This window comes from Drosophila ficusphila, unplaced genomic scaffold (assembly GCF_018152265.1).
Source record: "Drosophila ficusphila isolate 14025-0441.05 unplaced genomic scaffold, ASM1815226v1 contig_198, whole genome shotgun sequence".
NCBI classification, from domain to species: Eukaryota; Metazoa; Arthropoda; class Insecta; order Diptera; family Drosophilidae; genus Drosophila; species Drosophila ficusphila.
Window position 1 is genome coordinate 4,311,174 of NW_025064092.1, and position 69,088 is coordinate 4,380,261.

Here is a 69,088-nt window from a genome sequence, read left to right on the forward strand (position 1 = left end):
TCAGCCGCCTTTTGGCCCACTTTATCGGCCAACTCCATGGCCAACGATCGGTGACAACTGGCTGGCTGTCTGGTTGGCTGGTTGGCTGTCTGGTTGGCTGGTTGGTTGGCTGGTTGCTGGGATAACTGGGCTGGCTGACTATCTGACCCGGCTGTAATCCGAGTGGCCATATCCGCCGGGGAGCAACAGCATCGCGTTCAGCTGTTAATGCCACTGATTGCTAATAAATTGAAAACCATTTCGGCACACACAACTGTCGAAGGCCCGAAGGCAATAGGTGGCAGAGGATTTGCACTCGATGCCGGACACACACGCCGAGTTTCCCAGGCCAAGGGAATCGCAATCGAATCGCAATCGGAATCTCGCCTCTGAATTTACCCCCCATCCCCTCTATCCACCAATGAGTATGCAAAAAAAAAAGAAATATTATATAAAGAGTCCACTCGAAGAGTGAATAAAATCAAAATAAAAACTCATTTATCAACACGCATGGGCCGGCCGTCTATATCCATCGACATCGGCATCGGCATCGACATCGATGAAGGTGGACAAATGCGATGGGGCTTTCCACGTGTTGGCCAAAAAGGGAAAAGGTCGCAAAAGCAGGTTAAGCTGCTTTTTAAATAAAGACCACGTTAATACTCGACGATGGGAGATGGGGCCAAGGGGATCCTGCGGGGCAGAGATCCTTTGACTTATTTTCCTTCTATTTTTTTGGTTTTTTAGCAGCCTGGCCACGTGCGAACCATTCCGCTGGCGACCAACGACTGAGGCATGGAGCTCCTGTCGTTCTTTTCGGTTGAAAACCGAATCGAGAACGATTTCAAAACGATGTTGGGCTACGAACAGGGCCGAATGAAAGCCGAAGGATTCGGTAAAGGACTCGGCATCGTCCTCGCACACGATTGGCGACTCCATCGACTTCGGCTGGCAATGCGGACGGTGGCCGTAATCCGTTCGCTGGATTTTTTGAATTAGTTGCGTGTGGTAGCTTGTTGACATCAGTACCGGGTACCGGATGCGGATGCGGACACGTGTGCGTGCTCCTCCAAACACAAGAATCGCTCGCCAAAAATCTCGACAAGTCCTCATCACACACATCCTCTTATTGTCGCGCACAGTCCACAGTTCACAGTTCACAGTTCAAAGTTCAAATAGTTTAACGCGTGTGTGAGATTCCCACAACAACTGGCTTATTTCGCTTATCTTGCTTTTCTCCACGTTTTTTTTTACACTTTTTTCTAAGCCGGTGTGCCACGTGAGTGTGTGCGTGTGTGTTTGTTTGTGTGTGTTTTGTGTTTTGAGTGCGAGGTGAGTGTGATTTCGTTGGTTTTTGTTTCGTTTGTTGAGCCCCCGCAACAGTTGCAATCGCTTTAAAAACTGAGAACCGAGCCTGGTCGAAAAAAAAAAAAAAAAAAAAACCAAAGCAAACCCCTAACTCAAAAACCTGAAAGCCTGAAAGCCTGAAGCCCGAAAACCCGAAAGCCCGAAAACCTGGAAAGCGAACTAAAACCCGGCTGATAGCACATCAGTAGCTGGCCAAAATCCTGACCTGCGGTCCACAATTGCCAATGGCCACCGGTTGTCCGTTCAGCTAGTTTTGTGGTCGCTTTGACGCGGTCGCGGGCAATTTGAAAGCCAACACCGAAACGCCGATTACGATAAGTGCAGTCGAGTCGAGAAAAAAAGGATCCCGGAAAGTGGAAGGCATCCTCATCATCATCATCATCATCATCATCTGCTGAATTTGAATTTGAATCTGAAACTGAAACTGAAACTGAATCAGAATGTGCAAGTGCAACTGGAAATGCAACTGCAACTGAATCAGAATCATCATCATCGCATAACGAAAAACATTTCGCATTCGCTTTCCGCCTGATGTTGTATTTCATTTTCGCATCGCTTTCTCATCCTTTGTCGTCGTTTTTAGTTTTAGTTTGCCAGCAATTGCTGCTGCCAGTTTGCAATTAAGGACCTACTCCCCCTCCATCATCATCGCCATCATCTGTTCCCCCCTGCGAACTGCAACTGCAAATGGCAGAAAGCGAGGGCGAAGGGGCGAGATATTAAATACTAAATGCTGCCAGCTGCCAACTGCCAAGGGAAAGGAAAGGCAGTTCAGTTCGCTCCGCCTGTTGCCGTCGTCGTTCGTCAGCATTTTGGTTGAGGCCGCAGTCGCAATCGCAATCGCAATCGCAATCGCAATCGCATCGCCATCACCAACACCAAAGTCATCGTAGTCATCATAGCCATCGCAGCCATTGCGGCCATCATTGTAGTCATCGTAGCCATCGTAGCCATCTCCCCCAGGATTTCTGGGCGACCATCCAGCCACTTTGAGTGCGAAGTGCGAACAGGTGAGTGACAGACAGCCGGGAAACAGGGAATCAGGGAATCGGGGAATCGGGGATCAGGGATCAGGGATCAGGGATCCTTTCCACCGAGATCGTACTGCGGTGCTAAAAGTGTCGCCCTCAAAATTGATAACTGAAAATTGAAAGGGAAGGAATCAGATTGGTAGAAAATATAACTGCAGCAACACATCGATCTTTCTTCATCTTTGAAGTGAATATTCTTTAGATATGAAAACCGAGAAATGCGAGAAATGAAATCGTTGTGAGCATAAATCTATATTTCACTTTAGGTGTTCATAAAACTGTGTAAAAAATTACCAACAAAGTAGGCTTGAGTGAGAAATATTATTCTGAGAAATACAACCACACAATAGTAATTCTTGTCCCGATTAATATAAACATATAATGAGAATAAGGCCATTAGTATATTTTTGAAAACCTTTCGGATCACTAACAGCAATTAATAATAATTAATAATAGCATTGGCTACAGCAAATCGACCTCAAAGAGGTTTACGTGATCGAAAGATACTGCTGCTGATTCATACACAAATGATAGACTTCTGAACCCCTCAAGGGGCACACGTAAACCACTTTAGGCCTTTTGTGGAGTTTATAAATAAAACAAGTATGTAAATTTGCACGAATACATAAATGTTGATGTTGATATGCGCGTATAAATAAAATGTGGAACGGAATGGTTGGCCAAAGCGTAATTACTTGCCATTCCATCTTGACAATCGCTTTCAACAATTTAAAATATTTAAATGGGCAATGAGTGAGTCAGGTACTAAAACGGGTTAACTTTAAATATTCAAGCTATAATTTTACTGCCCATCATAGGTTGTTGAATTCCATTTGAAATTCATATTTGTACAAATGTGCAAATCGTATGGGGATTTTAGTAGACAGAGTTACCAAATCAAAATATTAAAATATAATTGTATCCTTTTCCGGATCCTACTTCTCCTCACTTTGTTTATTTAGCAGGAGATTTGTTTCCTTCTCCTCAAAATTCTCGTTGGGATCTTCGTCCTCTTCGCTCAACATGAGTTTGTAGGGATTCTGTAGTCCGTACTCCAGGATGCCATCTATCTTTCCATTGTCCTTAGCCCCATTGTCATCCGATTCCGATTCGGAGTCCGTTTCGCAGCAGAGGATCTCGTGGGCCAACAAGGAGATGGCCTCCTCGCAGAAGATCCCTCCCTCATCCCAGTCGTTGTCCGAGTCCCCGGAAAGTGGAGTATACCTGCTCCTCTGGCGATCGGCGATTCCAACCTTCTCATTTGCCTCCGGATCGGATGTGCTGTTGGCTGGAATATGGGATTACTTATCCTTGGATTGGGCTAATCCAATATCCTTCTATGGGAAATATCACCTTCATCCTCGCTATCCGTTCCACAGGAACTCGTTTCCTCACTGCTGCTACTCGTGGGATTCCCAACCTCCGAATGGATTTCCATTTGGTTCCAGGTTAAGTTAGCAATCGCTTCTAGTTTATCCCGATATATCCTCGTTTATTATATGTGTCTATATGCTATCCCCAGCTGCCTCCCGTTGTGATTCCGAAACTTGTTTCAATGCGTGCTGGAAATGCTTCGCCCGGCAACTGGGATTCAGTTTCGGATTCCGTCCGGGTTTTTTGCTTCTTGGTTTCTGGCTGGGTTTCTGGCGAGTTTGAGTTGGTGGCAGGAAGCCGGACTGGCAGCACGTAATGTCCTGGGCGCTTCCTCCCAGGACGGCGAATTAAATTTTATGCCAACTGCATTGCCCTTAAAGGCGAAGGTCCTTCTTTCCTTCAGCGAGCAGGGGAAAGGAGCTGAGGGAAGGGAATGCGAATGGGAACCCAAGATGGAGTCGAAGTCGGAGAGACCGGCCAACTGCAGAATCGTCACAGGCCGCAGGCCGCGCTCTACATGCACACTCGGCCAAAAAGGACACACACACACACACATATATGAACACTCACACATACGCGAAACTGACTACCGCAGCAAAGTTACATTTGAAATTTTATTTCCATGGCCGTGGTGGCAATGCAACAAATAAAAACGAGACTCGGAGTTGCTTTCTGACCCCCGGAGTCGTTATCATTGTATCACTCACATCTCGACTAGGCGACACGCCTTCTCCTCCCACCCCCTCCCCCTTTCCATGTCCTTCGTCCTTCATCCTTCATCCTTTTCCAACTCCCATTGCAAAATACATCCGGATGGGGGAGCAAGCCAACCCAAAACTCAATGGAATGGTCACAAATTAGCCGAGTGCAAACGGGCCTTAATAAAATTTATAAATTGATATAAATTATTATGAGAGTAATTATCATATCGATGGCGGCGAGAACACATTTAATTGAATTCCTTGTTTTTCATTTCGAACATTTTTCAGGGGGAGCGACGTGAGCGCTTGTGGCTTAATTAATTTCGCTCACCTATTTCAGTTATTTATTCCTTGAATAAATGGTTCGGAAAGCCTAATGGCTTTTGCAAAAACAAATAGCAAGGAAATATGCTGCAAATTGAACTAGAATTTTTCAAATGCAATCTAAAGCTGTCGGAAAAATATGACAATGAGTTGTAAGCTAAGGAATTGGATTTAACACATTACAAATCAGCAGACTAGTTTACTAAACCTACGGAGTCAATTAAATATTCCTTATAAATAAACTTTATTAAATTATAAGGATGTTTATTTTTTAATTCTCAACGCATAACTTTAATAACCTAAATATTAAACTAATAATTCTTAATTATATTAAACGCAGTAAGATTGGCAGGGTAATAATTGTATGATTCTCTATTTCTACCCATTGAAAAGCATTCTGTTTCTACAGTGATTCAGTGGCAAATGTTAACTAGCTCGAATAATCGAAATCAAAGTTAACGAACTATATACATAAATACGCCTACTAGACTGATGATTATTTATGCTTAAAGGGTGTAAATTTTGTAAATAATTCAACTGATTAGCGATACGGCAAAATAGGAGCAAATGGTGACCTAATCGACCAAAAATTACTAATCTTATATATTACCTTTTATGCATAAATAGATCTGCTAATTTTAAGTGTTAGAGTTGTAGATTCTTCTAGTTGGTTTTATTTTCTTTTATTCCAATTAGTGGCCACTAGTGACCAGTCGACTAATAAATATCTAAATTTTCTAACTTGATTATTAAAAATAAATAATTATATATATGTTGTGAATTATTAACTATGTTTGTACTCTTCTAATATGGATTTTATTCACTCAAACTAAATATCGCTCCTGGTTCCACTGTGAGTTGGAGACCAGTGGTGACCCAGTCGACTAATATCCCCCTCTTGGCCCGACTGCTCTGGGAAGGAGCCTTCTACCGCTCCCGCTCCCGCTTCCATTTGCACTCCGAGTGGCATTCCCTTGACCCAGGACGAGGCCAGGACCACTTTGGCGAGCCACAATTTAATTTCTGTTTCGGTTTCGGTGCAGTTTTCTGTTTCAGTTTCTGTTTTTTTGCTGTGTTGCAACAGTTCAGTAGTTCGCCCGTTTCGCTTTCTTCCGTCCGTCCGTCTGGCCAGCTTTCCCATTTCCCCTTTCCCATTTCCCATTCTCCTGCCACCGATGTTGCATTCGAGGCCTTCCGGTCGTCAGGGGCCCTCGTTTTGTGGCTCGTCTCTCGCCGTGTGGCATTGTGTCGCCCCGAAAAATTCCCTGGCCCGGCACCAAAATCCAGGATCTCCACCAGAAAAATTCCAAATCCACTTTTCGGTTTTCGAGCCTTCAGTTTCAGCTTCGTCTTGGACTCGTCCTTTTGTGGGAACATCCTGAAATATCCTGGCAATAACCAGGAATATCCAGTTTAAAGCACGCTGAGAGGCGGGTAAATCGAGCTCACTGCGTTAACGAACATAATAACCCTTTTCTCTCTAATTACACACCAAATTTACTACAAACGAGCAATAAAAATCATCCAAGCAAAATCTCTGCTCCGGCCACAGAGCCTCTCCACCATCCGCACCATCCGCACCACCCACAAAGCCCCACCAACGCGCACCACCCACTCATTTTCGACCCACCAGCCTCCGATTCAGGGAAACCCCTTTCCGCGTAGCGCTTAAATGCAAATGCTTTTTCCCATGCACAGCACAAAAAACATTAACAACAATGACAATAAATGAAAGACATTAATGCTAAGCGATCCGCGTCTCCGCCCACAAAAGAAATGGGATTGGAATGGGGATTGGGATGGGGATTGGGATGAGGTTGGGGATTGGGATTGGGAGTGGAAGTGGAAGTGGAAGCCTGACGACGAGACAGTGACAGGATTCCCGGCGAGAGCGAGGGTCCTTCGTCCTTTATTCTCCCTCCTCGACAGTCAATGAAATAAAATTAAACAATTATGAAAAAAAAAGACACGCAAACCGGGGGGAAAAGGGAAGGGGAAAGGTGAAATGCCCTAGGATTTATAATTTGGAACAGTGCTGCCTTGTCCTGGGGAAAAAGTCAAAAGGGGTTAGTCCTTCCCCTGTCGTTTCCCCTTTCCACATATGATTATTTGATGCTTTACCCCCAACAGAATATATCCTCCGACATATCTGTCTGCGACCCCGCCGACTTCCACTTAAACCTCGCTCATTCATTCACTCGCCCCGTCGACAGTGGGGCAAATTTTACGCGACGTAATCGTAATATGATTATCGTGCCACATAATCCCCTCATCCTGTGTCCTCCTGCCTCCTGTCTCCTGTATCCCTGTGTCCTTGTATCCTTGTGTGCGTTAAATAACTTCCTTCCGGTGGCGACAACTCCGTTTTTGGGTGGCACGATGGTACGATGCTACGATGGTGCTGGGTGTATCCGCTTCCGCTGAATGATGCCGCAGAAATGCCGCCCAAATCTCATATCATCATTTACGCAGTAATTTTTAGAAGCCAACTGGATGATGGCTGGCTGGGTGGGTTGGTTGCTTCGTTCGCCCCACCCACTTCGCTTCGCTTCCGAATTATCCAATTCAGCCAGAGGACACTTTCGGCCTGCTCAGTCCACAGAAAGGCAACTGCATCGCCCGTCATCAAACCATCAGGCCATCCAGTGATTTTCCCGGGCAGCCAGGACCTTTTCGCCATAATAAACAAAGCTTCAGCTCGCAACTCATGCGAGTCAACTTCCAACCGACGACTGTGACTTTGGCAGCGTGTTGAGGGCACGTCCATCCGGCAGGATAAGGATGTCGACAGAGGGAAGGGGGAGGGATTGGGCGTTGGGCTGTTTTCTGCTCTCAGCGAGTGTCCTTATTTTAATCTCGACACAAGTTAACAGCATTGTTGGCAGCCGCGTGCCATCCGTGAGCTTTTGCCTTTGCCTTTGCCATTGCCATTGCCTGTGCTCTCCTAACTCAACATAATGCGCACAGCTCGGCATTCATCCTAACCGCATCGCATCGCAGGACTCTCCTCCTCCCTTTCCCCTTCAAAAAGGGAGGACTATCCCTAGTTTCAGTTTCAGCCACCGGAATACCTACCCATCCCCACTCCTACTCCCACTTTCCCCCTCGTTGTCCTTGTCCACATCCTTGTCATTAGCAGTTAGCATTCAGACGATGTCGTCGTCGTCGTCGTCGTCGTCGTCGTCGTCGTCGTCTCCTTCGCTGCCTGTCGCCTGCCGTTCATAATGTTATGATGGCTAAAAGCTAATTGCGTTTGTCTGTGTTAGTTGCTGACATTTGGCCTCCTCTTTGCCTCTTCGTCCTTGGCCCCGCCCCCCGCCTTTCCTTCCCTTTACGCCCATCCATCCATCCGGCGTCGACGTGGCGGCATTAAGTGTCACTGGAGTGCGTGATCCTTGTAAGTCGTCTAGTTACACATGTTTTTATAACCTGTTTTCCACGAGTACCCTGTGTTGTCCCGCCAGCCATCAAACGGGTGGATTAGTTTAAGGACTAAGCAAGCAGCTCTGCATCCTGGTTTTGCCAAAGGGTTTCTCATCCCAACTCCCCTCCCCCTCCCCCTCGGAAAACAATGGGATGAGCTCGAGTGGAAAATCATAAAAATAATAACGAGATCATGGCAAGCAAATCAGGTTGAATGCATTCGAAGGAGGCACTTTCCAAGTGGATGGAAAAACCAGAAGCTGTTCCTAAATCACTTAGTGAAATCAGAAAATATTCCGATTTTTGTTATAAGTTTTAAACGACTGGTTATAAATTTGGGAACTTGTCTAAGAAACTTATCTTAGAAACTTCTCTAAGATTTTATTGTGAGTTATTCAGCTTTTACTTAAAAATAAATTAATGATGAGGGTTTTTATGTCCTCTTAATTCGAAATAGAAGCTTCCCTCTTTTCGCACTTAATTATTCCCTAAATTCTTATCCCTCTCATTATAGTTGCTATTTAAATTTATTTCATATTAAAAATATATTCGAATTCCCTTCACATATAATTATTCCACACATTCGAATCCCCATTATTAAAGTTATTATTTAAATGTATTCCAATTACTGGATATGAATCTGTCGAATTCCGCTCGATTATCGCCGTGGTTGGCGGAAGTTCGCTTTGTTTTCGCCGACGTCATGCTCGTCGTCCTTGTGCTTCCCCCAGAAAGTCCTCGAACGGCACCCTTCGGCGTGTCCTTGGTGGCCCGATCAAGCTATTGTGTCGTCATTTGGCGACGCGAAGGTGAGTGGAGCAGCTCGAGCCGCTTAATCAGCCGGACCCAATGACCGAGCAAGACCCCCATAACTCTACCTGTCAAGATGCCGTCGCAGGATAACGCAGGATATCGCAGGATATCGCAGGACTCGCCCGCTTATGGCTGACAAATCACCGAGTGAGTGGAGCCAGTCCATCGAGTTGACAATAAGAAGTGTCATCATTAACGAACATCGGCCCGGCAAACATTTATCAATGGCAAACAGACAGAGTGTCTGTCTGTCTGCCTGTCTGTCCTTTGGTCCTTTCGTCCTTTTGTCTTTCTGGCGGACAAACAAACGAATGAGCAAACGAATCGTCGGGCGGGCAAACAAATGATGAGGCCGAAACGAAGGCGTCAGAAAGTCTGGCAAATTAAATCGGTGCTTAAAATATACCAGGATTCGGATTCAGATCCCAGATTGGGGAAAGGATATTGGTGTGGCAATGGGCGGGCGATGGCAGGGGACGGCTGAATGTGGTGTGGATAACCGCAGTTGGGACTGAATCCACTTGGGGATGCCTCAACAGTTTTGTTTCCCATCATCCGACGAAATCAAGCAAATCGTATTAAATAACAGTTAATTACAAATACACACGACCGGCCAAGGACCCAGATTTCCAGCCAGACTGCTTTGGGCCACCCACTCAACCGCCCAAGCACCCACCGAACCACCCAACTACCCACCGAACCACCGAACCACCCACCGATAACCCAGTTTGCCCGCACCTAACCTCCTTTCCTTTCCTTTCCTTTCCTGTGGCAACAAGCAACTTGGTTTGGGGTCAAAGCCAAATGGTTGATGCTGAATTAATTAATGATTCACTTGAATGATTGATTATTTGACTAAATGATTGAATTATGCGATCGACCTGCCCCGCAATGTGTGAGCTAAAGAAGGCAAAAATGTGCCGTAACCTTTGACCTTTGCCCAATTATTTAGCCAGCAGCAGCAATAAACACGCCCACTCATCCCCTTATTCCTCCATCCCCAAAATTCCCTCCCTCAACCTACAGAACTCATGTGTTGGCCACATTCGACGATTCGATTCACATGCCCAAGGCAAAAGCCCAGAAAATGTGCCAAAAAGTCGGTGCTAAGCTCTGTCTTTCTCTTTTTTTCGATTTTTTTGGATTTTTTTTTTGGATGGAATGCAGACAAATTGATCAAAGTCGTTGATTGTTTGAGGGTTCAGACGAACAATGATTTCGGGGCCTTTCAGCAATTAGTCATTGATAATCCGAATCTTGATAATTCGGCGTTTTTTCCTAACTGGAATTTAATATATGATTTGGAAATGGGAAAAAAACTTGTGCAAATATTTTATTAAAATTCCATCGTTGAAATGTATTCATAATAAAGTACATTTTGCCCTTTTTTTTATAACTAAAAAAATTTAAGAGAATACTTTCAATTCCAAAATTTCAAAAATTAATTTTAATTCAAAAATAATTGCTCATAAATATAAATCTCTACTGTATTAGTGTATTTTATCCCATTAAATTAGTTATTAAAAATGTGGTTTTAGTATGTTTGGAACCCTTTAAATCATCCCGAACTGATTAAATGTGAGAGCCATTCGGTGATCCATCAACCAAAAGGTAAACCTTAACTGTATTAATAGTCTTCAGTTTAAATAAGTTAGATTAATATAAAAGCGATAGGAAAGACAAACGTACGTACATTTTAATTAAACTTTCCCTAGTTACCACACCTAGTTAATAGGCTTTTAATACCTTAAAAGCGATATGCTTTGTATCCTTAATCATTTCGAGCAGATGGAATGTGTGAGGGCATTCGGCGATCCATCAAGCAAGAGAGCAGAAGCCCCAGCCATATTTACAGTCAATAGAATCCACTTCAGGCAGATTTTGGCTAGCGTGGTGGGAGGTCACGCACTTGGCTTTCAAGAGAATATGGCCAAGATAAGATGCTTAGACAAGGCTCTTCTCCGTCACCGTCTCCGTCTCAGACTCCGTCTCGGTTTTAGCCTTGTTGCACGCCACTCGAGCCTGGCCAAGAAGTAGCTGGGGACTCACAGGGGAAAGTGGCCAAAAGATGGGCTTGGCAGTGTCGTTGACAGCCACAAATTTTGGCCTGCCAAAGCCGTCGAGCGGAGAAAGGAGAGTGGAGAAAGGAGAATGGAGTGAGGAATGAGGAGAAAGTAGAGAGTAGAGAGTAGAGAAGAGGGAGGTTCACCACCTCCCAGACAAGTCTAAGCCATTTTTGGGGGCCAAAGGCTGTCTGGGGCGTCTTGTGCATCTGTTTCTCGTCTCCAGTTCCTCCTCCTTAAGCCTGCTCTCTCTCTCTCTCGGTCTCTCTGTCTCCCTCTCTCTCTGAATCCCCAACTCTCGACTGGGGAAATCCCAAACGCTCGAAAGTACGAGCAAAGCGTCTTTGGTTCCGGAAAGTCGGCTCAAATATTCTCGTGCATTTATGCGAATTTCTGGATGCAATTTGGGCAGCTTTTGTGGTTTTGTTATCGGCTTGTGGACTCCAGTCAGTTAGCACTGACCAGGTGGTCCAAACCGAAACCAGTTCTAACCAGTCCGACTGACCATTCTCCCCCCGCCGCCGCCGCCTCCACCGCCGCCTTATCAATCTGCTCATCATCATTGCTCGCTCATTGTCCTCGCACCGAGTCAACGTTTTTAACTGCCGGGTCTTGGTTAACAAACATCCCATAATTTGATTAGTGACATTCTGCACAGGCATTTGGGTGAAAAGATAAGGAATGCACACACCAGCTAACACACACACACACACACATACCTACACACCAACTGGAAATTGGACATGGGACATCAGACACTGGACACTGGACATTGGACACTGGACACTGGACACTGGATACTGGACACTGGATTCTGGATTTTGGATGGTGGATAGTAGTGGGTGGCTGGCAAATGGCCAAAGTTGCAATTAAATTAAAGGATGCGTCGGAATCGCTTAGCCACCTTGGCAGGAATGCACCAGATGGCACAGGAATGGAGAATGGGGAATGTGGAACGGGGAGGGGGGATTGGTAACAGGAGCAGAAACAGTCGATCATTAATGAAGTGTCCTTTGGCCAGGACATTGCCGTACGAGGAGCCGCAACCGCAGAGCAACCCTAATGCATTGACCTCCCGGCTGTTTCTGCGTGTGCTCCTCCTGCTCCTCCTGCTCCTCCTCCTCCTGCTCCTCCTCCATTCCGTTTCCCGCCCTGTAGTGGTCCCCTGGAAAATTATCCTTGTGGGCTCCAGTTGGAGTCCGACTATCTAATAGCCCGTAAACCCATCCGCTTCAGTCGCAGATGCCGACAATCGAATGGGGATTGGGGAATCCCAGCCTGGAGGAGGAACTCCCACGAATAATTCCATTTACTGGCTGCCCTTTTTATCACTTATCCAGTTAAAGATGTTTGTTTTATTCGCCTCGCTTTTTTATTTATTTCCTATTTATTTTGTACTCTATCTTGTTGCAGCTGCCACAGCTTGCTGGCCGGTGAGTTATGACCCTAGCAGTTGCCAGGGTTGCCATCGCTCCGCTGTGGTAGTTAACGTTGCACGAATCGCTGGAATTAGCAGTTGCGCAACTTGAATAAACTTCGCCATTGCGAACACGCACTCAAACTCAAACTCAAAGGCAAACTTAAAACCCAAACCCCAAGCCCAAAACCCAAGCCCGAAAATCCATTGGCGAATCATTCGAAAGGCGATTGCTGCATTTGGGAACACAATTGTTCGGAGAAGTGAAGGCATTTATGAACCAGTTGCAAGTGCACTCTGCTCCAAAATGCAGGGGGAACCTTTGGGCCTACTTCGATTAATTGCAGAACAAGAATTAGGCTTCCTGATCGCCTTCCCCGAAGTTTCAATGCAGTTTCAAGCTCTTTAAGGAAACAATAGTTGGGAAATGCATTGAACATTGCTTACTCAAGTCCTTGAAAACATTACAGTCATGTCCTTTAAACAGTTTACACGTTTTGTTGTCAGAACATGAATGAAATGGCAACCGAAAACCATACAGAACTTAGTGACTTTTAAACCATTTTGCAAAGTTTAACCAATATGTAAGGAGTACCATTTTGCCAATTATGTTCAAAAGCATTGTTTTCGATTAATCTTTACAATGCAAAATGCTGTTTAAAGTAAATAATACATTTCTTCAACTTAACATAAAATTGAAAAAAAAAAACAGATAATTAATATATATGAACACTTTTTAAAATGGGTAAAAAACAATGCACATAATATAAAAATTTCTTTATTTATTGTAACCAAGTGTAAACTGCAAGTTGTATTCAAATAGAATGCAATCCGACTAATTAGAATTGTGGCCTATGAATATTATAAAACTGTGGTTTCCTAGGTTTACTTTTTCTACACAAAAGAATTAGTGTATTGGTTTTAAGCGTTTAGAATTGGGCATTTGAAAATCAAAGTAACCCGTTACTGGTTTTGGCAAAAGAAAACTGCTGCCGACACTCAAAAGCAACTTAAAAGTCAGTTGAGAAATAACCAAACTGATGCTCGAAATCAAGTGGGACGAGAAATTTAAGGAGAGTGTAAATTGAAATTTTATTTATTTATTTTGAAATTTTGATTTTGATTTTCATCTTTGGTTTATTTATTGGCATATGTTTGCATTCATTCAGGAACCAGCTGCACTGATTGCTTTCGTTTTGATTTCAATTTGCGGATTTTGTTTTTGATTTTTAATAACCTGCTGTCGAATGACCCGTCCACTAATCGCACTATCCAACCAAATCGATTCCCTCCACGTCCTTGTTTTCTTTTTTAACCTATTTTATTTTAAGTCCAACTGTTTTGCTCTAATTTTGTTTTAGAAAAATATTTCCCCTAGCTTATTTAACGGATTGAGATCAATTTGGTGTTTTCTCAATCACATTTAAAAGATTTGTATTTTCTAAAAATTGGTTAAAACGCTAGTGTTATATTCAAAATATCAAATATATCTATTACTTTTAGAAAAAAGGTTTAATAGAAAATAGGTTTGAATACTTAATGGTGTTTAATTCTTTAGGGCTGAACGCATATTTACATATATTATATGTTGTATACTATTTGACTTTTAAAATAATTTAAAGCAGCCAAAAAGGGTGTAAAATTTGTTTAAAGATTTTTCGTTGGTTTAAATTGGACAGAAATAAAAATTGTAATAAAGTCAGATATAAAAAATCAGTTTAAATCAAATTTAGATAGCGCTAACTTTAAGTCCTGCTAAACTCACAATAGTTCAGCGGCCTGGCCAGAATCCCTGACCACTTCTCTGTTTTCTGTCTGGGCCTCTAACTTCGCCCTCTTTGGCCCTGCCTGTGTAAATTCAATAAAATGCTTAATAAAATTGATTGATTAGCTGCAAATGGCAGACGATGTCGTCATCGTGGGGCAAGGACTCTCCCTTGAAGCGAGGATGTGGAGGGAATGGTCGTGGAAGGTCCTGGTGGCCGCATATTCCACATGCTTATTTAAAGGCATTGATGCCCGGCTTGATGCCTGTTTCAAGTGGATGCTAAGCCATATCGCAGACTCCCATGCTGAGCTCGTCGGTTCCTTCTGCCACATTTGCGATTCCTTTTGCCATTGTCCTGATTCCACACACACATATGCACACTCACTCGCACACACACACGTGAATAGTAGAACTCACTTACCAAGCCGATGGAGTCCTGAATCCTGAATCCTGTGTTCTGTGTCCTGAGTCCTGAGTCCTGGCAAGAGTTGGCATAGAACGTCGTCCGTTGTTGCTGTTGCTTACACAATTGTCTGTACATTATTTGAGTTTGTGCTGGCATTTGTTATTTTGCTTTATCCTTTTAGATGAAGGCAACGCAAAGTAATGCGATTGCACGGGACGGGAATAGGTTCACTGAGTGCGAGCGGGACGGCAAGTCGCGAATCCTTATCCGACTGACAACTGCACTCCGCCACCTTCCATCCTGCACTTGCCGAAAAGGTAGCCAAGGATCTGGAAAAAAATGTATGTATTTATCGCGCACAAAATCCCCACCATTCTTATGCGATTTTCAAAACTGTTTTGGGGGAAAGTCCCCAAGTCGCGACAGTCGAGAATACTTTGCTCTATTTTGTTTAACACGGATCACTGCTGCTTTCTTTCGCCAAATGTAAACTGAAGTTAAGTTAGGGGTTCAATCCAACAACTAAACTGATTTTACAGGCAATCACATTTTATTTGGCGGAGAAGAGGGTAATCAAAGCTATAAAAATAAAAGAAAAACACGCTATAGATGGAAAAGTATACCCAACAACAGTTATTTTGTTGAAGAAATGTACACACATACGAGTACATTAAGAATGCTCACGATCTGCATCAACTTCCTCTTGCAAAGATTAAAGAGAGCGATGAGAATGGTAAGAGTGGCAAAGATTAAAGAGAGCGATGAGAATGGTAAGAGTGCATAGAGAGGTAAAAAAGAGCGCAATACCATGTAACGGATTAACGTATGCAATACAACAACAACATCTTGAAAGTTACAGCAATGAATGCATAAAAACATATAAAAATACATAAAAATAATAATAAGAAGCCGTTCTGCTACAATGTTGAAGATTAAAAAAGCAATAAGTCTGGATTTTAAACGAGTTTAATAGGTGGGCAACAACGTTTACTCATTAATTGAAGTAGTTCATGCTGCCTTTTCTTTCATCTTTAGCAACTGCTGTTTAGGCAATTTTGAGCAAGTGCATCTGCAAATTACATTAGCCATCTCAGGAACACCTCTTTTCCCTCTTCTCTCCACCTTTCACCTTTCACCATTTCACCATTTCACCTTTCGCCTGAACTGCCTTGTTGGTTTTCAATTATAATGTCACGCATTTATGCCTGCGCTTATTTATTATTGTGCTGATGCCGCCCGTTCCTTGTGCTTTGCCCCAGGATTCTAAGGCTCAACTCTTCAGATGTCCTGCTGTCCCACTGTCCTGTTGTCCTGCTGCTGCTTGCAGCTCCTTTCTGCCATCCTCAGTGTCCAATTAAAAGCCGATGCTGCAGCAAGGATTTGCAGAGGGGTTAAGAGGGGCTAACTCCTCTAACATCAGGTGCTCTGCTTGGTCGTTTCGAGTTCGGAGTTTGGACTGCTTGCATATTTGATTTGTGCATTTAAACATTTCAAACAAGCTGTGTCAACCCGCCGCATCGCCAGTTCGTCGGACCACGCCCACTTCGCCCAATCCGCCCACTTTGGTGGCAAGTGCAGGCGACATTGCCTCATTGGAAATTCTCTTTAGAGTAATTTCAGTTATTATATTGCTTTGGCTTTGTTCATCCTGGCCGTTTCTGCTGCTGATGCTGATGCTGCAGCAACTTAACTCCTACCTGGGCATTATTTATTATAAATGATTAACAAGCAGCTATTCGAGGAGCGGACTCGCCACTGGAGCATGGAACATCTGCAACTGCAACTCCAACTGCATCTCCATCTGCAACTCCAACTGCATCCTCATCCGCTTTCGCATCTCAGATACAGGGATCCTAAGATCCCGAGGCTGGCCTTCCATCTTGGTTGTCACATCTGGCATTTGTCCTGCCGCTTGTCCTGTCACCTTGTCTCCTTTTCTTCCCCTCCACCATCGTCCCTCCTCTCTATTCTCCTCCCCCTATTCAAACTTCTTCTCCTTCTCCTGTCTTCCATCTAATCCGGACATAAATGTTGGATGTGTCGAAGGCTTTGAGTGGACAGGGCCGGAAGGACTTAGACTGCCATAGGACGACCAGCAGAGAGGCGAAATTAAATGCCGCCTGTGGCCAGGCCACAGTGAAGCCTCCAAAGGAGGAAGAACGACCACAGTATGCACTAAAAAAAGTGGAAAACAATTTATTACTTATGTGCTCCGATTGTTTTAAAATGTTTAAAACAAGCAACTTTATTAATATGCACATGCATACTTTTATAACTTATCCACTGTTCTACTGCTAAAAAAAAACCAAAAAATTTAAAAAAAAAGTCTTCAAATTACAATAATATAGTTATAAGGAGATATTATGATAGATCAGAATCTAGGATGCTGACAGAAAGACAACATTGCGTATGAGTAATAATCTCCTCATATGAGGAGACAACATTGCGTATGAGTAATAATCTCCTCATATGAGGAGACAACATTGCGTATGAGTAATAATCTCCTCATATGATTATTACTCATACGCAATGTTGTCTTTCTGTTTAATCCCGCAGATTTTAAGAGTCTAAAGAAAATACCAACAAATGTTTATAGTTAATATTTCTTTAAAATTCAGAAAAACAAAAGAGTTTAGCTATTTAGCAATTTAAAGCTGTCTTCCGTGATAAGAGTATTAGTTACTTAAAAAGTTATAAATACCATTCCATTTGTTTATTTATCTAAAAATTATTCGAATTTGTGGCCCACAACGTTGAGCAAGCTCCATTGCAAGAACATTATTGTATTCCCCATGCACTTGTGATGAATACCAGATGAATTAATAGACATGTTCGTTCTCTGTCTGTTTCCACGCAAGTTGGAATAAATTGCTGCATTGTTAAACCGATTTTGACTTTCCAATTGACGTTTCGGCTGGATTCGAGAGGATCTGTCGGGCTTAATTACAGTATAGCTGTCAAAGAAATAATTGATCCGTTTTAGTCCAGCTATGTATAAATTAACCGAGCTTATGTTTTAATATTTTAGTGGTTCATCCGTTGCGCACTTGTGTCTGTTTGTGCGAGTTTATCTGGCTATGTATTGTGAATATATATATGTATAAGTATTCTGCAGAGTCCGAGTGTATTGTATTTCTATTTAGTTCGAGTAAGTCATAACTTTTAAGTGTCGCATTGCTTCACTCTCGGCCTTTGGACTTTGAAACTGCAAACTCGAACTCGTCCAATGCTACCCATACCCCCCTTTATCGCTATCTTTGTCTTACGCCTTATCTCTCCCTTTCTGTCTTTCTTGCAGTTATTGGCATGCCACGCCCCCGCAAGGCGTAGCAAAAGGAGCAGGACGCAGCACGCAGCAGCCGGAAGAAGAGGAAGAAGAAGCGTAAATAAATATGATAAAGCTTAAGAATATATAATAACGGAGAGCAGAGGAAGGAAAGTTTAAATGAAATAACGCAATATAAAAACATAAATAACTAAGGAAAGTGCCGAAGAGAAGGAGGAACAAGAAGAAGCAGCGGCAGCAGCAGCGAAGAAGAGCAGCCCAAAAAAGTAGGCAACGCAAAAAAAAAAGCTGGAAAGCTGGAAAGGTGAGGAGGTGAGGAGGCGGCTTCCCATCCCACAAGAGAGAGGCGCAGTGAAGAGTCCGCTGGATAAGCAGTAGCTGGCAGAAGAAGAAGAAAACTAAAGGAGGAGGAGGTGGAGCCGAGGAGAGCAGAGCAGCCGGACAAGAGAGAATAGAGCTCAATTACGCCGCCAAACTGTCGTGTCAGCAACAACGTGAAATGTGCAATTCCTGGCTGCTGCTCATAATTGCGCTCTCCGTTGTCGTCTGCCTGTGGAACTCGCAACAAACCGAAACATCCCAATCATGCCCAGCCGAGTGCATCTGCTTGTCCCAGACTCAAGTAAGCTTAACAATCTACTTGTACTTGCCGGGGCCAAGTGCTGCCGGGGATTAGGGGGGCTTTCAGGGGCTTTTGGGGCTTAGAAAGGGGGGTGGGGGCGCCAGTACGGCACAGTGGTCCCGATTATAGAACGAAAGATTATACCATCAAAACATATACATACATTAATGCCGCAGAGCTCCCCTGCCAACTCGCTCGAAAATCACACTGAACACTGGCCATGGCTTGCAACATTTAAGAAACAAGTTCCATTTCTCCACTTATTTCTTCTGCAAATATGGTTTCAAATTAAGAAATTAATCAAGAAATTAACAAAACATCAAATTAAGTTTCAACATAATCAAAAATTATTAAATAATCAATTTGGATATGGACTAATAGGATTGAAAGATCTCAGCGAGAGAACTCCTTGAAAGTTCAATACAAAACGGACTCTTAATTTTCTTGAATTACCAACTCATCAGCTAAATCAAAGCGAAAGAGCAATACTTGGGGTTGAATAAGAAAATATTTGGGAGCAGCAAGAAAGGTATTCCTTTGTTTCCTTCAAATATTGTACAAATTAATTTTAATAACCCTTTAACTTAGCTCTTGTATATGAGTTCATTTAATCTAATTTCAGTTGATATATATAATCAACTCCGTCTGTCTGAATACTAGAATTTTCCTTGTATGGCAACTATATTAACCTTTTGCTTTTGCTTTTGCTTCATATTGCAAATAAGTTTGGCAACTCCTATATTTTTGCCATAGCCGAAATCTTCCCTGTTTCCCGTGTTTTGTAAATTAGTGCAGTAAGGCAAATTAGCAACCTTTGTATCAAGTTTTGGCTGGCCGAAAACCCTGAGCAGCAGGACACTTAATATCCAAGCGAGTTGGAAGACGAGTGCATCCTGGTGGCAGGTAACGGTAACTACGGCTTCGCATTCACCAATTCGAGTTGGTCCAATTTCGGTCGGGGCACTCGACTCCACAGTGCGTTTGGAGCTCCTCCATCGTCGGGAGCTCCAGAAGTGGCAGTCAGTAGTCAAAGGCTACCGAAGACAGGAGAAGGGATACCGAGAGAAAGAGACGGGAGAGCAGGAGAATCAGGAGCGGAGAATCTCTGGGGATTCGGTGGTCAGGCAGTGGCCACAGATGCTCCAACTGCTCCAACTGTTCGTCGGCACAGTGATGAGCACAGAAAATTAATCGAAAATGCAGGGAAATGGTTATTTTCCTTTTGTTTCTGCATCTCTTTCTCGCTCTCTCTCTCTCTGTCTGTCTTTCTGTCTGATGGGACTCCTTGTGGAGCCACGCCCCCCAAAAGCCTCCACCTCCCCAGCAATTTTTGTGTGTGGCCGTATTCAATGGTGTCCCGCGAGAGTTTTGGAGCACGCTTAATGCGCATCCTTATTACCAGTGGGAACTTGGCATCGTCATTTCTACCAAATTGAGAACTTAAGTGATTTCATTATTCCGGATTATAGACAATGCAATGATTTACTCAGCCCTCGTTCTCCACTTATCTTTCCAGCATTCTTCAGTTGAAGAGCTCTGCTGGATTTGTTCTTTTCTTTTCATTTCATTTCTTTTGCGTTTCTTATTTTTATTTTATTTTTTTTGCTTCTTTTTTTGGGGACTTGGTAGTGAGAGGCTTGTATCCTTTCGCGACGGTTAACTGTATTGAAGAGGCGAAATTAGTTCAGGCCCCGAAAAAGGTAACAAAAGTGAAGCACACTTTTTGGGGTCAGAGGAGGTGCTCCTATCCCCCTTCCACTAACCCCCTTCCCCCTCCAATTTCTTTTTTTTTTTTTTGCACCATCAGTGGCAGTTAAAGTTCAGCGAACAAGGGACTTTTTAACCGTGTCGCTTGAATTCGCGACTCTGAATGCATAGAAACGAAATTTCATTAAACGGAACAGAACAGAACAGAACTGAAAAGAAACAGGGCCGAAACAGAACGTAACGGAAACTGAGGCAAAAATAACAATCCTCACTGGTTGGGTGGTCTAAAGGGGGGAGGGGGGTTTTGGGGGGTGCCATTCGAGGACGAAAGGGAAAGGAAGAAGAAAAACAAGAAGTGGAGAGCCAAGGAAGGAAAACTTTTAATTCGTTCATTTAAAAAGGTGAAGCGTATGAAAATTGTGCAAATGTTACGCAAGAAGTGCAGCCAAGGTTTGTGGGCAAAAATCCAGGTGAGGGGGGAGGGGAAAGTGGAAGGGGGAAAGGGGGAGGGGGTTTTTGGGGTGGGGTCAAGAGGAACGTGACAGGCGATGGACAGTTATGCACAGTTACTTGGCGACCGGAAAAAGCAAAGGAACCTCCAGACAACCGACCAGGCTCAAAACATACACTGCAAAACTATTTTGCACTTTCAAGAAATGAAATAAATCAATAAATCAATATATTACTTGTGCATATGATTTGATATGTTTAATTGTGCTTTAAATGTAATTGAACGTATTGTAACTCCTTCGAGCACAAAAATCATGTGGTATTTCTTAAGAAGCTAAAAAAACAATTTAATCACATGTAAACTCCAATTATAAATATTTAAGTATTTCTTGTCTGCCAAATAAACTAAGTAAACATAAACATTATGATGGTATTATTTAATAATATTTAGGCAACAGTTTTTGGCAAAATATAAATTTGGAGAATGGCAAATAATAATACACTAAATAAGGAGGAAACAATTATATTTGAATTATTAATTATAAATATTATGATTTTCGTAGTGGGAATTTTAGAAGAACATTTTCAGTTTTTCCAGTTTTAAGTGCAAGCGAAGACAATCGCCAGAGCGCGAAATTCTTGGCAGGAAAACGCACACATCAGCACATAAAGGTTGTAAAAAATGAAGGCCCAAAGCAGAATGGCCGAGGACGAGGACGAGGATGAAGAGGAAGAGGAAGGGGAGGACTCTCGGTTGCCGGCGAAGGATGTGCGAAAAACAATGCTAGACAAGGGTCCTGGTCCTGCCAGTAACCACGGACTCGCTCCGCGGCCAAAAACAAGAATTCGATTTAATTTTATTTTCAGCAATAAAGCCACAAATTCAATTTTCGCGCCACGCATCAAACAAAGTCCCACTCCCTCTTGCTTTGGCCAGGACCTCCTACTCCTCCTTCTCATTCTCCTCCTGCTTGCCCTCTCCCTCTTCCTCTTCCTCTTCCTCTTCCTTTGACTGCGGCATCTCAAGGAACATCGCCTGCCGATGTGGCGTCTGATCTGATTGCCCAACGGCTGTCAGTTGCCATGGAAAGGAAGGGAAAGGAGCTGAAGGGAAAGGAAGCGAAGGGAAGGGAAGGAAGGAAGCTTGGGAACGGAAGGGAAGAGGAAGGGAAAGGGAAGGAGAGGGGAAAGGGAAAGTGAGGAAGAGAAGGTATCAATGGCGCCCACGGGAAAAAGCGGGCGGGGAAATGTCATAAAGCAGGAAAACACAAACTGATTAACAGCGAAAACCTTTGATGAGTCGATGAGTCCGTTGACAAAGCCAACCAACCTTTGGAGGCTCCATTCTAGGGGGAAGAAGGGGGGAAGAAGGGGGAATAGGAGGGGTAGAGGGGGGGCTCTCAGGCGGTTGAATAAATGCGACATCAAACGTTGGTGACCCCAACCAAGTGACTGCAGAAAGTAGCTGAAGGCCGAATACCGAATTTCGTCGCCCCAAAAGTAAACTAATCAAGGAAACGCGTCTCCTAACAAAGTGGAAAACCTTTTCTCACTTTTAACAACACTTTTCCTGACAAAAAATACATAATTGGAATACATACTAGGGTTATTATTGGAATGTTGGGGTAAAGCTCTGCAATTATTCCATATTGTATTCCATATCTTTACTCCAATTTTCCAAATTTCCGTTGTAGTTACTCCATGAAGGGTTTCATCCATGGTTGTGGGTTTCATCCTTTGCGAAGTGTACTATAAATTTGATTATATATAATATCTATTATATACCACCGAACTGATAGTAAAGATCTCTCCCTTTTTCCCCACTCTAGGTGCTGTGTAACACGGGCGGCCTCGAGCAGATCCCGCTGCGGCAGCTGCCGGCGTCGGTGGAGAACCTGGCGCTGACCAAGAACAACTTCCCGATCATCAAGCCGGACTCGTTCTCCGGCCTGCGGGCGCTGAAGAAGCTCTCGCTGGACGGCAACAACATCACGCGGATCAAGCAGTTCGCCTTCCGCGGACTGCCGCGGCTCAAGGAGCTCTCCATCCAGTATACGCCCCTCCAAATGGTCGCCGCCTTCGCCTTCGCCGGACTGCAGAACCTCTCCACAATCCTGCTGAGCCACAATCAGATCCAACGGATCGAGGGCAACGCCTTTGCCGGCACCTCCAACATCAAGTTGATCCTGCTGACCAACAATCCCCTGATTCGGATCGATAGTTCTGCCTTCTCGAGTCTGACGAACGTGGGACACTTGATCCTGCCATCGGGGATAAGGAGCATCGAACAGGACGCCTTCTTTGGCATGGACACGGTGGGTCTGCTGAAGTTGGCCTACATGGACCTCAAGGAGGTGGCTCCCTTCACCTTTCGCGGCCTCTCCAATGTCCTTCTGCTCACTCTGCAGGAATCCGACTTGGGTGTCATTTGTGCCGATGCCTTCACAGGATTAACGCAAGTGGAAACGCTGCAGGTGCTGAACAACAAGATAGATTCGATCGAGGAACTCAACTTCACCAGCTCGGCGGCCATAAAGCATTTGAAGTTCTTCGGTAATCACGTACTGGAAACCCCCGATCCAAATGCCATCATCGTTGATGGAGTGGAGCATCTGCAGCTGGTTAGCAATCACTTTCCCTGCGGCTGCCACATCCACACGCTGCTCGATGGTCCGCTGGCCGAGGGAGCCCACAATCTGACGGACTTCCTGCAGAAGAACTACTGCATCTCCCCACTGGAGGTCAACGGGCGGGTGATGAGCGAACTGGACATCGACTCCATCGGCCGGTGCTCCGATCAGCTGACCAAGGGCAACCTCGGCAGTTCGGCTGCCTCGCTGGCGCTGGGCATCAACTCGATGCTCCTCATCGCGGTGGCCAGTTGCGCCGAGTGGCGACACTTCCGGCTCCTCGCCCACCGGATGGCCCAGATCCTCGGCCACGTCGCCTGGCGGAGGCGCCGGAAACGGCGGAAGGGCAACTAGGTGGAGGAGGAACCACACGAGGAGGAGGAGGTGGAGGATGTGGAGGCGGAAGTGGAGGTCCGCTGCACCGATTACCGGAGGTAGGTCAACCTAAATACCACATAAATTTATTTACTTCTTTATTAACTTAGAGGTCTTCCAATCGCTTAAAGGTTTAAGCTTAAATATTTACAATAATCTTTTTTTAATTTTTAACACGTTCCTTATGCAATTTAATATTTTATTAAAATTTTTTAAAGCAAGTTATACAGTTTTTGCAAACTAATTCCTTGATTTGGAATTTTTTTCGTTGCACTCTCAAAGTTTTTTGTATAAATCCATTTGATTGTGTGTTCCACACTCAAATCAAATCTATACAATATTTTTCGTTTGAAGAGCAAATATGGATTCGCGAAAATTTCTTCTTGATTTAATTATGTAAACAGAAGTAAACAAATCAGTTGAAATTCGAATTGTAACAACATTTATGTAGGTTATTTTTTTGATTATTTTTATTTATATTCAGCTGTTTTATTGGGCAAACGCCATTCGAATTCACATCGAAACGCAATTACTCGTGTGTATTCCATACGATTTAATGAAAAGGAAAATAATAAGATTAAACTTAGCTTGAGCTGCGAATATTGTTGGTAGCAGTGCTTTTTGGTTTTTTCGAGTGTAGCTTTGTTGACCAGGCGACACCTCCTTAGTTTCGGCCATTGTCTCGGATTCCCCCGATGGCCACAAAATTCGGCTGCCACCGCTGCCATCCGCTCCTCCTGCCAACTCCTCTCGGTCAGCCGGCAAATGGAAGCGCTTTCAATGGGCTCTCATCTCTAAATGCAATCGCAAACATGGCCATGGCAGAGTGTTTAGTCATCGCCATAAGTATTCCACGCAGTCCGACCCAATCGAATCAAATCGAATCCCCTGAATCCCCCCCAGAAAGCAATTCGCTGCTGCAGTGCAGCCAGAGTCCAGAGTTCTGAATCCAGAGTCCAGAGTCCTGAGTCCTGAATCCTTGGTGCTGGGTCCTCAGTCCTCAGTCCTCGGATACAGTTCCATTGTGGAGCGCGTTTAAGAGTGTGTGTTCCGTGGCTGCAGGGAACTGCCTTCTTCTCCCGGGTTAGCATACAAAACGAGAACGGAAATTACAAATTCTATTCACTCGCCCGACTGTGGCACTCTAATTCGTAGCCGGCGAGCCCCAATGCCTCCGCACTCTGAAAAGTCCAGGCCTTCGGGCAACCCCAACCCATTCGAACTTAAGCCAAACCCAAGCCAACCCCATCCAAACCCATTCCATTCCATCCAAACCCATTCCATTCGAACCGAACCCATTTAGCCTTGCAGCCGAGCAGACGGAGCAACTTTGATGGAGACGTCGGGTCCTTCGAAGCGGGACAAGGACTACGATTTGGATGAGAACCAGGAAAAGGATGAGGATGAGGAGCAGGATCCAGAAGCAGGCTATTCTTCAGCCGCTTATCGCAAAGGATTTAGATTTATCTAACTTGATTATGAGGCCGGTTGCCTCGGTGCTTCGGTGCCTTCCCTGCCATCCTTTGCATCCTTTCCTCCGTTTTGCTCCGCTTTCCTTTGGGTTCGGAGCAGGCAGGGCATTCGGAATCCTGGTCGGCCTAAAACAAATGCCCAGAGAAATCATTGAAGGAAATTAAAACTTTGTTTACTTTTAAGTCCTTCCTCGTTGAATAAGAGGCCAAGTCAGAATCTCAAACGGGGCTAAAAAGTTCAAACCGACAAGGAGCAAAAAAAAAAAAGAAAAAAAAAAGGGGAAAGGACATTTTTTTTGTGCAGTTGCGAGAGTGAGCTGTCCGTTTCTGTTTGCATTTGCATCTCCCTCTCTCTTTCCCCCTTTTGGCCACATTAGATGGCCTATTCACTTAATCAGCTCCTTTTTTTTCCTTTTTCTTAACCGGCTAATTGAAGGACATCAAGGACATCCAGCCGGCGGGAAGGCTTGAGAGCACTTAAAGACTTAAAGCCACTTCTCGTTTTGGCAAAAGGCGACTTCTCGTTTGGTCGACGTGCGATGGTCGCCAATGTGGCTGGCTTAACACGTCCTGCCACGCCCACTTAGGGGGCAGTCACTTCCCCCTCCCCCTCTCGACTCGTTGAATTCATCCTTAGTTGACCATGTTTTAGGCGCACTTTTGCTCTTTGGCGCTTTGGCACTCGTCCGCAGATCGTTAACTTAATTGTTCCGCTTGAAATCCGAAAACTGCCAACGCTATTGTTGCGACTGATAGTCGTGAATGGCCGTGACCACGCCCCCAATCCCCTAAGCCCCCCTTTTGGCAAACGGCGCCTATGGCTGGGAAACAGGAACAGAAACAGGAACAGGAATGCAATAAAATTGGCGTGACTAACTCAGCACTGGGATGCGATGCGAGCATTGCAGATGAGCTGAGGATTGGAGCTTGAAAGTGGAGGAGGATTGGGGGGGATGAAGGGGTTCTGGGATTGGATGCCCCAATGTGGCAGCCACAGAAGGGCGCAAGTCGTGCGTGCCTCGGCGAAACGTTGACGCTGTCATGCAATCAGCAAATAGGCGACCGCAGCAAAAGTCGCGTAATTAACGCGACGGCCAACATGGACTAGGTGGCCACACCGTCCCACATTCCCATTTGCCATTCAGAAGCTTAAATTGGAGTAACCCCCCCCCCCACCTCCCCGTAACCCCTAAACCCATCAATCTGGTAGAATATCTGGACATATATCCAGATATCCGTAGAGCTGTGATAAATGTCCGTAGGGCAAGGCAAACATGGGAAAGTGAAGGGCGATAAATAAAATCATCGAACGACGTGCTGTAAAAACGTGAAGCGAAAAGTGAAATGCAATTGAGAGAGAGTTGCAAATTGAAACGAGTGGATTAGAGGTGGAGGTATTTTAGGGCTTCTCTAATGAGAAAGGAGAAGGGGATTCTCCCACATATGTACAAAGCCCAACTAAAGTGAAGAGGTTACTTCCCAACCGGAATAATTCTCACCATCATCTTTATCCGAAGCAAAACCATTTAAATCACTGCCCACTCACTGCTTACCCACTGCCCACTCACTGCTTACGCCCTGCTTACTCACTGCTTACTCATCGTACAACCAAACCCCTTACAACTTGGCCAACCCTTTCCGCTGGAAATCCCTGGCAAATTACCAGCGACATAAATTAGAAGCCAGCCACAATGGACACGAGAATCTGGTCGAGTGCCTCCTGAAATATGACAACGTCCACTGGTTGGTTCGTTTAAGCGGCGAACCATTTTGCGTGTCATAGGGCATTTTTATACATATTTGCCATGGCCCAGAATTTATTGGGCTAATACAAAATTTAATCAGCCTATAAAGCCACTCTTTTACCCTCCGAATTTGCCTTTATTTCGATCTGCCTCCTTCTGTCTCCTTCTGTCTCCTTCTCCGATTCTCTGCACTTTTCTGTGTATTATCAGACTCGAGTCCACCATAAATAACGGAAAGTAAGGTCCGGCAGCCGGAGGAGTCTAGGTCAAAGTTCGTGGGGTCGATTTGGCCAACAGCTGGCGGCGAAAAAGGATTGGCATTGGTCCTTACACTTCATTTAAAGTCAAGGAGTCGCACATAAATTTCCATGCACATAATTAAACGACCGAATGACAAAGCAAAATCGTTAAGTCGAGGTCGAATGAGCCGGCAAATGGTGGGGAATGAATTTGGGTTGGGGCAACGGTGGAATGGGGCCTTGAGTTGACCTCGGGTTAAGCACAAATCCAATAAAATATGCAGCCAGATGACCTCCCCTATTCTCCTTTCTCCCCCAAAAACTAAATATTTCCAGCACCAACAGCTGCTAATTTGGTGTGCGTGTGTTTATCTAATAACAAAAATTATGAAAATCTATGTGGGTGTCCTGTCAATTAACGTCGCCTGTAATGAGTCGAATGGTACACACACACCCATACACATATAGAAACACACACAGAAACACACACACACACATAGCAACTCAAAGTCTGGCACGGACATACGTGGCTTATGAGCAATGCGGGCGAAAGGGATCACAAATGGGGAGGTTGTCCTTTGAAAAAGGAGTAGACGGGCGAATAGGTCATCGACGTTTCCATATGCGAACTCTGAAATATGGAAAAGGACTAATTACCAGAGGAGAAAATCAGGAGTTCATTACTGCGGAAAGTCAGCGAAAACCGAAAACCAGTTTCAATGACAACTTTTTGCTATTCACAATGGTTTTTGGTGGATATTTTGGCCAACCTGTGAAAATTGCTCGTTAAAAGGGTTTTCTGTGTTCCAATAATTTAATGGAGTGTACGGAAATTAAGATACATAAATGCGACTTGCCGGCTTTAATTTATTTAGTATTATTATTTAATTATAATTTTTATTTAGTACCTTATTTAAAAATGTGTAGCTAAAATATGATTACATTTTAATACCCTCGCCAAGTTAATCGATTGGCAACAAAGGGTTTTTAAATTTTTCAAAAAGGAAAACATTTTGTAGTCATCTAATCCACACAAAGCGAACAAAAATTAGGAACAGGAAAAGTTTTTCCTGATAGCAAATCGAATAAAAGAAAGAGTTAATAAATATACAGAAACTAAAATATGACTAAACTTTTAAGTAACAGTTCCTTTATTCTTTCGACAAAAATAGTAATTTTTAAAGGATAAAATAAATACGTTTCACTAAAATCCAAAAACCTACGTTCAAATACTTACTCCACTGCCAATGGAATTATAATTGAATTTTAATCCATGAAAATTTGAACAAAGCAAGCAAAAATGAAGACAAAGAAAAGTTTTTGCAGCACAAATAAAGTGAGGAAAATACCTGTTTGGGTAAAATATTACTTACACCAATTTTCAAACAGTTTTTCTTTTACCGAAATCAAAAAAAAAGGGAAACTACAACAACTGTTAACGTAAAAACACTGCAACTAAAAATCAGAACCCCGCATTCAAATAGTTTTTGCTCTATGAACAAGTGGTTTATTAAAAGGATTATTCATATGGTTCAACTGGGAATTAGCTAAAAATAATAAAACATCTGCTTTTGTTAGATACGATTATTTCCACACGGAATAATGGATTTCGCGGCTTAAAATTAATCGTAGTGCGGCTAGCCATTAGAGTCCCGTCTAAATAATAGCGGATAATTCGCCGGGCTGAACTGTTGAAAAGTGAAAATTGTCTAAATTAATCAATTTAGCTAATTTCTGCCCTCCCAAGGAGCACAGGAATTGAAAGCGGGTCCTTGGGGAAAAGGAGTTCCACCTCCAACTCCTTCGTTTGCCTGTCAGTCTCGATAACTCAGAATTCACGCTAAAATGGAGAGCAGAAGGTAGGTGTTTTTTGGGAGGGGAGGTGTTTCTAAGGGGGAGGGGGAAAGGGGAGAAGGGGAGGTGGGTGGGGTATCCAAAGGAGCAAAGGAGCAAGTCGAAGGAAGAACTTTATCAACGCGATTTTGGCCGCTAACTGAGATTGCGACTGACGCAGTGGAGGGCCAGGGCAAAAATGCTTAAGTAAGCTTAGTGAGTTGAGCCTTAACCCCCTAACCTCCCATCCCCTCCCCCCGAAAAAGCCTTCGTCGTTCGTCCTTGAAGCCATAAAGCATTTCTACACATGTGCGCCCTTTTCGCATGCTACAATGAAACTCAATAAGGCCAAAAGGAACGTCGGGTTGAGGGTTGAGAAGGTAACACGGCCCAGGCTCAACAATTTAAAAGTTAAAAACTTTCCCTGCTGCCTTTAAAGCCTTTAAGTATTTTAATTATGTAGGATTTGAGTTCCTGTTGCTGCCTGTTTCCCAGCTTCCCAGCTTCAGCTCCCAGCTTCCCAGTTGTGAGCTCTTGGCACCGAAAGCCCGGCAAAATTTGTAGATGTCAGTGTGGCATAAAGTGGAGTGGATTTCTGAAAAGGGAGGAAAGGGGAGAAGGAAATTCGGTTGGCAACTAATTGAAAAATCGCCTATGCCCGAAGGCTCTCGACTTGTCTCAGTTGTTCAACTTTTCCAAACGACCCACAGATGCGTGTGCGAGATTTTCAAAATCCAAGCAACAAGCTTCGAACTGCGAAAAGCGAACTGCGAACTGCGAGTTGAAAGATTCGAGATGCGAGTGGCGAGATGTGAGATACAATCTGATGTGACACATGCAAATCACATGAGTGGAGTGTCCTACGGTTCGCCTAAGTGCTTTCCCTGTCGGCTGTGCCATTGCGAATCTGGCTCAAAATTTCCGAAAATAACATCCCAAAAAATGCTCACCCGATCAACGCACTTGCAAGGCAGAAATACCAGACAGAGATCATCATCATCGTCGTCATCGTTGGGATGATGGAGTCACAATCACATCACATCCGCATCAGCAACATCTTCATGCTCTTGAGTCGGCAATATAAATCAAATCAAAAGCACAAACAAGCCGCGAGTGTGTACACAATTCAAGTAAACTCCATGGAGAGATTGCCATGCCCGAAAATCCAAAGGGACAGACGGACAGACAGACAGACAGACAGACTTGATTCTGGGACACTGGGACATAAATCAAGGCTGCCGCCAACTTTGCACTGCACTTGCTTGGCCAGGACCTTCCAGCCAGGACTTTCAGGATAGAAAGGACCCTGCAGCAGAGAGAGAGAGAGAGAGAGATTGTCAGGGGAGTCGGCCGCACACACAGATGGATATATCCATCTGCCCATATAGATATACGATATATACGATGGATAGGCATGTAAGTGCACTCGAATGTTGCTTGTTGCGATGATGACATCGTCATCATCCTGTGAACTTCCCTTCCCCTTTCTCCTTTCCCCCCATTTCACTCCTGGCTCCATCAGATGTCCTTGCTCGGAAAGTGCTGTGTTGAACATCAATCTGCTTGAGCTATGACAACGAAGCGTTTTATTGTTGTAAACACGCACACAAACATACACAAATAGGAGTTGGACCCAGCGGGAAAAAACCTGTGGAAAATATGCTTCTTTCCTCTGCTTTCTTCATACAAGAAATGTGTGGAAAACCTCCTCTACCCCTTCCTTTTCTGCCTTCTCTCCTTGCCAAATACACGGGGGTGACACACAAAAGGCAGGGGTAGAGGAGGTTTTCCAGTGGATCTACAGCTGCTCAAAGCAGGACAAAATCCACTGGATCTACAGCTGCCGAAAGCAGGGCAAAATCCACTGGATCTACAGCTGCCGAAAGCAGGGCAAAATCCACTGGTTTTTGTCCTGAAAAAACCAGTGGAAATCCACTGGTTTTTGTACTGAAAAAACCAGTGGAAAACCTGCTGCATAACGCAGGACAAAATCCACTGGTTTTTGGCCTTCCCGCTTTTCAGAATTTCCACATGCAAAACAGCAATAAAAAACAATACTTTTTAATTTGGTATATGCATTTATTAATCTATTTACAGTCCAAGGGCCTTTATCATAAATATTGTTGTATGTTTTATTTTTTGCCTTAGTGAACGGTGAACGCAGGTCATCTTGATATTGGGGAAGACTGTAATTGTCGTTTCTGAGTGACTCTGAAAATAAAAACCATAATATATTAATATATTACATATTAATACAAATAATAAATATATAAAAACTAATGGGAAAAATAGAGAAATTTAGAAAAATAAATAATAAACATAGTAAAAAGCATGGGGACACAGGGCTGTTGAAACTTATTAAAAATTTAGTGAGTACTTACAAATGCTTCTGGATTGGCTTCGGCATCGGAGTCCAAATGGCCGAGTTCTTCAAATTACGAAATCGAATTGTCCGCTTGCGCAGGTTCAGATTTTCCGTTAATATTAACACAAGGGCCAAAATCTTTAAAGTGGAATCTATTACAAATTCTAAAAAAAAACATTGTTTGTTTTTACAAGAAAAATAAATTTAAATAAAAAACTTACTTACTTGACAACCGCCTCTGGCGGCTTATATTTAGTTTTAGTACAAATGCCTATGCTCATCATATCCGTAACGCTGAAATAAGGATATACAAACAAAAATATTTATGTTATAACTTACCTTTATCTTGTTTTTTAAGATTAACACAACGTTTTTTCACTTTTTACACTTTTTGCACGAAATTTTATACTGATGTGACCGTGCATCATAACATAATTTATAACAACATTCCGAAGAAAGACAATAATTAGTCACAACTTCGTTGTAACTTATGGTCATATTCAGAAACCCACCCCATTTAGCGGTCCGAAATTATTTACCCCTTCCCAACGCCTGCCAAAAGAAGTAGGTTTTCATCTATCCCTACCCCTACGCCTGCCAAAAGCAGTAGGCTTTCCACTGGTTTTTTCAGGACAAAAAAACCTACTTCCCACTTTCCCGCTGGGGAGCTGCTCGTTTGTATGTATTTCTTTTTTATACATACATAGTACAGAAAAATGTCCCTTCTTGAAGAGTTCAACTAGTTTGGGGCGAAGCCTGTGTGTGTGTGTGAACTGCCAATTCAAGGAGCTAAACGGGCTCGCTCCTCAAGTTTTTCGACTGAGCAGTTTGTTTATTACTTGACAAGTTGCGTTTCGAATCAGTTTAAACTTTAAGGCTTCCAAAAGTCACAGCCGCTCTACGAAAACTTTTGGCCAACTTGAGATTTCTCTTCGGTGGCTGTTCAAGAACTTTTCGTAATCTCTTTAGGATCTCCTAGCTCGGGGTTTCATTGCTCGGTTTGTCGAGAAAGTGAAACACAAAAGTGTTTATGGCAAGTACTGATCATTTTTTGGATCCCTTTTTCTTTCAGAGAACCGCAGACTTCAGCTCCAGATCCATTGAATCCCCGCTGATTATCGACTGCCAGGGTATCTCTTATCTACTTTATATATTTATATATATATATACGTGCTGTTTTTTGTGTATTCGCGCCAAGGAGTAAATAAAAAAAGCTACAGAATGCCAAATGCAAAGCGCTGCAGTTTTGCTATCATCATGCGAAAATCTGAGAGTCCGATGCCGTCGACGTGGCTCGAATCTACCCATCTACCCATCTGCCCTTCGTCCTGCAACCCGGAAAAAACGCTGAACCCTAGGCTAATCCTGCAGTCCTGCAGCCAGGACACTGCATCCTGCATATCCTGGGCCCCCGGGGGCCCAACTACGTTTGTTTGTTACTTGTTTACGTTTACGTTTACGTTTCTGTTGCCATTTCGGTTCTGTTTGCGTTAAATGCGAAAACGCGGCAGGCAAATCTGCGTAAATGCAGCATGTAAAATCCAAAATCCAAAATCCAAAATGCTAAATGCTAAATGCAACACACAAAACACAGAATGCAGACTGCGGATTGAACACTAAATTATTATATCAAATTTCGAGTCGAACGTGTGTAAATCATAAAAGTGAAGCACATATGGACGATGGCATAGGGACAAAAATCCGATGTAAGCGTATTTAAGCATATGTATTTGTATTTGTATATGTGACAGTTAAATCTATATATAAACCTAGCTATACTATATGTACGGAATACAAGAATTTTTTTTTTTTTTATCATAGCTGATAGTTCATAAATAACTGGGATATTTATTGGCCAATTAATAAGGATGCAACTTATACAAACATCTATATATATATATTTAAATATATATATATGTGAAAAATAAACAACGCAGTGACGTAATCTGCATAAACTAGCCGGATGGATAAAGAAGGTGCACGGATGATATGTAAATGTGCATAGCAGTCTAGTCAATTAATGCCACTGTATCTTGTATCTTTGTATCTACGATCTACGATAACTGATAGCTAATAGCTAATAGCTAAATAGCTAAATAGCTGATAGCTGATAGCTGATTGCTGCGAAATCCAAGCGAAGCGAACAAACATTTGTACTTATTTTATAAATCGAGTGAAACTATACGAGTCGAGTCCGCTATATACGGAGCACACACTATTATTATATGGATAAATATGTGATAAAACGTTTGCAATGCCACAAAACTCACAGATTTCTGGGCAGGGGAAAAGTGGATGGGCGGAATGGATGGGGGGCGTGGTTGGGGGTTCCTTTCGTCCGTTTTCCCGCACTGCAGGCTGTACATATCAACAGGTTACAGGTGGAGAACTCTTATCAATTACTAACTCGCTTATCAAAAAAGTGTAAACCAGTGTACATTTTCATAGCGATGCCCGCACACACTATAACCCACTCACTATATTGTATATCTTTAAGTCAGCCTCCGAATTGCAATTCGAACTAACGGGAAAATTAAATGTAAATTGAAACAATTTGTCCAAGCAATTTGCCGCTAATCGAATGAAACACAACAGACGATTTGTTTGAGCAAATAAATACGAGATGTTTTCAAGCAAATTGTTTTCTAGGCATATGAGTAGTTGTATCTGTGTTGCTCTGCATATGTGTGTGCGTGTGTGTTTTCATATCCTTTCGGAGGCCCAGGAGAATTGTTATTCCAATTAGAAGTGTTAACGAGCGAAGGCATTGCGAAAAAAACAACAAGAACAACAGCAACAACACACAGGACACGTGCAACAGTTCAACACTTAGCTTTACAAATATAAATATATATATAGTATACTATATACTAATGAATAGATATCGAAGATTTTTTTTGTCACCCATAATATAGTATAAAGTAAGACTTCCTTGTCAACCCTTAAGCTGCTAAACGAATCCAACTCAAATACAAAAGTAATAAAACCTATAGCGAATATAGAGAATATCGATTGTTAATACTGCGATAACGTCTTCGATTAAATGTAAAATAGCATAATTGTGTGACCTACATACATAAGTAAGCCCCATCATCATTACTTTATGTCTAAACTACAAATCGAGTTGGAGGAAGAAAAGTGAGAGAGCCATCATAAGCACATTGCATTATTAAACTAAATATATATAATGTTAACTGTAGGCTAAATATGAGATATACAGGTGCATAATGTAAACGATAACGATAACGATAACGATAAAGAGATACCAAGCTACGAAGAAAAAAACTAAGCGAACAAGAAATGAAAGCAAAGCAAACATGAACGAATACCAAAACTAAAACCTATGAAAAATTGATAATCTATAATAATAATAATAATAATCAAACCTACTATCGATGAGGAAGCCAAATAAAAAGAACGAGCAAAACAAAAACAAACATAATAAATTCAAAAGCCAAGCCAAAGGATTATTTATTTCTGGCGGAGGTGGGTCGCCAATAAATGGTACACTCTCTCCGTTCGCAGTAAGTGGGCGTGGTTGCAAAAGGGGGCGGCGGCGGTGGATAAGGGTTGCCATCCTACAATAAATCAAGCATTGGCGCATCACAGATGCTCTGCCTCTTCTTCTTCTTCTTCTTTAGCGAGATGGTCGAGGCTCAAAGGAATGAACCAGGACCTCTTTTTCCCCGCCATTTCCCCTCAATATTCCCCCTTTATCCTTTTTTCCTTGCCACGAACAGAGCCTTTGTCTTTTTTAACATCTTCCTCTGTCGCCGGCGCGACTCCTTCATTTTATGTTTCTTGTTCCGCTTTGCTAGTTTTTTATTTATATGATGCAAAAGCTTTAAATGCGTCACCAGCAGCAGCAGCACAAAATACCAGGACACCCGAGAAGGGGAGGGGGGTGAAAAGAGGAACTGCCGGCGCGAGGATACATAGCAATTTCAGCAACAATAATAAATATCTCGAGTCAACCGCAGCCACAGCAAAATGCAAAAAAAAAAACACAGAAAAAAAAAACAATGAAAAACAGAAAACAAAAATAGAGGGGGAAAAATAGTAGTAGCCGCACACAAAACACAAACGCTGTCTTTTTCCGCCGGCTTTTCTCCCCCGAAAAACCTCGCAACCCTGAAAAGACAAATGTATGCATAAGTCGCCAACGCAGTGTCTGCAGAAATGATTTCACCCAGTGCTTGCCACAGTTTGAGGCACGGCCACACTGCCGCAAATCTCTGTAGAAGGGGATCACCCAAAATCGGTCATCAGACAGTGCCATTTGCAATTCCCTTTGCTGTTCTTAACGCATTATTTTTATTTTAGGATTGCAAACAACTAAAAGTGAAGTATTGCTTAAGATGATTAATAATATATTTAACTATAAATACATAAAGGCTCATCGTTACTTATAGGTAAGTACGTTCTTAATAATAATTATTGTGGCAATGATATCATAGAGATTTTATAGATGTGTTATTTTCTTGCCTTGAAATAGGTGAGACTAAATATGTATCTTTGGATAAAAATTAATGTATTACTCAATTTACTTAAATGGTTATACATTTTGTGGCACTTAATTTGCTTAAATACAATAATAATAGGATATGAAATGATTCTTAAAAAATAAGAAATCAAGTAAGGCATTACTTAAACTAATTTTTCAGTTTCTTAACAACATTTTACTTTGTCTAAGCCATATCATGTTTTTTTTTTCACAGATATCCTAAAGGTCAAGAGTACCTATACAGTAAATAATCAAAGAGTAAGAAATCATGTTCCACTTTCGAAACTTTCCAACATCTTCTCCAAGTTCCTTGTTGTAGAGTCACTATTTTCCAGCGTTCTCCATTGTATTCTCATTGCAGCAATTTCAGTGTGGCATAAGGAAAGTGGAAAAACTATCGCCGGCTGATGAATGGGCGGATGGGAGAACTATCGCGCTGCCCTGCTTGATGGCACTCTTTTGGCCAATTACTTTTGGCGGCACCTGTACTGTACGCTCACACTCACACTCACATTAGCACTCACACTCACATGCAGATCCGCAGTTAGTCCTTCGGTTTTCGGCTGCTCCTGTGCCCGAAATATGAGCGGCATTAAAAATTAGTCCAAAGTACTGCTAAGTGCGGAAGCAGCCGCGGCAAACTATCAACGACAACTTCGCTGCCGAGTGGCAGGCGGCAGTTGCAAGGACCTTCAATCGAGGGCTCAGCCAGTAAATACCCTGGACTACAGGATAACCTACTTAGCATGGATGGGAAAATTTGGAATTTTTAGATATTTTGGTAACAAAATGGAATATATCTGAAATATGGCATGAATGGAAATTAATTCAGCAAAATGAAAGCTATCAATAAAAAAAATGTCAACTTATTTGTATTATATTCAGACTTTAAAATCTTCTTATGGATGAAAAGTTTTCTACTTGTTAGCAAAAAAAAAACATATCTAAAGCTTTCATTTACACCTTAAACTGTTTAAAAAAGGGATATCAAACACCGAAAAACACTACAAAATGAAATTAAATAATTTTCAAAAAATATTCCCCAAGATTCGTTTAAAAAAAGTTTTGCAGGGATGCTACCCTTTTTGCCCGTGAATGGCAGTGTAAGTATATGAACTACGACAATGCACCGCGCACACACACACACACACACGCAAACACATACACAGACATGCCATTGGAGAAAAGCGCAGAGAAACTAGCGTGCCATATTTTTAGCGTACAGTTAGCAGTTGTGTATGTCCTTCCGCCCAGCCCGCCATTTTGTGCGTGGCCACTAGAGGTGGCAGCGGACATCCTTTTCGTGTCAAATCCTATTTGGCCTTGTTTTCGAAAGGATTTTGTTATGTTTTAGTCCTAAGAAGATTTAAGGTAAGACAAGATTTTTCAAGACATACGATTAACTTACAAGCTTAGAACTAAATTAAAGAAATATTGTAAATATAAAATAATAATAATTATAATATAAAATAAAATTTAGAGGTATGTATTATTTATTTTTGGAAAACAAACACTATATAAATTTACATCTTGTAAGATTTTTCTCGGAGCTGATGTAAGGAGAATCAGCACTGAAATATGTATTTTGAATAAAAGGTTTAAGGTAAGTTTTTATCCTTGTGCCATTCTGAATCCTTCAGGATAGTTTCATCCCTAGCTGGTGCGACTGCTCCTCCTTTGCGCGGGGGACTCTACTAGTTTTGTTGGTCGAAAATTTTAATGCCGCATTTAGCGCTGGCGACAATGCTGACGTTGGCCCCTCTTTTAACTTCTGCCCGGAAAACTCCCACGAAATGAGCGGGGCTTAAAGCCCCCCGAAAGTATTCACTGTTTTCGGGTTCTTTTTTTTCTGTGTGTGCTTCTGTTTCTTTTTTTTTTTGTGTGTTCGGATGGTACGGTTTGGTACGGCATAGTATAGCATGGTATGGTTTGGTTTGGTTTCGGTGTAGAGTGGACAGTGGCCAACAAGAGGCAACAATCGACATTGGCATATGCCACACGAATATGAGCAGTTGCCAGTTGCATTTACTGTATTTAGGGGAAGGGGAAGGGGAAGGGGAATCGGGGAGGCATTCAGTCCATTGGCCAGGGAACGAGCATAATTGGCAAGTTGTATCCATTGGTAATGGTTACCGAGGACCGAAAAAGGATCGTCGCCGTTGGAATGGTGGACGATGGTCCGGCTTGCTCTGAAAATGGGAAATACAAAACGAAAATCGCTTAAACTGTGCAAACCAATAAATTTAAAGCAGCTTAAGCGATGAACACGAAACAAAACAGAGCAAAACAAAAACAGTCTGGCAAAAGTCCGAGTGGGTGGAAGAGTGGGGTGGGAAAGTGGGTGGTAAAGTGGGGCGGAAAAGTGGGTGGCGCTGGTTGGTGTGACTGCACACAAAAAGCTACTTTGGAGGCGTGTGTGTTGTGTGTGTGTGCGCTGGTTGGAGTCCTCAAAAAATCATTGAAATTAAATGCAAATCAGCCGACAAAAAGGATAAACACATATACCTTTCGGGGGGTTTTTAGTGCGGAAAGGAGCGAAAGGGAGGGAAGAGGGAGGGAAGAGGGGGATGGATGTATAGTATACTAGGATCGGTGGGCGGAATTGCTGGGTGTCACTTGAGGTTGCTGTTATTTCTATGGCCAGCTGGTTGTTTAGTTTGGCCGGTCATGCATCATCGTCATCAGCAGCATCCTCATCATCATCATTATCATTATCATCTTCACTATCATCACTACTATCATCGTTATCGTCCTTGGTAAATGCACATAGGTAAACACATCCCAAACAGCTTTCCCCTTATGTACAGTTACACCCAGAAAAATTCGATGCGGTCTTACCTGGTTTTTATAGGTATCCAAACTCAATTACTTTGTCCTGGCATTTTGTATTCATTTTTGTTGTCACACCAACAGCATTGCAATTGTGCACTCAAAAAAAATTATTTGAAAATTAAATTGAAAATTGTGTGAATATTGTTTCCGTTTTTTCTGTGAGTGTAGTTTCTGTTTTTTTTAGGGGTTACTAAATGCATTCTGGTTGTGATTTAGAGATTTAAATCCCATCTAGGTCTTATTTTACTATATTAAATTTTTCATAGCATACTTATATGGGTGCTTAGGTTTTACCAAATGTTTAAGGGTAAATACAATTAAACAGCTAATGCCATATATAGCGAAACTTTAAAAACATATATTCCTGAATAACGAATGTATTATTTTTTTTTCGAAGATAAAAATTTATAGTTTAGCCTTTGCATGAAAGGCATTAAAACCTCAGAAATGTTTTTATATAAATTCGTGGATTGTGAAAATCAATTTTAAACTCTTACTTTCACTGCTAAAATTTTTCCCAGCTTAAAGTATTTGGTTGAGCGTGGCTCCTCAACTGCAATTTGATTAGAGAGCAATTAATCAAATCTGGGTCGCTTGAAATTAGTTTAAGAGCGGCCTATTTCTCTTTGTGTACGCACATGATCGATGTGCACGGCTCATATAAACATATAGATATATATATATATATAGATTTATATATATGTGCAAAGCCGGCTTTGGCTGCTGTGTGTGTGTGTGTGTGTGTGTGTGTGGATGTGGGTGTGTGTGGGAACGCCCCCTCTCACTGTTTTCACTTGCTGCACAAACACAACAAACACCAATTGAACTGCAATTGCATGCAATGCATTTTGCATTTTGGATGCCCCAGACAAACACTCAACGAAGTGGTGGAGTGTGGAGTGGAGTGGAGTGGGCCTTTCGCTCGACAGAGGCATCTGCTGGCCATGAAATGATCCTTAAAAGACCACAAAACGATTTTATTCAATTAAAATGTCAAAAACGGTGTTTGTTTTCGTTATTTAATGCTATAAATATTTACACTTTTATCTATGCCGCTCTCACTCGGCCTCACAGAATTGTTGAGTGCATGAACAGTCTATGAATGAATGAAAAACGAAAGGTTATCCACTGCATATTCATCAATAAAAATACACACTTATGTGTGCTTTAATGGCTTTAACGGGTTGGGAATTTTAGGTGAACGAGTTGCAATGCAAGCCATTTCCGTTACTTTTAAAGCTGTCAAATAATTGGCAGTCCAATTAATATGTTTAAATACAAATCAAGCTAAAGGAAAGTAACATTTTTGTACTTTTTTTTTAAGTCAACCTTACATAAATACATTTCTAATATCTCAAATGTCTGCTTCAAAGCAGAAAGTTAAGCTGCACAGCTGAAGTGCAAGAGCTCTGCACATTTTTTCCCAGTGTGGATAAATATTACGCATTTTTAACACACACACCAATAAAAAAAACAATGCTTTAATCATCAAGTGGGAGTTGGATCCGATTAAACAGTGAATGCAACATAATGAGGCACTCAAACGAACGAGAATGAGAATTCCCAGATTAATTCAACGCTGCTCAGCTAACCGCATTCATTGGATTGTGAAGTAGCTGGCGGTCAACAAGTTTCTAATTCGTCAGATTGTTTTTAGTTACGGCGCCATAAACATTGCCTACATAATAATTATTATGATTATCATATTGGGGACGAGTCCTTCGAGGAGAAAGGGAAAAAGAGAAGAAGAAGGAGAAAGAGCGGAAGGAAGGAAGGATAACGTAGGCACAGCCGATAATTTGTTGTTGCTGTTAGCCGAATATTTTTGGCTTATTGCAAATTTTGAGCACGTACAACTCGTAAAGACTATTTACGATTCTAATAAAAAGTGTGCCACCCACTGGCCGTGTCATCCCTTTTTTCCCAAGGAGTAGCGAAAGTGGCGGTCCTGCCGGCCAAGTCCTTATAATAACGAGTCCTTTGTGTGTGTGTGTGTGTGTTAGCTGGTGTGTGTGTGTGCATGGAAATTGTTGAATTTGCTGCTAATTAAATTGCCGGCGCTCCTTGAAATTTGCATTCGCTTTTAATAAACTTCTCCGAAGGCGAAGGCAATGATTGTGGGTGGTTGGGTGGTTCGGTGGCTGGGTGGTAGTTCTCCATGATTGGGACTCTGGGTCGCCGTCATTGAGACGCTCTTATTAGGGGGCAAATATCCCTGACAAAGACATTTTGTCCCGGGTTAAATCTGATCGGATTCCTTGGCCCCAACAATGTGCGGAATATATATCCATGTAGATGACTTCGACGATTTCGACGATTTCAACGATTCCTGGATTGCAACTCGCCACCGAATGGCATCCCGCAATTCGTTTTATATTTGCCATTCGATTGTTTTTTATTCGCCAGTATTGCTACCTTGCGATGCTCGCTTTTCGTCTCATTCTGCACTGGTTGCATTTTTAAAACTCACTCTCATCTCTCTCGTCATCGCGCTTATTTGCTGGGCAATCCGGGGCGTTTTGGCACAGCACTTTCATCTCAGGAGCTCTATCTTTTGGATAAACAACAATTTTGTATCGAAAAAAGAGAGATACCAAATCTCAATTTATTGATTCGTTTTTGTGTAGAATATAAATGTAAGCGTGCTTTGCGTTTTTACCTTTGACCTTTTAAAAATATGTTTGAATATGTATTGAATTTATATTTATGATATATGTTCAAATAAATAACATAATTAATACAAGGTAGCTTTTATGGCTTTGTACTAAATATGTAGGCCAAAGTCACCAGTTTAGAAGATTCAAACAAGTGGGTCTTAAAACGCTTAAAAAAAATAATCCCCATAACCCTATAAAACTATAAATATTTATAGAATTACTTAAACTAATTTTGATATACAAAATATAAGAAACAATTCAAAAAACGACAACTTTCTAAATTATTATTGAATATTTTTTTGTATTTCATTATTATTTTGTTGTTTCATAAATAATTTGAACTCTGGATAAACCTTTCGTTAACGAAATCAAACTCAAGTTTTACATTTTACTAATTGCAACAATTTTACCTTGTCTCTAATTTGTTTTTTTTTATGTTTGCTTCAAAACTTTCAAATGTTATTTAATACATCAGTATTTCTTGGATTAATAATAGCAATGGTAAGAGCAAAGTTCTGCCTGTGGCTGTTTAGGTAAATTTATACTTTGAAAACTTGATTGAAAGTTACATTAAAGTATTTATTACTTACAAAAATACGGTTTGCATTAAAACACATCTTTGTTGCTTTAAGTAAGTTTAAAGTAGAGGAAATTTAGTTAATCTCAACGTATTAAAACTAAACATGAGAGAGCGGATTAAATCAGTCAGTGGTATGTATTTTTGAGAATTTAATTTGATGTTTTATTTTAGGTTGATGTTTTATTTTAGGTTGATTATTATTAAAGGTATATTTTTAGTCGTGAGTGATGGAGTGTCGCTTGGCTGCTTACGTGCCCCGTTCGGTTGCATTGATTGCCACCTGTCAGGCACCTGCAACTGTGCTCCTGGCTGCTGCCTCATGGCTTCTGCATCCTGGTGGCAGTGTCTCGTTTTAAATCAATACAACAAATTTCGCGGGTCGCCATGGACTGTAACTGTTGGTGGCGCCCCCGCAATCCCGCAGCTCCCCCCCCACTCCCTCCCCCTTTCCCTCTCTTTCTCCCCTCTTTGTGCCCCCCCTTTCCCCTCACTTTCCATTGGTTCATCTTCCTTTTGGTTGCCCCTGGCCAACTGATCCTTGTGCCGTTTAAAATGTTCTGAGTAATTAACACGCGGCGTGTGTAACCCCAAATGGTTATACCAAGCATTGGGGGGCGTGAAACATCGGTGGGGGCGTGGCACGGGGAGGGGCAGTGGGGGCGATTTTCCGACTGTGAAAATGTGCAACGTAAGCGCGGCAATATGGAGCAATGGGGACCCACGCACATGGCCAAAAAGTTACACGTCCCCATCGATGGTTTGTATATCTGTGTATGTGTGAGTGTGTATGTGTGTGTGTGTGTGAGAGAGAGAGAAAGATGGAGAGGGGAAAGAGGAAGGGAGAAGGGGGTTGTGTGCAACTTTTATTTATTGATTTAATACTTTTTCAATTTACTGAAAATGGCCAAAGAGTTTCCAACGTGCAACTGTATGTGTGTATGTGTTTGTGTGTGTGAGCCATAACTGCAACTAATTCTGCACCGATGGTTCGACCCCCCACAACCCCTCCCCCCGCTGACAGCTGTTCCTCCAAGGAATACGGAGAATCATCGATGTCCCGGCAGTGGCCATTACGGACTTTGTTCACCGATTACTTCGGGATGGTCACCTGTGCGGCGGTTAAAGCAAGTTGCGCAAAATGATTAAAAAAGAAAGTTTGGTTCTTCGGGGAGGGATTCTGGTGAAAGTGCAGTGTGATGATTTCTATATATTTAAGTGGTAGATGCTACAGTTTTACCAGGCAGTCAACACAAATCAACTTTTAAACATAATGTTATAAATAAGTTATTAGTTTTATTCTTTAGTTAACACTTATAAATAAATAAAATACTTATGTAATGCTTGATTGAATGTATTTCTATATAATTCATGGTGTCCTCTCAGCAAGTTATTCTGTTTTATTTAATGAATAATCGTTTCAGTTCAAAAGCTGTCTGCTTGAAACTTTTCTTCTTAATTAAACAAGTTTACAACCTAAACTCCTGCCAGAGGATAAATGACAACTAGTTAACATGCAGTGACTGGTAATCGAGGCCATAAAAGGCCAACTGGCATTCAAGATATGTTAGACCAGTCCCAAAAGCGAGGTGATGCCAGCGAATTAACAGCAGTGTCCCCAAATCCCAGGTCCTGCCGCCTGGACCCCGCGTCCTTCGTCCTTCGTCCTTGTCGCCTGTCGCTGCAATCGCTGTCAGCCGCTTTAACCTTGTCCTCCCAACGGAACACGGCGAACATGGAACATGGCTCTTAATTCACAATTTAATATCGCACTGGCGGAAAGTCGGAGGGAGAATAAAGTTTTTCGGTCATATGGGATGCGGAATGCAACTTTAGATCGCAGATCTGGATTCTTTATAATTAGCAACGGCAGAAGCTGCGGGTCACTGGGGTTCACAAAAAAAAATCCCACCTTCATGGAAGAGTGGGTCAACCTCCGTTGAAAATCAAAAGGGGTGGGGGTGGAAGTACCGTTAACCGATGTTCAACCGTGACGCCTGCACGTCCTTGCCCTTGTCCTTGCCTTAAAATCGCAGTCGGGAGTCCGAATTGGAGTCCGGAAAATTCACGTAAAAGGCGGCAATAACGCAAAAAAAATATATAAAAAAAAAAAGAAGCAAAAGCAGCATCAGCAGGAGGAGGAAAGTAACTGAAAATGGTAAACATTCAATGAAGCGAAATTGATTTGATTCAATTTGAAAGTTGAAAGCGCTCTCTCTTTTCCACCGATAACAACAACAACAACAACAACAGCAAAAGTAACAATAAAAAATAAGGACTCGGCCCAAGCGAACAAAAGAGAGCGGCAGGACGAAAGGAAGCCGAAACAGAAATTTGATTAATTCACCCAAAAAAAAAAAAAATAAAAAGAAAAAAAACGAAATCATAAAAAAGGAAGAGAAAGGACAACTGGACTCGCGGTTGGTCAATTGTTTACACTGTGATTGCCTCGCATTGTGCTGCAAATTGAAGCTGCATCTTGCAGATGCACCAGATGCATGCACAGATACACAGATACGCAGATACAGAGATACACAGATACACACTTGCACATTGACAGGCTGAAATTTGTGGCCCATGTTCGGTGAAAGTGAAAACGGACTAAAGTGGCTCTTCCCCATTCGGGAAACTGAAGACATATGCATTGCATTGCAGTTCTAAACGAAAATAGTTTTAAATTTTAAATTTAACAGAACTGTGTATGTTAAGCTAATTTGTCCGGCAAGTTAGTTTACTTATATTACAAAATAACTTACATTAAAAAATGTTTGCATGGCATGATTTTTATTGAATAATAATGAGTAATAAATTCCTTTCTTGCATTTCTTATTTTGAGCTCCTATGGGTATCAGTCATTAAATCTATTTGAATGCATAAATTTACAAATTTGTAAAATAGGCTTGTGTGTAAATTAAATCCTAAAGCGATTAGGCTTTTCTATAATTCAATTGTGTATTTCCACATTCGCCTGTTTAATTGGTGTTAACTCTTAATTTGTTTTAACAATACATTAATGTTATATTATATTAAATTCATAATTAGTAAAGGAGCTGCTATTAAAATGATTTCCCATTATTGGAATAAGCTGACTCTTTAGAAGAAATTAAATACTAATTTTAATCGTTTGGCGTGGGAGCAAGGACACCACTCTCCCGCAGCACTTTGGGCATTATGATAGGTCATGACAGGACACAAAAGCAGTATCCTTGCATCCACTCACACTCGGTTAAGCGGCATTAGCGGATGATGCCCCATCAATTGGGGAAAGGTGCAAGGTGCAAGGTGCAAGGAGGCGCAAGGACAATAAGACACCTGCGAATCCTCGAACTGAAGCTGAATGGAAATTCCCAGATCGTATCTATGTGTGTATGATATGTGCTTCTTCTTCTTCGTTGTCAACGGCATCTTCAGCCGACAGAGGCGTCCCCAAAGGGGGTTTTATTACCCACACAATCAAACGGGAAAATTAAAAACAAACAAGCTGTGGTAAACTGCGGAACTTAAGCTACCCATCAAAAGTAAATAAAAGTTGTATTCTCACTTACAATTTTAAAAAAGTCAAGCTTTTGGTAATAAAAAAATGTTTTTAAGTGCCCTAAGTTTATCGCATTGATATATTATAAAAGATCAGTGAGGGATTTTTATACGATTCCAAAAAGGTTCAAAAAATTGTACTACAGGAAGTAAATGAAATTTTCATAAAACTAAAAACTGTCATTCTGCAAAACTACGCCGCTGATCAAATCGCGAGTGTGTTATGTGTGTGTGTGTATGTATGTGAGTGTTTGTGTGTGTGTTTTGCGGGCATGTGGGTTTGCCTGAGTTTGTTGGCCGTATTTCACTTGACCATTATCCCGTGTTCCCAGCAGATGCAGACAATTTCGGCTGTATGGCGATATATACAATGGCATTGGAGGGGTGGTAAAAAGGGGGAGGGGCTGGGGAAAAGGGGGAGGCGGAGGAGGGAGGGAGGGGGTAGCGGTGGCCAGGTAGCGCTAACATAAATCAAAGCTCGGAGCTCAAAAGCGAGCGACAGGCGCAGCGACAGGACCAGAAGCACACACAAACAGGCACAAAGCGACAGGCAAAAAGGACATCCACACACACACAGAGAAGCACACTCGCACACAGCGAAGCTGCATCATTGTGAAGGGGAGGGGGGAAAGGAGGGGGGAGGGGGGTGGTGAAAACGGAAATGCCACCTGACAGACATCCACCTGCATTTCGGCACGTGCAATTGAAAAGCTAAGACGATGAGCGGGCGCCAAGAATTCCGGAGTTGTCACAGTGCTCTCTCCGCTCGGCTTTGAGCGAAATTAGACAGAGCATAACCAGAAGCGTCACCACCAGGACACCAGGACATCAGGACACCACGGCAGAAGGACGAAAGGACGAAGCAGCCGAAAGGCAAGAGGGGAGTGATGCGGGGGGGGGATGCTCCCCAGAGGCGTTCAGTGAAGGGGGGAAGGGGATGGGGAAGGGGGAGGGGAAGATGAGGGGATGCCGCGCGTCATTGCCAGTCATATCCTGCGGGGATAAGCGCACTTTATGCAAAACGCACAACTTTTTTACTTCTCACCATGGCGCACCGTTTTACCCCCTTTCCCCTTACCCCTCCCCCCTTTCCCCACCCCTTACTCACTAAAAACACTAAGCGAAATGATTTACCTTAATGCAAGGCACTTTGCCTGCGGATCAGAAACTAAAACTTAAGTATTCAGATTTGCACAGCTTCTATTTTTTTTAAGCTTGCACATAACCGAAATTTCAATTTAATACTTTAAATCGATTCAGGTTTAATCTTATACATTTTGCAGAATAAAATCAAATCAGTTTTTTTAATGCTATTCCTGAAATTGATATTTTTTTTTAGCAAATTTTACTTTTTTTGAAAAGGTTAAAAAAGCAAGTAACGCCATTTCATTTCAAGAAATATGTTTTCCGTTAATTTACGATCCTCTGTTGTTAAAACTTAAATTTAGTTTGAAGCTTAAACTAGATTTCTTTGCTGGAGTTCTAATATTCTGGTAAATATCTTATGAAGGAGTTATTTATTTATTATAGTTCCACCTAAAATAAAATTTAGAAAAAAATTAGTTTCACAGATTCAATTTCCATTGTAAAAATTCAAGCCTCTCTTTAAAAATGTTCAAATTTTTACTTAGAACCTTCTATATTTTAAGCGCTACTGGAATATATTCGAACAAGTACTATATATAATATTAGTTTATCCTAGTTAGTTTATAAAAAGCAATCAAAAGTGAGTAAACAATTATTTGTTAAAGAAATGTTTCAAACGTTATACATACTTTTTCGAGTGTACATCCTTGACGCGCCTTGGCAGGCGAGAAAAGCGCAAACAGCTCGTGATTCAGCCCGAACTTCAGCTTTTGGGCTTGGGTTCTGGATTCTCGGTTTGAGTATGGGCTTGAGTTTGGGTTCTGGGTTCTGGGCTCTGGGCTCTGAGTTCTGGGTTTTGGGCTCCGGCTTGGGGTTGGGTTGTCCTTGTTATGTCGCCGACATTGCCTCGAAGATGATGGCGTTCAGCAGAGATTTGCCACCGGAACGGAACGACAGCCGTGAAGTGAAAGCTTCGAAAAGGAAGGGGTGAAAGTGGGAATGGGAGTGAAAGGCAGAGGCACAAAGGCGATTTTGGAAACAACGGTAAAAGCGATGGGAATTGATTGAATAGCGGGGAAGCGCCAAAAAGCCAGAAATCCAAAGGACAGGCAAACGGGAAGCGGGAAGCGGGGAATCTAGAGGATGGAGAATAGGGACACAAAACTCAACTCAACTCAACTCAAGTACTTTACCAGAGAATTAAGATATGCGATCGGGCAAACATGCTCCGCATTCGCATCCGCATCCGCATTGGCATCCTTCCGCCTTTTAACGAGCTGCCATCCTTACTTCCTTGCCTCCGGCGATTTGATTATGCTAATGAAATAACAAGCCTATAAAACTGAAAAGAAATGGAAGTGCCGAACGAAAAAAAAAAAAAAAACAGATAAAACTATGCCAATGTCAATGCCAATTCCCATTCACACGCACGCACTTCTCTTTTTTTTTTCCGGAATTTCGGAGGTGTAAAGTGGAAAGGTTCCGCATATTTGGGCAGTTAAAGGGAACTCTCGCTAAATGGAAATGGGAATACGAAATTTGTTGGTCGGGGGAAACGGGGAGGGAAATCAGAAAACATTAGTCTAGCTGGAAGGTCAGGTGGGGAATGGAGAAAACTCCAGGGGGCTTTCCACTTTCAGGCCTTTCTTATGTGTGGAAATGCTTTTGTGTTCGATGAAACCAATTAATTGAAATGCAACGGAAAACACTTTTGTTGTGTCGAACGAAATCGAATGTTTGGCAGTGACTTTACTTCTATTTCTCTAGAAGTTGGTAGGAATTTCAACCAGTAAATGCAATTTAATTCCCTTTTAAATTTCTTTCCATTCATAATAAAATTGTATTATAAATTGCTAAATTTGTGGAACAAAAACAAGCCAGCGTATTAATACTTCAAAATAGTTAATATATTTATTGTACTAAAAGGAGCCTTAAAAATGTTTTTGCCATAAACCAAGAAGTTATAACTATAACTTATAGATAAGAATTTGAATAATTGAAACCAAAAATGTTCTGAAATTAGTATAGCATACAAGAAAGAGTTTTCAATTTCTTTATGAGAACATTTTCCATTTTCCAATGCTGTAAATATGATTCCTTACTTTTTTCCAAGTGTACTTGTTGTCATTGTTAAGTGAAGTGCACCTCGAAATACTTACCTCATGACTCGCTGCTTTTTGAAGTGTAGCAAAATAAATACAAGGCCTTCCGCCTCACTTGTGGGACACTCGAAACGCTCCGCAGGACTCTGTTTTCCTCCTCTTCTTCTTCTACCTTTCTCCTCCTCCTGCAGTCTTTACTCGTTGTTCTTAGCCATATTCCACGTTGTTCTTAGCCATACTCCACCTTGCGCTTCTTTTCACACGTTTTTTCAGCTTTTTTGCATATTTATTGTATAGTTTTGTAGTTTTATCAAGTTAGCTAGTTAAAAGTCAAGATGCCACCAAGTGGCTGGCGGGTGGAGGAAGGGGGTTCTGAAGGGGGGGTTTCAGGTGGGAGGTGGGAGGTGGAAAAGCGCCTGCTGCAGGTGGATGAGCACGTGCATGGCGCCATGTCGTCTTCGGCTTTCATTCCACCCCCTGCAAACCACCTCCCCCCTCCCCGAAAACCTCTTTTATTAGCTACGTGAGGTGGTCACAAAGGGGGGAGGTGGCGAGTGGGAGGGGGGAGGTCATCCGGAGGAGGGGGAGGGGAAAGGAGGAGGGGTTATGGGGGTTATGGTCTTCAGAACTTGCTAGGCGCTGGCGATAAGATGAGCGTGCTAAAGTTTTATTGGCGCATATTTAAGCTATTAAAAAATGCATGCATAAAATGACACACACTAACACACTTACAGCCGCACCACCCACACACCCACACACAGACACACACTGGCGCACTAACACACACATACGCAACTCAAGGAGGAAGCAAATTAAAAAACGCAGTGCCAGGATGCTCGGAAAATAGAGAGTGGAAAGTGTAAAGTTCAAGCTTAAGTGTGCTGCGAATGGCTGCGGATATCCGCACTACCGTTAGACACCAGCCAAGCAATTTCCAGTGCGGATGCTCCGCAGATATTCAAGCCATGCAGGTTGAGCGAAATACTAATTATAAACATGAAACGGAAAACCCAAAAAAATTTGGTTAAAAGAAAAGTTATTTGCAGTTTTCACTTTTAAAGAAATTTCATAGAGTTTGTTTTTAATTTGGATGAGTTAAAAACTTTTATAATATTAAGGGATATAATTATTATCTAGCCATGGATAAACTAATTTTTCGATTTAATACATTTCATAAAAAGTTAAGTTAAGTTAAGTTATTAAATACAATTCTTAAGCTTTTTGTAGTTGTTTAAGATAATTCTCTTTATGATAGGAAATGTGTAGTATTTAGGTCAATTTATACCCTTTAAATTTCTTTTAATTTAATGAATGTTACTCATTTCAAAAAACTTCTCAGTTCGCCTAAGTACGTGTTCTCCTCAATTATGATATTTTTATGCTAATACAGCCGTATAGAATGCTAGCTAGTGAAACCCACTAAAGTCGAGCTGCTGAGACCCGAACCCATGGAGAGTATCAATCCTGGCCCTAAAAAGCCGGAAAATAACTCCAGATGGGAACTCGAGATGGCGAGTTTTAAGGCGAGCGAGGGCAATAAGCAAAACGTTTTATGTTAAATACCGCATCGTTATCTGCGCGAAAGAAGAGGAAGAGGAGGAGGAGGAGGGGGAGGGGGAGGGGAAGGGGGAGGTCCTGCAGACGAGTCCTGCTCGGAGTCAAGTGGGTTGTCCGGGTTGTCTGGGTTGTCTGGGTTGTCCGGCTTTTGGCCCACGGCGCCTGAAATGCTGCAACATTCGCGTTGCAACGCTCGTTCGTTCGCTAAAAGTCCCTAACCCGGCACAATAATAACTATAATAATCAACATGGCGGCCACTAACACACACAAACACTCACACATACAAACAAACACACTGGCAGCAGCAAGGACACCCACACACACACAATTGCTTGTGTTGCATGTTCTTCATTTCGTTTTCTTAATTTTATCCATACGTTTATTTTCATTTTGCTGGCTTTTTGTTTGCTTTTTCTGGGCTGCGGCTTATTCCGAACCAACCATTTCCCCCACCGCCGCTCCCCCCCTCCAATTTCCCCAACTCCGGCTGTGTATTTATCGCACGGAACACCCAATGCAACCCCCCAACCACCTTTTCTGCTCCCCCCAACTCCCCGACTGTCTGGCATCTTTTTAGTATTCATTAAACTGCATAATTATACAATAAGTGCAATAGCTCCGCTCCGACTTTGCAGCGTCCCTCCACCCAACCACCCAGCAGTCATCACCCCAACTCCCACAACTTCTATCAGCAACCGCACGCACTTTTGCCACGCCCCCTCCCGCCCAGATGAGTACATATACTTATGTATCTATAGAGCTTTGATGTGGCCTGTGTGCATACTATGCACCACACGTGTGCGTGTGTGTGCGAAAGGATCTAATCGAATGCAAAGGATAATGTGTGTATTTATTATGGAAAGCGGCAAAATTAATCGCAATGCGCTCGAAGACCAGAGTGCATTTCGATCTGTAACCAAATGTATATATAATATGAATGCTTCTATATAATCTGATGTCTTTTCTAATTGTCAGATTCCAAAAAATTAGTTTGCTGAAAATCGACCGAAATGGACTACTCCCAACTTTTATTATTTTAATCCGATTTCAAAGTGGCATAGCTTTAAACGTTTGTATTTTAGTTCTCTAACGGACTGTTTGATTGTTTTTTTTCGAAATTTAAAAAAATGTGTTTGCTGTAAATTTACTAAAATCCACTACATTTATAAGTGGCATACCTACGAACCAGTAGCTAACTTAAGATATAACCTTTTAAAATATATTAAATATTTCTCTTTTAGTATTCATCGATCAACGAAAGCAGTTGAAAACCAAAGGGCATGGGAAAGCTGGTATGCAACTTTTTCAAAACATATATTCGTAATTCAGAAATGCAGCATAATTCAAAAATAGCTTCCAAGTTTTGTAAATGGAAAAACAGCTATAACATTTAATAAAAATAAATTCTGACTAGTAAAATACTATTTAAAGCCTGCTTAAAAGCCAGCTGGAGCTACGTAACTCGCCATCGAACTCTTTTTGCAGAATTAGGGCTAATTTATTTAACGTCCCTTGACCTCCCGGAAATGCCAAAACAAGAACTGGCCAAGCAGGACGAAATGGACAAATGGAGGCCAGGAAAATGAGGAGGAGGAGGAGGTGGACGAACCGAATGGGTCATGGGATTATTAAGCAGGATTATGAATAGATAGGCTCATTCATTCGGGCCGTTCTCGTTTTAGCCGCTCATTGTTTTTATGTTTCGGGAAACTTTTGCCAATTCCAAATGGAGAAACGGAAGCGAAATATGTCCAGCCACCTGAACTAGTCCAGTTCAGTCGACGAGTCCGACTCGGTTCGGCACATAAACAAATCCCTTAAACGTTTTAAATGCCGGAGCCCAGCTGCATTTGACCACGCCCCCCTTTCCTCCTCTTTGCCCTCCGCCCCCTCAGAACCACCACAAACGCAATGAAAACCAAAAAAAAAAAAAAAAAATAACACAAAATAGACAAAACAAAAGAAAAATCATTTGGGGGTGCTGCTTATTGCCCTGCGAAGTTAGTATACACTATCTACTTAACTCTAACTAAAGATGGTACATCTTACAAATATAAATTTAAATAATGTAATTCTAGTCTGAATTTTAAAGATATTTAATAACATTTGTCAAAAGTGTAGTGTTTATTATTTTTCTTTTTCTTTCGAATTAAATTTAGAGGAATTAGATTTGCTTTCCATTTGATTGTAGCGAATTTATCGACGCCATGTTTCTAAAAGGTTAGAAATATTTTCAAAATGTATTAATTAAAATCTACAAAATTAATTGGTTGAATTTTAAACCACTTAAGATATTTGTGGCAATCTCCCAATGAAAGGATCCAGCTTGGCTTAGTGGGCTTTGTAAGCCCTTATTAACCAGGATCATTAAAGAAGGCTCTTCGTTCCTGTTTCATCACATTGGCAAAAGACCCTCTCCTTAGGAAAGCGTATGGGAATCGGAAAAAGTGGACATTGGACGCACTTGGAGCATGTGTCCGCACCATTTCGTGCTCGAAAATAGTTTTTGGCCAGCGATTGGGCAAGGAGTTGGCTGTTGCTGTAGCTGGCTGGACTGGCCGGAGGAGTCCGAGCTAATCGGACAGGATATGAGACAGGACCAAGACCCCAGGAGCAACCAAGCATCGCCCTCTGGTGCATCGTAAAAAATAAGCAGCAGCAAATTGTATTTTTATGAGCTGAAACTGTTTTGGGGCCACATTTCAATGTCGATAAAAACAACGACGGTCCTCGACTCCAGGCGGCCAAAAGGGGCAAAGGGGCCAAAAAGGAGCTGAGGGCCCAAAAGAGGGCGGCGGGGGCAGAAAAGGGCGGGGTGGCAGAGGTCCTGGGCAGAGGGTTCACTTAAGGCCAAGGAGTGCGGACAACATGTGTGCCAACTGGCAAACCGAAAGCTACGAACAACAACAACTAGAAGAAACACTAAGGTCGCAAGTCCCGAATACAAAATACCCAATGTCCCTTAAAAAATATTCCATAAAAATGCTTGAGTTGAGAATTTCTAAGAAAACAATGCCCCACACAAAAAAATAGAAACTAAATAACAAATTACACAAGTGTATTTGTTTTAACCAAGTAAATAATGTAAGCATAAAACAAACCTAATAAAATAAATCACCTTTTTCAATAGGAAAATAAAACAAATGAAATTTACATAATCTATACTATATAATATTCAACATTTAAAATAAAGAAAATGTTTTTTTATGTCGAATATTTAAACGCTGTTGCTATCAACGTTTAAGGAAATAATTTGAGGTTAGCAGTTAACCTCATAAAAATAAAATAATGCTTTGGAAAAACGGTTGACTAAATACCACCGAAACTACGTTTTAAATAATAAAACATTGGTTGTTTCTGATAGATACCCATCAATCAAAGCCAATTTATCCAATTGATTATTTTACATAAATATTTTACACCGATGACAGAATCAATTTGATTGGTTTAAGCTGGTGCTGCAATTGCAGAAATACAATACGAGTATGCCCTTTCGAATATTCGGACAGCGGGTATACGAACTGAAACAAAAACTTACAACAAATTACAAATAACGAGCGAAAACCCGTAGTCTTTCGCCGGGTGGAAAAGCGGAATAGATTGTGGGGCGCTGGGGGAGTTGGGTGGTTGGGTGGTTGGTGCTAATAGAAAATCGTGTGGGAAATTCCACCGACAGTCCGGCGTCGAAAAACTAACTCAGGAAGCAGAAGACGTGCCCTGTCAGCCGGCCATTCATTAGGGCTAATTAAACGTGATCCGAACCGAGAACCGGACCCTCGGACCGTCGGGCCTTATCCATTATCCATTCCCGTATGTTCAGCAGGTTCAAATTAAAATCGGTGCTTGGATGATGAATGGGCGAATGGGCATCACCTACAAAGGTCTCGAATTGCCGGCGAAAATTCGAAATTCAAATTTCCTGCATGTTGTGCGACTGAAAATTACCAAAATGCCGAGTACCACTAATGACAAAAAGACACAGTAGCTTGCTTTTGGCTAACAATCGTGTTGAATGTCATTTACGCTTTTGATTTGCGAGCCAAGAATAGATGATCACAAACGGGATTCAGATATGTCCAAAGCCCCTTCTATCAGCGAAAAAAATCTGAAAAATAAAATCCGAAACTCTGTTGAGTTCCAACTGATGTTTAATATGGGACAACGGCCAAACTCTGTTTAGAGATCAGCAAATTTATCAGATTAAATATTTTTTCTCACTAAATAAATAATAATAAATAAAATAAATAAATTTTAATAAAGATAAAACAAATCCAAAACACTGTTTAAGTCGAATTCATACTAAGATGACCCCAATTTAAACAAATGCACCCTGGTAAGTAACTCACAAATGTACAACAGATATTAATTAATTATTCAGGAAAGTGTTCGTCAGGTAATTGATTTGGAGTGACCAAGTTGAACCTTTGGTCACTTGAAATGACTTAAGCCGGCTCTCCAGGTTTTTCCCAGCCTAAAACCCATTGTTCTGTGTAATGCGGACATTTCAGTCGGCTGAGATGAGATGCGAGATGGAGTTCATCTTCTTTGTGGGCAGTATCATATCAAATATGTTCATCATGCGCCTCCGTTTGATTGCTACTGGGATTCTGATAATAATTAAAGGCTCAAGGCGGCCCCCACTTGCCACTTGCTGTGGCATCTGCCCCGCTTTTGTCCAACCAGCCAACACATCCACATCTGCCTGTGGGGCACGCCCAGTAAATAAATATAATTAGCTGGGAGTCTGGGATTGTGGGGAGCTGGAGCTGGAGCTGGAGCTGGATGGAATCGGTAGTGGAAGTGGCAGGCAGATGCGAGATGGCAACTCGGGGGGAACCAGAGGTCTTCTATCCAAACTCCCATCGCATATTCTCTGCTTGCGGCACGCAAAATGAGATGACACTAAATCAAAGTTATTCAACTCACGTCGTTAAGTCATTAATCGAACAATGCACGGCAGGAACATGTCAGGACATTCCACACGCACACGCCACATATACACACTCTACACACACATACATAAAGGCTCCACATACACACACATAGATACTCCACACACAGATACTCGTAACATATGCTGATATCGTCGCCTTTAATTTAACTTGGCCTTAGCCTTTGTCTTGGCCAACGACATCATATTGACGACCATGTTGGCACATAATAACGGTGCCCAGCCCCGAAAGATCAGGAGGATGATGACGATGCCGATGATGATGTGGCCTTTGAGGTAAGCAATGTCAACGCGGGACCCATCATAGAGTGTACCGCTCCTCCCAGGAACTCCCCCTCCCACAAACTCCCACTTCCCCTTTCCCATCCCACCAACAATGCATTATTAAACGCATAAATTTCGACTCAAGTGGCAAGGACCTCCCCAAAAAGGAGGGGGAGGGAGAGGGAGGGGAATGGGGAATCCTTTTCCCCCCACCAACGACGAGTGGTCGCGCATTTCAAGTGCATTTGACAAGACGCCCCGGCGGTGGAAGTTGAATGCTGCCACTAAACGATGAATGCTGCCACTGGATGGGATGCTGCATGCCGCATGCTGCAAGTTGGATAGTTGGATGGTCTGGAGGCTGGAGGCAGACAGGAAGGCGAAACCGCAGATCTCTTTGGAACCGCTTGCGGCCCCCTCAGCGGCCATCATCGTCCATTGGCCACGAGAACACTCGCAACTTTAAGCAATTGCATCTCGAGATACAAGATAAAATTTCAGGAAAATGTTTTCTTTCCTAACCGAGAACTGGCGAGAAATTGATGCAAGCACAGAAAGCAATTGGCTTACTAGTTAATTAATTGCTGCCTCCTAGTTATGTTATCAGAACAGAAAAGCAGTAATCAGAAACTTGTATTATTACCAACAAAAAGAAAAATAAATACTTCAGTAAAGATATACGAAAAGTCATTATTATTATCTAGTACGAAAATAAATAATCTCATAATCGTGTTGCTTCATTTACAAGTATTCAGCTTTTAAAACTTATTTTATGATGATTTTCATAAATATTTTCCAATAAAATGGGTTTGCTGAAAATTCACTAAAGTACACTAATTCTTAGTCCATAACTTTTCTAATTTTAATCAGATTTTGAAGTGCTATACCTCTAAAAGTTTGTATTTTGATTGTCTAAACAATTGCATCATTACTAAATTTTTATTTTTAAGTCCATAACTTTTCCAATTTTATTTAGATTTTGAAGTGGCATACCTTTAAAAATTGTATTTTAGTTCTCTAACAAATGGCATAATTAGTTGGATTAAATTTTGGTCAACATTTGTGATGACTACAAGGGTATATAGCCTCGGCTTTCCAAAGCTAGCTTCCCTTCTTCTTTTCCTCTATTACAATTTTTTTTTGATTTTGTCAGCTGTCATTAAATCAAAAATTTAATTAAATTAGTTTCAATTGTCTAACAACTCGCTTTTGGAAAAATGTGTGTTTAGAATTTAAGAGTTTTTGGTTCCCTTGTTAGAAATCGATTTAAAGTACTAATTGAAACCCATAATTTCAGAAAGTAAACAAGCAGGTAAGCGACATAGGCAAATAAATTGAATAATGAAAACAGTTTCGGATAATAAACACCCATCAAATGAATACAAGCTGATAATTAAAAGTTTTTCTGTATGCAAAATGCCGGGCGGACAGACTAAATCAGAAACACCCATTGCGAGCCCATAACAACGGCAATTATGGAAATGAATACAGGCCTCGTTAATTTTTCGCAAAATCGTAGCCAACTTTAACAAACTTTAACTAAATTGGGCATCAAATAATCGAGAGCCCGTTTAAGCTTTTCCCGAGGCCGCTGCTTTCCAGCTGCTTTGGCTTTAGCTTTAGCTTTGCCATATTTATGCGGAAAAGTAAACCACCAGCGGACCATCAGACCATCGACCATTCGACCATTCGCCAATTCGCCAGTTGTTGACCATATAGCAGTCGACGAATTCGGGAGTTACATCCACGGCAAAACAGGAGTCCAAAATGCCAAATGGGGAAATGTGAAATGTGAAATGCAAAGTGGGAAATGGTGATGGGGAAATGGGGAAATGGGGGAACCGTCATCGGGGCAACTGTCGAATGGGAAAAGTGGAAACTGGCGAATCGGCCGGTAATAGGATTATGCCTGGGCTCCATCAAAGCCAAAACAACCGCAACCACGCATAATTGTTAAATTTATTTATTTAAGCACGAAATGCGTAGCCATCGCCCAACGCAATGTTCGCACTGAAAAGCGTGGAGCATTTCTGCCCATCCGTCCATCCATCCATCCTTTTGGCCATCCATCCTGTCGAGCACTCCCAACACCGCCCACAAAAGACCGCCCCCAAAAAAAACCCCCGAAATGCCCACACTTTTGCTCACGGCAGTACAGCAAACGTTTTTCGGTTTTTGTGGTCAATGAAAAATCGCTTTAAATAATGAATTTTATTTAAATAAATATTTAAAAAGCTGTCAGCGCACTTTTATGGGCTCCAAATGGGCGCGAGGTTGGAGTTGTTCGAGTTGAGTGAGTTGAATGGGTTGAATGGGTTGAATGGGGTGACTATATCTGGATCAGCACCTGGCTGCGATTGATTGGTGTCGGTTAACGCCCCTTTGTTCTCTCCAATTACCAAGTGTCAACCAGATGAAATCATATGTCTCGTCGTTTTTTGTTGCATTGTTATCATTTGGGATCACAGTAAAGACCATTTCAAGCTGAAAAGTATATTTAATATTAATAGAACTATCTGTTAGTTATATGTCGGAGGAGGAAAAAATATACTAGAAATTATAATTTCGATTTTATCAGGAAATATTAACCAAATGCCTTTAACCTTTGATTTGTTGATTTGTTGAATTACATATTTAGTTATATATTTAATGCGAAATTGTCTAAAAGATAAATCTAATACTTGTACACATTCAAAACATACATTTCTTTTTTAAGTCTAATAAAGTCTAAATTAATTGTTTCTAATAAACTTTTTGGAAAAATGAATTTTATAAAGAATAAACCTGCAGAGAACATTTATATAGGGAAACTGTAAAATTATTTTAAATTTCTTAAGATATTTCTTTTAAAGAGAGTAAGACAAACCCGTAAATCTTGTTAAGAAGCCTATTAAAAAATAAATGTTTATTAGGTTCTCAAAATCCTTATTAAATCAAAAGTTAAAAAGCTTTCCTCTCGCCAAAAAAAAAAAAAAGGAAAAAAAGGAGTAAATTTGTTTGCCTGCTAAATGAGTGCCGCCTTACAAAACTTTTGCCGAAAGCGAGAACTTAAAAAGTTGAACACCAATCTCGCCGGCTGTCCCATAAATTTATAACGCAACAATTCCGCGGCGAAACTATTCCGTTTAGTCGGGAAAATGTTGTTCCTAATTAGCCCAATTTGGCCAGTCTCTAATGGCCTACAACTTTATCGACTGGCCAGCCGAGCTAATTTTCGCCAAAAACGCTGTGACTTCTTCATTTGGTTTCAATTCGCTGCCGTTGCCGTTGCCGTTTCGCCACGAATCATATTTCATTTTCATGCTCGTTTTATTGCCAAACAATCAATGAGGCGATATCCAAGGGACTGGGCAAATCGGCAATCGGCAGACACGAGAAATTATAATTACAATTTGGCATCGTACTATATATTCGTATACGAGTATGCCCGCCTCGTCCTGGACTAATTAGTCTCCTGAGCGTGTTCTCTGATTCCCGATTTCTGATTATTGTAAATCTCTGGTCACGCACAAACGAAACAATTCATAAATTTAATTTTTGTGTTTCGAGAATTGTTTCCGCAAAATAGGTGGGGGGATGGGATGCCTGGATAGCTGTGTGTGTTGCAGGATGGATTGCTGGATGGATGAATTGGTTGGGGGGGGGGGAAGGGGGGAGGGGTATGGAACTGAAACTGGGTCTTTGGACAGGAGCTGCCGATGCTGGAGTCGCCACTCGACACGTCGCCGCCAACGAATTCCCACAATAAACATTTGCACCGGCAAACCGGCGTGGCAATCATGATGACGATGATGATAATGCTGATGACGATGTATTTGCCGCCACATTCCCCCAATTCCCGCTGATTATGATTATGGTGATGGTGGGAATATGACGATGATTATGATGATGATAATCATGATGAGGATGACTACGATGTGGGTAATGACGCTGATGACGACACACCGCTGGGAATTATTTGTATATGCAGTCATGTAGCATCGATTAATCATTTTATTATTATTGCCATTCGCTGGCATTCCCATAGCTCGTGATCCTCATACATACGAGCCTTGAAAAGTCCGCACTCCGCACTCCGCACTCCGCACTCTGGAGCTCCTGACTGCCAGACTGATGGAATTAAAAGTGCTCTTCATAATCGCATCAGGGGGAACTATGCTCAATTGATGGCCTCACAAATCAGGCAACAAGACTCGCAACTCCTGCGATGTTCATAATTGCCCCACTGCTCTTCAATGGCTCTTTAAAATGACTGCCGAAAGTTGCCAACAATTTGTTTTGCGGGCAAAACATAGACCCAAAGTTCCCATAACTGGGTGAGTTTATTTAATTATTTATTGGCTGTGGCTTGAATAGAAAATAACCTAATACCTTGTTTAATATACCACATAAACTTTAACAAAGTAGCTAATTAGTTCGCAGGATATTTAATACACTTAAAAGAATGGTATCAAGTAGCAACATCTTACTGTTTTTAATGAATAAATACAATGAAATGCGAGGAAAGGTTGCACATTCAAAGGACCTTTACAGTGGTTTCAAAACTAAAAATGCAGAACGAAAATATGTTTATGAGTGTTGAATAGACTCTCCGATTATGAGATTACCAACGCTGCTTTTTACCTCTAAAAATGATGGCAACCATACCGATTGTTGAATCTGAAATTTGACATATAGTGACAGTAGGTCCGAATTGTCACACAAAAATTCGGATAGTGTGAAATAATCGAGAAAAAGTGTGGTGGAGATTGTAGTTTAAGTACCATTGAAACCCAATTAAAGTCACGTGAAATCAAGATATGTACGCAGCTGTGAAACCACTCTCGAACTATTTGCGCCTGAAGACGGTGCGCATCTACGATCCGATATTCACGCTGCACTCGAAGTGCACCATCGTTATACTGCTGACGTGCACCTTCCTGCTGTCCGCCAAGCAGTACTTCGGCGAGCCGATCCTGTGCATCAGCTCCGAGAAGCACACGGAGTACGTGCAGTCCTACTGCTGGACCATGGGCACCTACATCCTGCCGGCGGAGGGCGAACGGGAGAGCTCCGCCGGCTGGGACTTCTCCTTTTATTCGGCAAACGCCGCGCAGGCCTTCAACTTGAGCAGCCTGCGCGCCCTGGTGGCCCACAATGAGCAGTACGCCCGGGTGATCTCCATTGCCGAGGGAGTGGGTCCCGAGACACGGGGAGTCACGAAGCGACTGTACCTGCGCTACTACCAGTGGGTCTTCATGATCCTGCTCTTCCAGTCGCTGCTCTTCTACTTCCCCTCCTTTCTGTGGAAGGTATGGGAGGGGCAGCGCATGGAGCAGCTGTGCTGCGAGGTGGGGGACGCCCTCATCCTGGAGGCCACCTACCGCACCCGCCTCCACATGCTCACCAAGTACTTCCGCGCCCAGTTCGCCCCGCTCCACTGGTGCTACTCCATCAAGTACGCCTTCTGCGAGCTCCTCAATCTCATCATCAGCGTAAGTCGAGGTCCTTTGAAGTAAGATTAATAAAATTAGGCATTTGCAGTGCTTTAAAAACAGCTTATTCAAAAGGGAATAAATTAAAGTAAAATCTGGAATATTTTTTGTTATTGCAGATACTGAATTTCTGGCTAATGGACGTGGTGTTCAATGGGTTCTGGCACAAGTACATCCACGCCCTGGCGGCCATTCCTCTGTACGACTGGAACCTCTGGAACCTGATGACGTCACGCGTCTTCCCCAAGGTGGCCAAGTGCGAGATGTTCATCTACGGACCAAGTGGAACACCGAATGTCCTGGACATCCTGTGCGTGCTGCCGCTGAACATCCTGAACGAGAAGATCTTCGCGGTGCTGTACGTTTGGTTCCTGTTCATCGCGATGCTGGCTGCCATCAACATCATCTACCGCATGCTGCTCTTCTGCTGCTCGGAGCTGCGTCTTCAGCTGCTGCGCACCCATTTGCGTGGAATGCCGAAGGCGCATGTCCGCGAGGTCCTTGCCAACACTGGATACGGTGATTGGTTCGTGCTCATGTGCGTCAGCATCAACGTGAATCCCTCGCTCTTCCGGGATCTCCTACAGCAGCTCCATGCCAACCAGCGGCAACCGCACTCCATGGAGAACTCCTCGGATATCAAACAGACCTCGCCGCAACTTTCGCATCCTTCGAGGGCCCATTCCCTGTCCAAACTGGAGAGGAGTCCCAGTCTTAACCGCAACTGCTGCATTGGAGCCGATTTAATGGCCGATCGCCAGTCGATTGGCACAGTGAGCAGCCGTCGCTGTCATGGGATGCCCACCGCCCCAACTATCAATTTAATGGCTCCCAATGACGAAATCATCAGCATGGATCGCTTCTACCACGAAAGCCACGCCTAAACCTTATTCCGTTTCATAACACTTTAATTACTTTCTATGATTTGTTAGCAATTAAATGAGATGAGCTTTAGTAAAATATAATACTATTGTACATTATCTAACTCACTGCAAAGATTTTTTATAAAAATCAGTATGAATCGATTTAATTGCCACAAACATTCTGCAGATTGCTTAGATTACCTATAATAAACAAGTGCAAATTGACTTCACGCCATGCTGTTCCTTTCCATGAAGTGTCTAATTCATCACTGCTTGGATCACGCCCGTATTCATTTTCATTCGTTTCCCTTCGGACCACCCGTTTTCCTTCTGTGGGCTTATCAGTTTTGCAAATAAGTGAATTGCATCAGAATGCAAATAAAATGCACTAATCAAAATGACAGCGGGGTGGCCAGCGGGGTAAATACCAAATACCAGCAGGCATAACAAAAACTTTAACAAACTTACAAAAAGTTAAACAAGCCGAGTAAGAGAAGAAGGGCAAGAAGGAGAAAGGGGGAAAGAGGGGGTGGGCACCGTTCGCTCTCGCTGAGAGATGATGACGATGATTGCAAAACTCTTCTCTTCCGCTGGTTAAGCTTTTGTCTGTCTGCCAACAGGTAAAACTAACAACAACAAATTGCGCGGGGGGAGAAGGCATAAGTCAGTGCTGCCAGCTATTGTTTATCAAATGAAAAGTAGCTAAAAAAAAAGTTTACTATACAGAAGTTAGTCAAATAATATATTTATAATAGTTGCATGTGGGTTATGCAAAAAACCTTTTTTAGAAATCTTGATCTCTAAATTGTTAAGTAAGTAAATAAGCCAGCACTTTTGGATTTCAAATGTGTTGAGAGGTAGAGCCTACTATAACCAAATCTGGCTATTAAACAGCTAATCTGTCGACACTGGCAGGAGCAGGAAGAGAGGGCTTGGAAGGAGGACAGGAAGCGACGACAACGCAAATGGCGGCAATTACATGCAGCTACAGCATCAACAATAACACAACAACAGCAACCAAAGAGGAGAGAGAGAGAGCGCGCGGAAAAGCGGGAGAGCAAAAGAAAGACGCGGGCAAAGTCAACATCACTTTGTCTGAGGCGGCCAAAGAGAGAGTGTGTAAGGGAAGGGGGGAGAGGTGGCGCGGGTAAAAGCGCAAAATAAACAAAGTTAATTTTAATTAAAAACCGCAGGAAACCGAAAAAACAACAAAATGCTAAATAAAATGGGCGGGAACGAAGTGACTCAGCGAAGCCGATGACGATAACGATGACGATGACGCCGGAGGAATGGGCATGATGTCTTGCATATGCAACTGCGATAAAGGGAAGGATAAAAAAGAAGAAAGGGATCAGTGCTGTCAGATGGCAACTAACAAAACAGGAACAATTAGCTGAAAAAAGACAACTGAGCGCAATAAAACATAATAAACATTTTATGTAAATCATTAAAAATTATATGATGCGTATACGTAATTAAATTACCAATACGTATACTTAATTATTTTAACATTACGTATACGCCATGTCAATTCCTAAACGATACATTCATTTTTAAACATTTTATGCTATTATTTGTTACACTCTTACTTGAACAAATAGCAGTCACAAAATTAAATTAAATTACCAATACGTATACTTAATTATTTGAACATTACGTATACGCCATGTCAATTCCTAAACGATACATTAATTTTAAAGCATTTTCTGTTATTATTTGATACAATTTTACTGGAAAAAACAGCAGTCACAAAATCACTAAGCTAATCTAGGAAAAAAAATTTTAAGAAAAAGCTAAAAAGATAGAGTGGCAACACTGAAATGGAAAGACAGACGGACAGAGAAAACACTCCTCCAGCTAGAACCGAACAGCTGAAATGTAGGCTGAAACATAACATATTCCTTGTTTCTCACACCTCCGCCAACCGCCACCCCCCTTTACCCACCCGCCCATGCAATCCACAGCCACCAATGGATAACTGTAACTGTAACAAAGACACATGTAAACAATTCCGTTTGTCTTCGACGCTGTTCCTGCCTAGTTTTAATTATACCAAGCAAAAACTTTGCCCGCACTTTGCCTACACCTCCACTAACCAACCCACCAAGCCACCAACCCACCCACCGACCTAAAACTTTGAAGTGAGCTACGGTAAACGATTTTTAGCTAACCACAATCCCAATCCACTTGGAATTTACTCAGCCGCCAACCTTCTTTTGCCTTTCAAAAGAGATTTCGAAGTGATTTTGGAGAACTGGCTAATAAAATTGCGATTGAGATGAGACAAACTAGAAAGCAAAGTCTATCCGTTCTAGTCAACTTACAGGTTAGTTTAAAAATAAAACATTTTCGGAAACAACGAAGAAAGCGCTTAACTAAAAAAGGCAACACGTACAATTTTAAAGATTATTTTTGAAAGTATTCGGTTCCACTCAAATGCTCTTGTACTTTTGTACTTTAAAGGAAATTCTAAATAAATTAACAAGTTAATTGAGTTTGGTGTTTTGGCAGCGAAGGAAAGCCATCCCAGACGCGACCCGTGACCTCAGACCATAACCTTATGGCCAATAATCAAAATACGTCGGCAGGGGGGAACCACAAATGCGGTCGAAATATGGTTAAAGCACTGGAAACAACGGGTTGCATTTCTTGTAAGCAGAAATATGAGAATTCGAATTACTCGATTTTTAGGATCTGTGCTTATAAATCTTGGAAATAAATTAATTTATGCTTTTGTTCTTTTGAGAATATCAGGAATATCACCTAAGGAACAATCTTGGATAGTTTTAAAAAATTACACAACATCAAAAAATGCTTAGAACATGCAGATACATTCACTTCAGCATTTATGTAGCAATAATATAAGTATTATGTCCTTAAATAACACTTTTGTATCACCAATTCAAATCCAATTTTTAAAAGGTTTTGTTAATGAAAGCGTCAAAAAGCTTAAAAGAATGGTTTTCACTTGTAGATTTTGGCAGTATACTTAATAAACAAGATGGTAAATTGAGTGATTTTAGTTATTCATGTTCCTGTGGAGGTCTTACAATTGGCGGCAGGTGTGTCCTTTCACCCTCCAACCCTCCATGCCGCCCTCGAATGTCCTTGTTTTGGTGGTGTCGAGTGCGTTGCGGTTTGTCAGGTGCGTTAAACTGTGCGGTTCACTGGCTGCGGTCGCCGCCGGTTATTAACAATTAACAATTAATGCTAAATCAATAAGCAAACACAACATATTTGAAAGAACGGCAAAGGCTGTCGCTGCTGATAAAGCGACAATGTCATTTATATGCTAATTAGAGCAGCTCAAGGAGGAGGTCCTGTCTCCGGAGGTCCTGTCGCTGCAACATTTCCTAGTCGATTCCGGCCGCTCGACGAATTAATTAAACTTTTTCGCCCGGCCACAAAATTGGCGAACAGCACCGCCACAGGACAAAAGCCAAGCGCAGAAAATGGAATCGCAATTCGAGTGGCTCGTCCTGGTTTTTGGGTCCTGGCTCCTGGCTCCTGGTCACTGGTCACTGGTTGCTGGTCACTGTTTCCTGGCTGGATGGTCAGATGGTCCGATGTTACGGAACCCCGCCTATGTGGGACATGTGCAACAAAATCATTTTTCAATTACATTTTCGGGTTTTCGTGTGCGGTTCGGGCTTTGGTCCTTTTAAAAAGGCAACCATGACCACATGCCAGGACTATGGGAAATGGCATTGCCGTGGCGCCGCGAAAGGTGGCTGGGAAAAACAAGTGCTAAGTGGGCGGCATTCTCGCCGCTCGATTGTTGCATATTGAAAATTTGACGCAAAATTGATTCCACGTCATTTTTGCGGATGCGGAAGCAAAGCATTTAAAATGGCCATTGATCATATTGGCAGCAGGAAAAGAAGAGTAAAGGCAGAAAAAATACATGGGTATCGTTATTAAACAGAACCTTTTTTAAATTGTACTACATAGTACACATTATTACTTTCAACATTTATTACTTTAGATCCTAAAAATTAAATACAAAAAGGGATTGCGAATTGTACAATTCATCAGCATTTTTATATTAGGGTATCTTTTTGTCGGTACATTTGTCTTTGGAGCCTTTTCTCATTAAATTTACTTTTGGCAATCATTTTAAAATCCAGCTAAAAGTAGATTTGTACTATCTGCGTATGGTATGTGGTTTGAATACTGATAGTAATTTAATTTTGCAGCTGCGCAAGGCCGTTAATCTTTAATAATAGTTTAAAAATGGGTGTGTTGACTTAAACACTTTTTGCTTGGAAAACGCATAAATATTGCTAACCACCGGACCGCATCAAATAGCGCCCCCAAAGCCCGAAATGCGTTGGATTGCTTTATTCGTTGCACATTGGGTCTAGAAGGGTTTTTTGTAGCAAAAAAATGTTTTTTTTATACTCCATTTAAAAAAAATTAAATGAGTGGCTTAAAAAAAGTCAATTCTCTCCCGCCATGTTTATAAAACCTAAGTAATCAAACCATAACCAAACTTAAAAAAATAGATGCAGACCGTTTATGTAATTTGGTTTTAAAAAAGTTTCCTAAAAGGTGATTTTTAAAAATCGATAGATTTTCACCCAAACTATTCATTTTTTAAAATTGATTAAATTTGAAATAAAATTCTCTGAATGGATTTTAAGATGGCGTTTATTATTATTAAATTAAATTCCTTAGAAAATCTATTTGCGATTTTTAACTTGTGTGTCCCAGTGTGCGTTGGCTAAACGCTCGGCCAGAAAGAGCCGTAAACAGTGCTGATGCAATTGCATTTTCCGACTCACCCCGCCTGCCGTCTGGTGCCTTTCCACCGCCCAGGAGCCTTCAACGCCAACATCGGATCCCCGGATCCCCGGACCCCCGGACCCCAAACCCACGGCCGTGGTCATCATCCGTACCGTTTTAATCAATTATAATTGCTAGCATTTTTGATTAGTTGGCACCTGCCTCAATCATCTGCAACGTCCGAATGGTCGGAATCGTTTTGGTCAACCGTACACACGGAACTTACGGTGGAGGGGGACAGGGGGGGTGAAGGGGGGTTTTTTGGGAGGGTGGGCCTGAAAATCCGAAAACTGTGCAGCGGACGGATATGCCGACACAAGTTTTGGGGGCGAGAACGGAGTTGGGGGGCTGGCAAACATTTTACGTAATTGCGCACATATTTAAATTGCGTTCCATATTGCACAATACATCAAATTATGGCCCAAAGTAAAGTAAATCTGACGGACGGACACGGATGCGGACACGAACGGACACGAACGGACAGAAGGGCCGGAGACCTAGGGCCAGTTAATAAGTAAGCCGTAGCATTTATACGGCTGTCCATGTCCTGTGGATGTCCATGTCCTTTCGGCCGGACTTTTGTCTCACTGGCATGCATTTTGCATGAGATTTTTCGGGCAAAGTTCTTCCCACAAGCACACGAAACTGCACTGTAATTTATTTAGATTGTCTTGGCAAATATTTATGCACATCGTTTCATTAATTTATAAATCAATTGCGGCCAAAACCCCGAGCGCTGAGCGTAATTAATAAAGACAAATTACCTGTGAGCGATTTCGCATCCGAATCCGAGTCCAAAATGTCGAAATGCCGAAAACTTTGTGGCCCGGCAAAGTGGAGATGGAGGATGGGATCAGGGGGGCCAGGACACTTTCCGGTTCAAAGCTAATCCCCTGCCATGAATGCCGATCTGGATTAGTTTTGAATTGCCGCTCCTCGCATTACGGCCAATTGTCCTTGAGTTTGGGCATTAACCGGCCCAGCCCGGCTTTAAGCTCCTTGCGGGCCATATCCTTAGCCATGGCTGGTTAAGTTTGCAACTGATTTGATTTCATCTCATCTCGGCCAATTTTCCTTGTCGGGCGTGCGGCCACGCCCACAGCTAAGCGCTCCATAACAAAGAGAACGACTTAAAAACACTCCCTCCATCCTCCACCTCCTGCAGCAAGGACTTATCGACACAAATCAGGTCACAAAACTAGTATTGCAAATAATTGGGTACTTAATAATGCTTTAAAATCACCCCGCTCTTTGGCAATTTATCTTTATCTTATTGTAAGTCTAACTTTTGGAGGATATATTACAATATATTATATTATTCTTTTATGTAACATAATGTTTTGACCACTGATTATCTTATCAATCAATCCATTATCCACAACAAATAAATGAATGAGTTCAACTTGTGTTTTATTTTACAGTTCTTTTTTATAGTTGTATTGACCTGCGGGCTAATTTGATGACCGCAGCTGTGCGATATCCGTGTCGCCTTGATGTGTGTGTATACAAAAAATATTTCACAGGCAATTTCGCATCCACACACATACACAAACACACACACACAGACACACGCCCACACACGCGGCGTCTTGGAGTTGGTCCTAGTATTGGTCCTGTGGCTCCTCGAAGGAGGACATTCACTATTGTGCATACACAAACTGTAATAAAAAATTCAGTCCACGTCTCGAGCACTTATTGATACGTGAGCATAGATGACACACACTCCCGCACACATTGACATAAGTAGCGCACACATATGCATAAGGTCCTTTTCCGGAGTGAGTGTGGAAAGCACCGGGGGAACAAGGATCCCGGCGGGAAAACCGAAGGCGAAACAGCTCAAGGGACAATAACTGACCATGAAAAATGGACAGGAGTCGAGACATCGACTCAAAAAAGGTTTCGATCAATGTCAAGGAAAAGAATCTATTTGGAAAGTGAATCGCAGTGCCAGATAAAACTGCAATTAGATAGGCAGTCACTAAAATCTGAAATCTGAAACTTTTTAACATACATTATTCAAACCTTCTAGTAGGAAAGTCGAAAGACAAACATTCAATCTGCATGCTAACAATTCAACTTAAGAACTCGTTTCATGTTTTTATACCCTTGCAGAGCATATATTATTTTTAGTTGGAAGTTTGAAACTCAGTAAAGGAGACTTACTCCGAAAACTGTAAAAATATATATTCTTAAGAAAGGTAAATTAAAAATGCTGCTTCATTTTGGAAATTTAATTAAGACAAAAAATTAGCTTAACAGATATTAAGTTCACATAAATTCAAAATAAGAATGAATAGACTTATGAAAATTGATTGGATTGTTGATTAAAATATTGTGATATCTAATAATTATTTCAATTGATTCATTTTAATAATTATTTTTTGCTTGCCACTCCGAAATGGTTCGTTTGCTACTAACCTTTAGCGGAGACAATCAATCAAAAGCAATTAATTAATATTTTTCATATGATTCTGTACTGTCCAACAGAAATAAATTGCACTAATTAA

The 69,088-nt window shown here is 42.0% G+C and overlaps 3 protein-coding genes across 3 annotated transcripts; 2 read left to right on the top strand and 1 right to left on the bottom strand.

Annotated features, from left to right (window-relative positions):
- The first annotated feature begins 2,272 nt into the window (after positions 1 to 2,272).
- Positions 2,273 to 23,716, top strand: LOC108094705 (chondroadherin). Its single transcript, XM_017195444.2, has 3 exons — positions 2,273 to 2,357; positions 17,966 to 18,575; positions 22,562 to 23,716. The coding sequence occupies exons 2-3, from the start codon at positions 18,453 to 18,455 to the stop codon at positions 23,714 to 23,716; spliced, it is 1,278 nt and encodes a 425-aa protein (XP_017050933.1). The 5' UTR covers positions 2,273 to 2,357; positions 17,966 to 18,452.
- On the bottom strand, positions 3,154 to 3,934 carry LOC108094714. The gene is made up of 2 exons (XM_017195456.1): positions 3,732 to 3,934; positions 3,154 to 3,666 (listed from the first exon to the last, which is right to left on the bottom strand). Exons 1-2 carry the CDS (start codon positions 3,814 to 3,816, stop codon positions 3,314 to 3,316), a joined length of 438 nt encoding a protein of 145 aa, XP_017050945.1. The 5' UTR covers positions 3,817 to 3,934; the 3' UTR covers positions 3,154 to 3,313.
- A 36,441-nt stretch (positions 23,717 to 60,157) lies between the features above and the next one.
- LOC108094276 (innexin inx6) lies at positions 60,158 to 61,919 on the top strand. The gene is made up of 2 exons (XM_017194754.1): positions 60,158 to 60,930; positions 61,050 to 61,919. Exons 1-2 carry the CDS (start codon positions 60,256 to 60,258, stop codon positions 61,812 to 61,814), a joined length of 1,440 nt encoding a protein of 479 aa, XP_017050243.1. The 5' UTR covers positions 60,158 to 60,255; the 3' UTR covers positions 61,815 to 61,919.
- The last annotated feature ends 7,169 nt before the right edge of the window (positions 61,920 to 69,088 follow it).

What these genes read in the sequence shown, in the direction of transcription:
- LOC108094714 (XM_017195456.1), bottom strand. Translation starts at nt 3,816, where the DNA reads ATGGAAATCCATTCGGAGGTTGGGAATCCCACGAGTAGCAGCAGTGAG. An exon ending in AACGGATAGCGAGGATGAAG is followed by an intron (nt 3,667 to 3,731) that starts GTGATATTTCCC and finishes CCCATATTCCAG; the next exon opens with CCAACAGCACATCCGATCCG.
- LOC108094705 (XM_017195444.2), top strand. Translation starts at nt 18,453, where the DNA reads ATGTGCAATTCCTGGCTGCTGCTCATAATTGCGCTCTCCGTTGTCGTC. An exon ending in TCTGCTTGTCCCAGACTCAA is followed by an intron (nt 18,576 to 22,561) that starts GTAAGCTTAACA and finishes TCCCCACTCTAG; the next exon opens with GTGCTGTGTAACACGGGCGG.
- LOC108094276 (XM_017194754.1), top strand. Translation starts at nt 60,256, where the DNA reads ATGTACGCAGCTGTGAAACCACTCTCGAACTATTTGCGCCTGAAGACG. An exon ending in TCCTCAATCTCATCATCAGC is followed by an intron (nt 60,931 to 61,049) that starts GTAAGTCGAGGT and finishes TTGTTATTGCAG; the next exon opens with ATACTGAATTTCTGGCTAAT.